Source organism: Telopea speciosissima, chromosome 1 (genome assembly GCF_018873765.1).
Source record: "Telopea speciosissima isolate NSW1024214 ecotype Mountain lineage chromosome 1, Tspe_v1, whole genome shotgun sequence".
Taxonomy (NCBI): domain Eukaryota; kingdom Viridiplantae; phylum Streptophyta; class Magnoliopsida; order Proteales; family Proteaceae; genus Telopea; species Telopea speciosissima.
Window position 1 is genome coordinate 44,797,043 of NC_057916.1, and position 72,089 is coordinate 44,869,131.

Consider the following 72,089-nt stretch of genomic DNA (forward strand, 5'->3'; position numbering starts at 1 on the left):
TTCAACCACACCATTTGATTGTGGTGTTCTAGGGGCTGAGAAGTTATGTGTTATACCTTGCTTTCGACAAAACTCACCAAATTCGTCTATATTGTCAAATTCACCACCATAGTCACTTTTTATGGAAGTGATCATGTAACCCTTTTGATTTTGTATTCTTTTGCAAAGAGCTACAAATTCCTCGAATGCATCATTCTTATGCTTGAGAAAGAGGGTCCAAGTGAACCGGGAGTAGTCATCTACAATAACGAAAGTGTATTTCTTTCCTCCCAAGCTAGTGGTTTGTATAGGTCCAAATAAATATAAATGAAGTAATTGTAAAGGTCTAGAAGTGGCAATAGAATTAAAAGTCTTATGAGAAGCTTTAGTAAGCGTACTTCTTTGACAGGCTTCACATGTGTGTTGCTTATCAAAATTCAGCTTGGGTAGATTTCTCACTAGATTCTTAGAATAAAGGGATTTTATAATCTTAGGATTTATATGTCCCAACTTTCTATGCCACAAGGTTGCATCATCAAACTTAGATAAGAGACAAGCATCATGAGAGTTCATGTTGAAGGTACAAATATAAACATTACTCTTTCTTGATCCTTCAAGTATTAGGTTATTATGAGATTCTTTAATCTCACACTTGGAGGCATTAAAGTTAACGAAATAGCCATTGTTATAAAGCTGGCTTATACTAAGCAAGTTGTACTTTAAATTTTTAACTAGGCTAACATTAGAGATTATCGTACCTCCAAACTTTATTGAACCGTTACCGATGATTCTTCCTTTGCTATTGTCTCCAAAAGATACCCATCCCCCTTTTTGCTTTTTGAGTTCTGAAAAAAAGCTTTGGGTTGGATGTCATATGCTTTGAGCAACCGCTATCAATATACCATTCATCTTTGCTTAGATGCACCTACAAAACAAGAATGCTTAATAAAACTTTGGTCCCCATTGGGTGTTGGGTCCATTATTGTTAGTATTATACATTCCTCTTGGTCTCCACACCATTTGGTGACCACTTGCCTTTTGATTCCCATACCAATTTGTGTATGGTTGAGGGTTTCAAGGTCTTTGGTTTTGAGACATTCTATATGACCCTTAGTTATTTGGTGGTCTTTGCACCTTTGGTGGATTTTTTCTATTTTGACCATTGAGGGATCTCTTTTGACCATTGAAGGGTCTTCTAGGAGGTCGAAAAGGTTGCTCCATATAATAACATTCCCAAATAGTGTGTCCCTTTTTGTTACAATTGTTGCATACAACAGTTTGAGGGATATTTAGGCCTAGGGTCATCACTTTGGGATTTAATTTGTTTAATTGAGGAGTTTTCTTTCTAACATAATATTCCTCAATCAAATGTCCTTTCTTTTTACAATAATTGCAAAACTTCTTCACTTTCTTACTTGTTACTTTACTTGAACTTGTCTCATTGGTATGATTTGAACTCTTGTTCACATCATAACCTACTCCTTTCTTGTTGAAGGGTGTTTTGGAGGCATTTTCGAGTAAAATATCAAGAGTCTTTTTGTCATTTGTGAATGACTCTAATGCTTTACACAGTTTCTCTTTTTATTCTTCCAAGTCTCTACTTGAGAAGTTAGAGATGTGTTTTGGTCTTTGAGGGTGTTTATCTCCTTTAGGAGATCTTTCTTAGTAGTAGCCAATTCTATGCTACTTTGATATAAATCTTCAAAAGCTTCTTCCAATTCTAAATAATCTTTATCTTTAGAAGGAGAAATAGGAGTTACCTCATTTTGAGTTTCTTCTTCTTCTTCAGTAGCCATTAAAGCGAGGTTGGATTGTTCCTCTTCTTCTTGTGATTCTTCATTATCTTCGTCTTCATCACTTGAGTCGAAGGTGTGTTCGGCTTTGTAGGTCTTTTTATACTTCTTCATTTTAGGGCAATCTTCTCTAAAATGTCTAGATTTTCTACACTCATAACACAAGATTTCCTTTGAAGAAGAGTCAGAATTATCCTTAGAGATATTTTTACCTTTTTGGTCTTTTGAGAATTTTCTTCTGTTGAATGAAGGTTTTCCTTTGTTCTTCAAAAATCTTGAGAATTTCTTTGACAAATAGAAAATTTCATCATCTGAAAGTTCTTCATCATCGTCGCTGATATCATAGGTTTTGAATGCGACAACTTTCTTCTTAGGTTCCTTAGGCTCGTCCTCCTTGGTGTCTTGCTTTAGCTCCATCTCATGTGTTTGAAGTGATCCCAACAGCTCATCTAGACTTAGCTTATCAATGTCTTTTGATTCTCTTATGGTTGTAGTCTTGGGTCTCCATTCCTTTGAGAGGGATCTCAGAATCTTTTGAACATTCTCACCATTAGAGTAAACCTTACCTAATCCTTTCAAGTTGTTCACGATGTTAGTAAATCGAGTAAACATGGCATATATATCTTCATCATTTTTTATATTAAACAATTCATATTCATTCACTAATATGTCAATCTTAGATTGCTTAACTTCAGAAGTACCTTTATAGGTCACTATAAGCTTATCAAACATCTCCTTAGCGGAGTCACACATGCATGTCCTATTATACTCTTTTTCTCCCAATGCACATTGAAGATAACTTATAGCAACATAGTTGAGTTGTATCTTAGCTTTCTCAACTGGAGTCCATTCTTCTTTGGGCCTGTCTATAGTATTGGGTCCGATCTCTATAACTTCCCATGCATCAATGTTATTGGCACATACGAAGTTCTTGAAGCGATTCTTCCAATAGGAGAATCCTTCACCTTCAAAGAAGGGAGGTCGGGTAATGTTATAACCTTCAAACTTACGGTTAGCAGAAGTTCCCATAGCTTTAACTCGTAGTTGGATTAAAGATAATCACGGTCTTGAGCTCCCGTTCTGATACCAAATGTGAATTCACCTAAAGGGGGGGTGAATAGGTGTAGGTTCAAAAATTAAAATAACTATGCGAAAATAAAATCAAACAATAAAGATAGAGAAGAGTAAAGAAAAGTAATGTAAAAAGACACAAATGTGCCTACGTCCACTCCTCTCACCTTAGAGAGAATTCACTATAACGAATCTTGAGTGAGCAACAGAACTCGTACAACTACTCTTGAAAAATATGAGCAAGAGGACTCAAATGACTACTCTTGAGAAATGAGCAAGAGGACTCCTTCTCTTGATTTGGACCAAGAGGACTCAACAACAATTTTAAGTAAAGTACTAAGTAGTTTAGGATTACCTTAAAACTTAGTAGAATGAGTGCTACCTCTTAGTCAATGTAGCTTGGATGCAAGCATGCAATGAGGGAGCAAGAATGAGATTGAATTTTCTTCGATCTTCTTTGATCTTGAAAGAATAATCTCACAAGGGAGTGCTTGATCGCTTAGAGCTCTTGATTGATGATAGTTGTAGTGTTTAGAACACTAATCAAGAGGGTATTTATAGGCTTGAGGCTTAGAACCAATTAGGAATCCAATTAGGAAAAGAATCCCACATTCTATAAGTAATCCGGTATGCCGGATTACCTAATTTCCTTAAGAGATAGGATAATAACGGTCAATTTTAATTAGTCAAGCACTGATCTGGTATGCTGGATTGGGAGCCGATATACCGGATCAGGGCAAAATACACCTAAGAGAGGATCCGGTATGCTGGATCCTTATCCAACATGGGTAAAGGGGTTACTGGAGGAGTTACTCTGATACACCCATTAATCCAGTATGCCAGATTGGGAAATTACAGTGTAATTGTAGTCTAATTTCCTTAGGGATTGTTTTGGGTATTTCAAACCCAATTGGTCATATGATCAGGAGTTCGAATATTCTCCTAAGGTCATTCTAGATGGATGCATGCGTGTGTGTGTGCATTACATCGAATGTGACTTAAGAAACAATAGAAATTACATATTTGTAAATAGACAAAGTCTTCAATCAAAAGTCTTCAATTCTTCAATGTTTTAAGCTTCTAAACATATGTCTTTGACTTCCAAGCGTCACTCTTCTTCGAAAGTGGTCTTTGAACACTTGTATATGCTCCCCCTCACTTGATGCTATGCTTTGACTCTAAAACACTTAGAACATAAGCATTAGTCCAAGTTTTATTTGTTATCATCAAAACATCATCATAGGGATGACTTGGAGGAAGTAGAGTGTAGGACCATTTTCCTAACAAGTATATGGGAAATGGGGAATAAAATGTAATACTTATGTTTTGAAATTTGGAATTTGGAATATATATATATATATATGTTTGGAATGTGTAAGCATGAATAATTGGAACTATTTTGCATTTGCTTATATTTTTTGCTCTATTATTATTTTATTCACTTGGATTATTTGTCATCATCAAAAAGGGAGAGATTGTTGAGGAAAACACCTCATACTCTCCAAGCCATATTTTGATGATAACAAATAAAGCCTCTTTTGGACTAACAATTGTGTAAGATATTTAGATGAGAGCATAGCACTAAGTGAGGGGGAGCGAACACAAGAGCGTATATAAATGCATACAAGAATATGGCTCAAGATGTTTTTCAAAGACATGGAAGTCAATGAGTCAAACTTTGAAGACTAAAGAGCCTATTAAAGACATATTGAACACTTTGTAATCATGTATTTGTAAATATAAGTGACAATTGATGTAATGCACACATGCACGCATACATCCATTTAGAATGTCCTTAGGAGGTGTTTTGACCCCTTAGACAGGTGACTACTAAGTTTTGGAACCCCCCCAAACCAACCCCTTAGCGGAATTGAAGTGTTTCCACTGAAATTGCCCAATCCGGCATACCGGTTCCTGATCCAGCATACCGGATTAATGGGAATCTCAGAAAAAGGCTCACAGTAACCCTCCAGAGTACACTAGATTATGATCCAGCATACTAGATCTATGTTTGCCCATGTTTTACCCTGATCCGGCTTACCGGATTGGAATCCAGCATACCGGATTAGATATGGCTTTTGGAATCCGATCTTAATTTAGATTCTTAATTAATTCAAGCCATCTAGCCTATAAATATCCACTTGTTTGAGGCTCTAAACATCACTACTAATTATAATTAAGAGCCTCCAAGAACAAGTCACTCTCAAGTGAGAATTCAAGCACTCATTCAAGGCATTCATTCTCACTCATCTTCTTTCATTCAACTTTGCATTAAAGCTTCATAGTTTGAAAGGTAACAAAGCATTACTAAGGTTTGAGGTAACTCTAAAACCCCTTAATATCATTTTTACTTTATATAAGTAGGTTGAGTTCTCTTGCTCAGAATCAAGAGTAGGTTGAGTCCTCTTGCTCATTAAATCAAGATTAGTTTTTTTTTTTGATAGGTTAAATCAAGATTAGTTGTTTTTAAGTCCTCTTGCTCTTTATTTTAAGATTTGTACGAATCCTCTTGCTCTTACTCAAGATTCGATTTAGTGAAATTCTCTCTAAGGTGAGAGGAGTGGAAGTAGGCAAGTGTTGGCCGAACCACTATAAATCTCTTGTGTCACTCATTAATTATTGCTAGTTTATTGCTTGTCTTTACTTGGTTATTTTTGCATAATATTTAAATTTCTAACCCTTACCTATTCACCCCCCTCTAGGTGAATTCACATGTTTGACCTGATTCCTCTCAAGGGATATATAGGCAACTCGGCATGTTCAAGTGCGGTCTCAAAAAAAAAAACAAAAAACAAAAAACAAAAAACAAAAAACAAAAAAAGAAAAAGAGGGCATTGTGTTGGTCCATTCTGTAACCCTGCCAACTATCCCTGTAAATACGGTAGACCCCGCCATTTGGCATTCAAAATCTATTCTTTTGACTGATAGTGTACTTGGGGTTGTTAGGGGCTGACTATTAGCTGAAGACTTACTAATGGCCAGGGTACTAATAGGATCCTTGACGCAGGTATTATGCGAGGATGAAAGAAAGAAGGGCTAGATGAACAGTTACGTCAATGGACCCTCCGTATGTATGTGGATGGTCCTATGTTGCTATACAACCTCAATTTGTCAATACTTGGGAGAATCAGATGTTTCAGGCTTGATCATGATCTACTCCGAGAAGCATCTAAATGTTGGGATCCTCAATTACATGTCTTCCATTTTGGAAAAGCCAGGATAGCCCCAACCATAGAAGAATTTTGGGCTTGCATTTAAGCATCTCCTCAAGGAAAGTTGTTTCTCCCGGTCATGCAGAAGGAGCAACTTTTCAAAACTCTCGAAGGATTCTTCATCACGGATAAGAAAGAGATAAAGCAGATTCTCAATTATGATAAAGTGGATACGTTAAAGGTGGTGAGAATCTTTAGCAACAATAGAGCTGAAGAAGGAGGTTAGATCCAATGCAAAAAGCGAGCATACCTTTTTTGTGTGATTGGGAAATACCTCTTGACAACTCCAAAAAAGGGCATGTGTCCGATGATTGCAGAAGTTGTTAAGCAACGGGGAAAAGGATGCGACATCATTCCTACAGTATTGGTGGAAACTTTCAAAGGATTTGATATCATGAACCATTCTCAGAAAAATGGAATAGATTTCTTTTATGGGTCTCCAGTAGTTTTTCAAATGTGGTTGATAGAAAAGTTAAGATTGGTGGAACCAATCCCTTGCCCTTACCTCCGGCCTATGCACTACCAAGTAAGAAGGGAAATACAAGAATTTCACAAGATCCAAGATTGGAAAGAATACTTAGATAAAAGGACTGCTCAAAAGAAATCTAGTGGGACTGCCATTGGATGAAGACCAAGATGGAAGTATTAGAAACCCCAGGATGCAACTACGTGAGACTCATGGGTTTGACTCACACCAATTTTCATGTCCCCTCTTTGGTGTCTCCTAAACAGGAACAATTTAAGTTGAAGAACTTTAGAGCTCAAGAGGTTTTGACTTAAGAAGTGGTGATTCTGCTATCAGAAATGTGGTGGAAAAATGTTGTAAACAAGTGATATCAAGTTGATGTTTGGTTTATCCTTTCGTTTTCCATGTAATTGAATCGATTATCAATGAAATTTGTGCTTCTAAAGAAAAGAGAAATCATTTTGGTATTATGATACAAATTTATATACATCAAGAAGGGAAAATGTGTACAAAATAGTACAAGTAATCATAATAATCCATTCCAGGAAACAACAAAAAACATACACAAAAAAAACCCAAAAACATGTCATCTTGAGAGGCTCGCACCCCCAGTACCCTTGGCACCGTCTCTGTCCAACCAGAGAGCCTTGATCTCAGCCTAAGCGCGTGCTAACTCGGTTTGATATCTCTCAGAATCGAGCTGATGCCTCTCGGACTCCCCCTGGTGGAATGCATCATGGGACCTCTGAAAAAAGAAGAGAATAAACAATGAGCATAAATAAAAAAAAGGGGAAGAAACTCACCTAATGATGCATCATGTCCACCTAGAGATGATGACCTCATCCATGCTGGGCATTATGCGCCGCATGTCAGCGTACCGAGCCGCGATCACCTAGAAAGAAAAGAGAAGAAGAGTGAGAATGAGGATTTTCACTTTTCAAACTTAAATAAACAAAAAAAGGGAAAGAAAGAAATTCATGAGATCTGCTTACCCCGTCGTATGGAAGAGGGAGGCCTAGGTCGTAGTCTGGAGAGTTGGGAAGTCCCAACTCAATCTCAGGCCGACCCAGCTCGATATGTCTGACAAACCACGGATGATAGGAGGGGATGTGATCATCCATGTCCGCCAGCCTCAAAGGAGGGACTCCACCAGAAGTCCCTGCCTCAGGATCTACCCCTATCGTCCGAGAGGCATGTGAGGGCTGTCCTTGACCGAAGCTCCCAAGGAAAAGAGGGCGGTCAGGGTACTACAAAAGAAGCAAAATTAGTTTAGGATGATCCAATAAATTTCTTAGTTAAGTAAGGACAATGAATAAGGAAATCATACCCGAGAGCCCTCAAGAGTGAGAGGATGCAGACAGTCTCCTGGAAGAGGAAGGCAAGATAGTCCCCCACAGCAGAAGCCAACTGCACCATTGGCTTGCCAACCCTCAAGCGTTGGATCTCTTGTGGCTCCAAGAGAGAAGGAGTATGTATGCGAGCTGGAGGGAGACAAGGGATGAGTCTCTCCTCAGACCACTGCAAGGACACCCGCTCCACCAAGTAGAAGGAAAATCCCCATGGACCCTCAAAGAGAATCTGTCAGGAAGAGAGAGTGGAGGCCCGAGCAAACAGGTCCGGCTCGGGGAGGTACTCTAGAAGATAGGGGCGAAGGGAGACCTGCAAAACAAGAAAAAATCAGGATGAATGAAATAATTGCAGAATCAAGAATAAGAGTAAGAGAGAGCGGTTTTGAGCTTACATCCTCGAGCTGCTGCTCGTTTAAGAGACCCCAAACGGAAGGAGGATCCTTGTGACGATAGCTCTTCAAAAGGGTTCCCTTGGACCATCGCTCGGCCTTAGGTAAAGTCAAGCCCTGATCCTCTCCCACCTTGAAGGAGGGAATCCAAAAACATAGGATCTCATAACTCCATGTCTGTAAAGAATGAAAGAAATCAATAAGTAAAGTTAAACAGTAATAAGAAAAAAGAATAAATAACACAAGAATAAACAGAGGAAAATAAAACTCACCCAGATGACATAGGAGCACCCGATGAGGTTCGGGGAACCCAGGACTAGGAAGTCCATCATATAGAGGAGGTGGGCATAAGCCGAACCACCCTAGTCATACCCTGCTGCGAGGTCGAAGTCCTCAAAAAATTGGTAGAAGGCAAGATCGGCGGTCACTGTCCTGATAATGTCGCTGAACACGACCTCGGCCAACAGATACAGGAGAAAACATCGGGCCACCTGGTCGTGCTCTACGGAGGGGGGCTGATCTATCACCCCTTTCTCCAGCTAGAAATTCCTTATAGCGGTGGTAGAAAGGCCCTTACTCACGATGCAAATCCCCATCATACTCCTGAAGTAATCAAAGGGGTCCGCAGGGGTCAGCGCCACGGGCATCCCTTTGAAAAGAAGCCCCGTAATCATATAAAAATTGAGAGGTGTGATAGTCACCGCTCCTAGGGGTAAGTGGAAGGTGTGGGTGCTCGGCCACCACCTCTCCACCAACGCCCAAACTGTCAGGCTGTCCAGTTCTCAGACAGGGCAGGCAGTAATATGCCCCAATCTGGTCCACCTCACCCTGAACAGTACCTCCGGGCAAAGCTCTCTATACCACTCATGCACCTTCTTCACGCCGCAATACTTCTTCGGCATCAGGAGGGTCTTACCCTGTAAAAACACAAGAAAAGGAAGAAATGATTAGATTCAAATAAATAAAGAGAATACAAAACAAATAAACAAACGAAAAGCAGAAGACAAGCCTAGAAATGCATGAGTCAGTGTTTTAAGGTCTCAATTTATGCGCCAAATGATACCCAGGATGGTATCCAATGGCCTTACCTTGATTTATGTGCCTAAAAATGCCTAAGTCGATGTTTTAGGGATTCATCTCGATTTGCATGCCAAAAGATACCCGGGGTGGTATCGATGGGCTTACCTTAATTTATGTGCCTAAAAATGCATGAGTCGGTGTTTTAAAGTTTTACCTTGATTTACGTGCCAAAAGATACCTAGGTGGTATCCGATGGCCTTGTCTCGATTTATGTGCTTAGAAATGCCTGAGTCGGTGTTTTAGGGTTTCGTCTCTATTTATGTGCCAAAAGATATCCGGGGTGGTATCCGATGGCCTTACCTTGATTTGCATGCTTAAAAATGCCCGAGTTGGTGTTTTAAGGATTCGCCTCGATTTGCATGCCAAAAGATACCTGGGGTGTATCCGATGGCCCGTCCTTAATTTACGTGCCAAAAAAGCTTGAGTCGATGTTTTAGAGATTCGCATCGATTTACATGCCAAAAGATACCCGGGGTGGTATCTGATGGCCTTACCTAGATTTACATGCCTAAAAAAAATGCTCGAGTTGATGTTTAAGGGGTTTGCCTCGATTTATGTGCCAAAAGATACCCAGAGTGGTATCCGATGGCCTTGTCTCAATTTGCATGCCTAAAAATGCCTGAGTTGGTGTTTTAGGGTTTCATCTCGATTTATGTGCCAAAAGATACCTGAGGTGGTATCCGATGGCCTTACCTTGATTTACAGGCCTAAAAATGCTCAAGTCATATTTTAGGGTTTTACCTCAATTTACTTGCCAAAAGATGCCCAAAATGGTGTCCGATGGCCTTACCTCGATTTACTTGCCTAAAAATGCCTGAGTCGGTGTTTTAGGGGTTTGCCTTGATTTACGTGCCAAAAGATGCCTGGGGTGGTATCCAATGGCCTTATCTCGATTTGTGTGCCTAAAAATGCATGAGTCAATGTTTTAGGGTTTCGTCTCGATTTATGTGCCAAAAATACCTGGATTGTATCTGATGGCCTTATCTCGATTTACATGCCTAGAAATGCCTGAGTCGATGTTTTAGGATTTCGTCTTGATTTATGTACCTAAAAAAATGCCTAAGTCGGTGTTTTAGGACTGTGTCTCTATTTACGTGCCTAAAAAAATGCCTGATTTGATGTTTTAGGGTTTTGTCTCGATTTACATGCCAAAAGATACCCGGGTGGTATCTGATGACCTTACCTCGATTTGCATGCCTAAAAAGGCATGAGTTAGTATTTAGGGTTTTACCTCGATTTACGCACCAAAAGATACCTGGGGTGGTATCTGATGGCCTTGTCTCGATTTGCATGCCTAGAAATGCCTGAGTCTGTATTTTATGGTTTCGCCTCGATTAGTGCATCAAAAGATACCCAGGGTGGTAGCCGATGGCCTTGCCTAGATTTGCATACCTAAAAATGCCTGGGTCTGTATTTTAGAGTCACATGCCTAAGAATCCCTAAGTTGGGGTTTTGCCTTGATTCGTGTGCCTAGAAATGCCTAAGTTGGTATATTAGGGCCTTGCCTCGATTTACGGGAACTTAGGGGTTCATGACAGTAATGAATGATCCTACTATGGTATTTATCAACATAAAAACACATAATAAAAGACAGGGTAAGTGTGCTTACCGCCTGTGACTACCCCCAGATGGTGCAGCAGATATGTCGAGAAGTGTCCCTAAAGGTCGCCCCGGATGGGTACCAACCAGCCCGATCATCTGTGTCGGTCGTACCCAACAGTGGACCCTGCGATGACTGTCGAGGACGTCTACAGAAAGCCATGAAGAAGTCTCGCTCGAAAATAGGAAAAATACAAAAAAATGGTAGAGTCTGGGAACCAAATGAGGTAAGAAATATAAGGGGGGGACCCCCTTTACTCATAAGCAAAAGAAGCCGTGACCACGGCGCCATGGTTCGAACCACGGTGTTGTGGAGACCTCACACGGCGCCGTGGACCAAAACAAAAAATGATAATAATGATAGTACATGTATATAATAAAAATAAAATAAAATAAAACAAAAATACACACACATAGGCGCCCTGATTTTCGGTACCGCAAGTTTCTGGGCGGATGCCCACAAGTGTGATTTCCCTTTCGAGGATTATTGGAAGATTTCACCGTGATCAATTGCATGATTTTTTCCTTTGTGGTTTAACAGAGGATTTTAGCCACCTGTTTGATTCCTTTTCTTTTGAAGTTTATCGAAAGATTTCATCACATGGTTTTTTGCAACTTTGCCGCCCTTGAGCAAGGCGTCAGCTGTACATGCTCTTGGTGACAAAATTAGTTAGTCTTTTGTCTTTACCCTTCGGCTGCTGGCACAAGCCTCGACTAAAGAGGGGCAAACTGTAGACATTAAAATTTTGCCACCATCTCTGGTGATGATGACAATGGGACACGGATAATGGACGTCACACCATTCCCCCCCTTTAAAGACCAAGAAAACAAGGCCCATAGGCCCAGACACACCCAAAACACCAAAAAAGGCCCATTTGAGGTTTAAAAAGAAAGAGGGAGGGCCCATACTATCCACGGTGTTGTGGACAGTCTCCCACGGCCCCATGGAGGCCTCCCACGGTGATATGGTAAAAAATCACGCCACGGCGGAGGGCTACGGCGTCAGTAAGCTGACGTCATCGACGGCGCCGTGGAGGACTTATCTGGGGCCATGGAGGTGGGGCACCCCCTATAAATAGGAGAGTGCCCCTCCCCTCATTTTATGGATTTTTAGGGTAGGGAGACCCTCCTAGCTAGTTTCCAACCCCTTTTGTCCCCATTCCTTCTCTTGCGAGTGCCCGTTTAAGTGAGACTCCGAAGTGTGGGTAGATTCATCGATTGCCCACTCAAGAAAGGAGCGATCCCGTCCCCGTCAAGTCATTATTCCGTCTGTGTACGGATAACAAAAATTCCCTTCACAATCGTTATTCTGTCCGTTTACAGATAACAAAAGACCCATCCAAAAGAGCCGTTGCCCTGTTCAACAAAGCCGGTGTTGGTCCATTCGTTCATCTCCCCCTGAGCTAGGGGATCGTCAAGATCTGTGAAATACCTGTATAGAGGTATAATTATTGTATTTTTATTATTACAATGTAGTCCCTCTCGTATTTTCTCGTTTCGATGTACATAGTGTAAATATGAGTATAATGTACATTATATAGCCCCATTGTCATAGAGAGAGAATATTCGTCATTCCAACATCTATAACGGAAAGATTGGTTTTTGCTGGGCAAGGTGGGTGCCTAACACCTTCCCATGCTTGTAATATGACCCCTTACCCGAATCTCTGATCAGACCATATGGAATCTTATAGCCCGTTTCCATTCATAACGGATAGGGCAACACCTATCGGGTCCTAGGCCCTAATCCTAGGTGGCAACTCCTCATTTTTCTAATATTTTTATAAAGCATGACCCTAACCCCATGATGATGTGTCAAAATGATACCCCCACAGTAATCGACGAATAATCTATCACCAAAAAGGCTGAGGAAACCCCATCACCGAGGACCACGGTACTTACAAGGTTGGCGCCTTTGTCCTCAGATGTACTCGGTTAGGCCAACATTTCTCCCCTGCACTGTTCATTAGGTGTTTTCTGCTCAATTCACTCAGCTTCCACCTTGGATGGTATTTCTTTCGCCACCGAGAATCCGGTATCCAGGTTATGGGTAAAATCACTTCCTCCATCCATGCTTGGTAACAACGATTCTTTTGTGCTAAATGCTCGAGGTACAAATTTCCCTGCAAGTGGTGCTCGCCCAACAGCTCTGTTCAGAACAAGATTCCACTCCTCGATGATGAGGATCTAAAAACCCTCCAGTTGATAATAGATTCTAAGATTTTCGTGGACTAAGATGATATCGATGCCTTAGACATGTCTTGGTTGGAGAAGGGTGACACTATGTGAGTAACTTATGTGTGTTTATATGCTCTTTCATTATACTGACCTTGTGTTATTGTTTTGATGCAGTGGATTTTGATATGGATTCCATGATGGATTTTATTGCCGAGGAGAACCTCCAAATCACCGGGGACAAGGTGACCCTCCCCCAACCACTGGAGAAGAAGAGGAAGCAAGCTCCAGCCACGTAAGGGATGGACCCCCCAGGAAGGAGTCCAAAAAGAGAGATGGCTCATCGACCAAGGTCCCTAAGAACCAGAGCCAGCGGGAACCTAGGAAGGAGAAGGGGCTCTTGGTGAGGATCCACCAAGCTACCGATCATGGTGCTCGGGGTGAGGTCCACCTTGGACCCCTTAAAAGCGGTCCACTTACGGTGCTACCGAGCACTAAATTGCTAGAGGATAAGTCAATAGGGTCCAAAGGCAAGGGAAAACTGTCTCTGCACACGTTCATTCCCAAATGGTCAGTGCGAGTCGACCAAAGAGTTTTGGATGACGCCTCTACTATCGAGTAGATGGCGTTGAATTGCATTCCTCCCACTAATTGGGAGGCTCTCTCCGGTTTGGCTGATGATTCTCTGGAGAGAAACGCTTGTGCCCGGGCTTATAAGGTAATTTCCCTTCCTGTTTCCTTTTTTTTACTCCTCTCTCTCTCTTTTTTAAGTATCTTCATTATTTCTCTGACACATTTAAATTCTCAGGTACTACCATATGTCTCCGAGGTCGTCCAGCGGAAGAGGGAGTATGCTTCCCTGTATGGTAAATAGGACCTGGAGTACAAGGAGCTGCAACGGGTTTGCGAAGATTGTGATCAACAGATCTACACACTAAAGAAGGGGGTCACAGAGTTGGAGGCGGTAAAGGAAGCTGTCGATTCTATTCAGGTGGTTGTTGAGAAGGCTCGGGAGGTAGCCGATAAGCATGCCAATGACTCTGCTCAGTTATAAAAGAAGGCTGAGGAAGAGTCAAAGAAGGGAAATCTGGTGGTGAGCCAGAAAGTAGAGATCGCCAGCCTGAAGACTAGGTTGGAGAAGGCTGAGGCTCTGGCAAAGGATGCTGGGAAGCAAGTCGTGGCTGCCTATATTACCTCAGAGGAGAATAGACGGGAGCACCTGAAGACTTCCTCCAAGGTTTTTCTACAATGCTCATATGCCTTCTGGAGGCAGGTGAAGGAGAGACAGCCTAATTTCAACTTTAAGGGTATGAGGGAAGTGGAGAGTATGCTCTCCAAGCTGGAGGACGGCTCTTTCATCCCCATACCTTCCCAGGGAGAAGTGAGGATTCCAATACCAAAATCTCTCGAAGTGCTTCTATGTCCTCGGGTGTTGACGAGTAGGTTCCTATAATTGAAGCTAAACAGACTACCGCACAGGAAGCTGAGCGTGCCAAGTTTGTGGTAGAAAAAGACAAGCAGGTTCCTGTTGAATCTTCACCCTCTGCTCTGCCTCAAAATCTAGAGAAGTCCTCCGCCCTCGAAGCCGTAGATCTGAGCACCGACAGCCAAGCTCTAGTTTAGCCTCGCTCCATGTCTTTTTGAATTTTATTTTTTGCTTGTAGTCGGGCTTAGCGGCCACGTTTTTCCTCGTAGACAAGAAGTTACCTTAATGAAAGAGTTTTTTGGCTTTTAATTGAATTCAATTCTTGTACTTTCTTTATATTTGCAAATTCCAAGCATAACCTTTGACTCTGCATATAGAGTTATCTTACGATGCCCGGTGTTCAATTTGACGTGGCGAACCAAGAAGAAAAACTTCATACTTGGATAAAGGCATATGAATCCTCAAACATTGTGTTGAGGAAACTTAAAATGCATCTAGTAGAGGAGCTGGACTACTACAAGTTGCTTGAAAGGTGGGAGGCTGAATTGGTTCAAAGACTTAACTTTGCTAGAGACATAGTTGACAATGTTGCTGACTATCTTTGGGCTGAGAAATATTCTGCTGTGAGCCTGGCCATTGATCACCTTTTAAAGTTGGTGATCTTCCATCATTTCTGTGAGGATAAGGCTTTGGAAGATGCTCAACGCTTATACAACAAAGTGAAGAAAGTTGCCCCCTACTTTAAGTGGGGGTGGTTGACCTGGGATTCAGCCCCAAAGCCCCAGTACAGGATATGCGGTTGGAGCCTTCTTCCATTTCCTTGCCCTTCTTTCCTACTCCTCAGGATCTTCCGGGTCCATTGCCTCTCAATCCTCAGCGTCCCAACATAAAACTTTTGTATCATTGACATCTTCTTTTGCTTGTACATTTTGTAAATGTAACTTTCTGAGCCTCATGTTAATGAAATTTGTCGTGCATTTGCTATTTGTTGCTGATTCTTCTTCTTTTTCTGTTATTTGCTCACCATCTATCCTTTTGATTATGGTGCAAATCACCATTATGGTCAGTAGACCCACTTGATTGTAGTGAAAATTACCACTATGGTGCAACTCACCATTATGGTTGGTTACACATTAATTTTCATGTGGTGCAACTCACCACTATGGTGCAAATCACCATTATGGTCGATAGACCATTAATTGATTGTGGTGCAAATCACCACTATGGTGTAACTCACCATTATGGTCGGCTAGACCATTAATTGATTGCGATGCAAATCACCACTACGGTGCAACTGACCATTATGATTGGTTGACAGTTAATTGATTGTGATGCAAATCACCACTATGGTGCAACTCACCATTATGATTAGTTGACAGTTAATTGATTGTGATGCAAATCACCACTATGGTACACATCACTATTGTGGTTGGTTGACCATTAATTGATTGTGATGCAAATCACCATTATGGTTCAACTCACCACCATTATGGTCGGTTGACAATTAATTGATTGTGGTACAAATCACCACTATGGTGAAACTCACCATTATGGTTCGCTGATCATTAATTGATAATTTTGCATCTTAAAATTGTTCCATAAAAATGCCTTTATCAATGTAATGGTCAAAATATTTGGAACAACCACTAATGGTTTTAAAATTTGGAGCAATCACACATGGTTTTAAAAATTTGGAACAACCACAAATGATTTAATAACATTTACATGGGGACTGACCTCTATTGATAGAATTTCCTCAAGTTTTCTGAATTCCATGATCGTGGTATGGTTACCCCCTCCAAAATCTCTAAATGATAAGCTCCGAAAGCCACTTGTTTAGAGATTCTATACGGTCCTTCCCAATTGGGTGCTAGTTTTCCTATGGCTCTTGGATCAGAAGCCAAGGTCTCCATGTTGAAATATTCTTGGTTTTACTTTAGCATTATAGTGGCATTCTACATCAACAGATCAGAAGCCAAGGTCTCCATGTTGAAATATTCTTGGTTTTACTTTGGCATTATAGTGGCGTTCTACTCGCTGTTGATGTGCGGCATTCTTCACCCGCGCTGTGTTTTTGACCTCTTCCAATAGGTCCAAATTTATTCTTAATTCTTCACCATTGGTTTCTGGGTTATAAAGTTGTACTCTCAGTGACGTTTATCCGATCTCCACAAGGATCACCGCTTCTGTTCCATACATCAACATAAATGGGGTTCATATGTCACAAGCCTTGTGGTTGTTCTGTAGGCCCACAAGATGTTTGGTGGTTCTTCCGCCTACAACTCCTTGGCTTTTTCCAGCTTCTTTTTTATTCCATCCAATAAGATTTTATTCATAGCTTCAACTAGGCCATTGGACTGTGGATGTGCCACTAAAGTCTTGCGCAGCTGAATCTCATACCGATTGCTGAATTCTTTAAATTTTAATTCAAATTGCTTCCCATTATCCGTGATAAGGGTTCTCGGGATTCCATATCTGTAGACGACTGAGCACAGAAAAAACTTCCACACGTTGGCTGTAGATATAGTTGCTAATGCTTCTGCTTTGACCCTCTTAGTGAAATAGTCTGCTGCTACCACCACGAACTATTTTCCTCCTACTACCTTTGGGAAGGGTCCCAGAATATCTATCCTTGCACAAAAGGTAACAGGCTTGAGATGGTAGTGAGCTCGGTTGCTGATTGGTGGGTGATCGGTATGAAGGTCTGGCACTCGACGCATTTGCTCCCCAAAACTCATTGTATCTTTATGCAAGTATGGCCAAAAATACCCTTGTCTGATCACCTTGTGAGCTAACGCTATGCCCCCCCAAGTGTTGTACGCAGATGACTGTATGAATCTCTTTGAGAATGTATTTAGCCTCTGATGACCTGAGACACTTTAAATATGGCATTGCATGTGCCCTTTTGTAGAATTCTCCTTCGATCATGATGAACCGTGTTGTTCTCATCCTTATCTTCTTAGCTTCTTCTTTGTTGGTCCGGAGTACGCCCCCTAGAGATATGTGATGAGTGGGTCCATCCAGCATGGTTTTTCTTAAACTAGCATCACATTTTAAGTTGCTTTAATGGTCGGTGCTCTGAGGACATCTATGTATAGTGTCCGGCTAAGCTCTTGAAAACCTGACGTGGCTAACCTGGATAGTGCATCTGCAGATGCATTCTGTGCACAGGGTACTTGTAATATTTGAAAGTAAGAAAATTCAGCCATTTGTTTGCGTACCTTTTCTAAATATTGTGCCATGCATTGTTCCTTTGCTTAATTTCTCTGTTCACTTGATTGACCACCAACTAAGAGTCACTGTGCACGGTGAGGCTTTTTACCATTAGGCTCTTTGCTAGGCCCAAACCAGCTATCAATGCCTCGTACTTAGCTCCATTATTTGTGGTTTGGAACTTATATCTCAGTGCATACTGTACCATAAATCCCCTGGGCTTGCCAAAATCAGTCTAGCCCTACATCAAGTGCTATTGGAGGATCCATCCACATATAATGTCCAGGGGTCTGGTTGTTCTTCATGATTGGAATTTGCTCTTATCTTGTTATCTGACAGGGTACATTCGACAACGAAATCTGCCAATGCTTGTGCTTTTATAGCGGTGCGTAGTTTGTATTGCATATCGAATTCTCCAAGCTCGATCGACCACACCACAAGACGCCCCGAGTGATTAGGTTTTGACAAAATATTCTTCAACAGTTGATTGGTCACCACCAATATCGAGTAAGATTGAAAGTAGGATCTTAACTTCAATGCAGCCATTATCAGCGCATAACCGTACTTTTTTATGTTGCTATATCTTGTTTCTGCATCTAGGAGCACCTTGTTGACATAATATATTGGTTTTTGTACTCGTCAATCACCTTTTACCAATACTGCACTTACAACTACTGTTGTGATAGCTAGGTAAAGCTGAAGCACATCCCCAGGGTTGGGATTCGTCAGTAGCAGTGGTTAGCCAAGTATTTCTTCAAATCCGTGAAAGTTTTTTAACATTCTTCCATCCATTTGAATATTAGCTTTACCCCTTTGGCCTGCATTTCAGCTGCTCGATTTTTCAATGCTTTGAAAAATGGAAGGCACCGATCACCAGAAGCAGAAATGAATCTTCCTAGCACATCAACTTTTCCAGCTAACTCTTGCACTTCCTTAATTCGTCCAGGTGGCACCATATCTACGATGGCCTTGATCTTGGCCGGATTTGCTTCTATCCCTCTTTGTGACACCATGAAGCCAAGGAATTTATCAAAATTACCACGAAGGCACATTTGCCAGGATTGAGCTTCATTTTGCTCTTTCTTAAAACTTGGAATGATTCTTCAAAGTCGGTTATGCTGTCAGATGCCTTCAGACTTTTCACGAGCATGTAGTCCACATAGACTTCTATGTTGCGCTCTATCTGTTTTTGAAAAATCTTGTTCACAAACCGTTGATAGGTGGCGCCTACATTTTTCAGCCCAAAAGGCATTACATTATATATGTGTCTCTGTCTATTATAAAGGAGGTTTTTAGTATGTATGGTTCATACATTTTGATTTGATTATACCTGGAGTAGGCATCCATGAAACTTAACAATTCATGGCCTATCATGGCATCTACCAATAAATCAATATGAGGTAAAGGGTAGTAGTCTTTAGGACATGCTTTATTCGAATCAGTAAAATCAATACATATATGCCACTTGCCATTAGGCTTGGGCACCATAACTACATTAGAGAGCCACTCAGAATAAATGGCCTTCTCAATGAATCCTACCTCTAGCATCTTGACAGCTTCCTCTACCACTTTTCCCTAATGCACGAGTGCAAAGATCCTCTTCTTATGGAAGGCTGGCTGGGATGCTGGGTGGACGTTCAGCTTGTGCTTGGCTAATTCCTGGTCAATTTTGGGCATATCAGTAGCTGACCATGCGAAGACATCTGCATTGGCCCTCAAGAACTCCACCATGCGCTTCTTTTGTTGTCCCGTCAGACCTGCGCCAACCTGCACGATGCGACGATCATCCCCTTCAACAATCTCCACTGAAACTAGGTCCTCCGCTGGCTCTAATCTTTCATGCTCGGTATCATCAAGAGCATCTTTGAGTGTAACTTAGAGCATTTAATAGCCCTCATAGCATTTTCTTGAGGGTATCTGGCTTCCATGGCACTCTCTTACTCCTCCTTCAGTGGGGAATTTCATTACAAGGTGGGAAGTGGTGACTACGGCATGCAGGGCATTGAGGCCTGGTCGACCGAGTATTTCATGGAAGGTGGAATTAACCTTCACCACCAGAAAGTTCATCATCACTATGGACAACAAAGGCTCAGTCCCCACAATCACCAATAGCTCAATAGAGCCTTCTACATGCACAGGAGCTCCATTAAATCTATAGAGTGGGGAGTCCACCCTTTTCAGCATGTCAGGTTTCAGTTGCATTTTCTCAAACACATCATAATAGAGTACATCCACCGAGCTTCCATTATCAACGAGTATCTTGGCTACCAAGCAATTGGCGATGGTCATCTTGATCACCAAGACATCATCATTGGGTGATTGGATATCAGAGAGATCTTCATCCGAGAAGGTTATTTTCTGCTCGGTTCTTTCTATCTTGTCTATCATTTTAGCCTGGAACACACACCGAGCATGATGTTTTCTATAATTTGAGGACTCTCCCCCCAAACCTAGGCCCCTAAAGATTGTAGCTATCTCTCTAAGGGGTGCATTCTCAGTATAGCGCTTGCACCCAGTTGGATCTGCCCTGTCTTCATTATCGACCAACCGAGTAGGGGACTTTGCTCCTCTCCTCAGGTTCTCAGGTTCGGTTCCCTTGTCTTCTGTCGCCGCCTTCCTTTTTCACAAATTTACTTAGGCGGCCCCACTGGATGAGGGCTTCTATTTCATCCTTCAATTGTCTACACTCCTCCGTGTCATGGCCATGATCTTTGTGGAATCCACAGTATTTCTTCTTATTACGCTCATGTGCAGGCTCTATCATCTTTGTTAGCCAGCATAGGGTTACCTGGTCCTTAATCTCATTGAGGATGTATGCTCGGTTGTGTGTGAGGGCAGTGTATATGGGCTCTGGGTTCAGATCGCTTCTAGGAACCCATGCCTGATCATCTCTCTTCTTCTTTCCGTCTTTCTGGTCTTTACCATTTTTCTGGCCATTTCCCCCAGATTGGGAATCTTTCTTTGCCAGACCTTTCTTCTTGGGCTTTGTCTCTTTCTCTTGCTCGGCTGTAAGAACTTATGCAATATTGATATGTTTTTCGTAACGCAAGAAGAGTTCATACATATCAACTAGCTCGTCCATGATCAGGGACTTCTTCAGTTCAACATCTCTGCGCTAGGCTTAGAACTACACAATCGGGTCCAGATTTTGTACCTCCAGCGCATCATTATTGAACCTTATGAGGAAGTCTTTGGTCATTTCATCAGAGCATTGCTTAGTAGCCAAAAGATTGGCCACTGTCTTCTTGTGGACTCTAGTACTTATGAAGTTTACAAGAAAGGCTCATCTGAGCTCTATGAAGCTAGAAAGTGATCGAGGTTTCAGGCGCGCGAACCACTGTCTTGCCTAACCCTTCAAGGTAGAGGGGAATGCCCGGCACATAATAGCTTCTGATGCCCTTTGAAAGAACATCAAAGATTTGAAACTTTCAAGATGGTCCTCCTAATCCATCGTGCCTCCATATTGCTCAATGGTTGGCATCTTCAAACCCTTAGGTAGGCGCTCCGTTCTGATCTCGTCTATAAAGGCGAGATTGGTGGTGAATTGGAAGTCGTGGCTTGGAGCGTGATTCTTTCCCTTCAGAACTTCTTGGATCTGCTCTTGCAGCTCCATCACTTTGTCATTCAAGGCCTCTTGGTCATCTGAGATTCTTATCTCCTGTTATCTCCTAGAGCTTCTTTATCCTTTCCCCGAACATTGTTTGCATCGCTACAATTTTCACTATGTTCTAGGGAATGGGTTATCTCCTTCACCTGAGACGGGTGCAGAGGTGGTGATGGGATTCCTTGTAGGATATTATGCTGCATCTCCATCATTTGTTTCATCTGGTCCTGGCATCGGGTTTGCATTGCTTCAAATTGCTCCACCGTCACATACCGCGGTGAATCCCCAGGGAGTCTTGGTTGAGAATCTTCCTTCTAGGAATCGTCCTCTTCTATGATTACATCGTCCCGTCCGACATGAAGGCCAGAGGGTCCCTCCGGTGCTCTTTCTTGAGCAGCGGCACAAGCAACGGTCGCAGCCTTCAAAATCTTCAATTGGTTGCAAGTGTTGGTCATTGTGGGATCTTCGCAGGTCTCTCATTCTTCTTTCCCACAAACGACGCCAAAAATGTTGCGCAAAGAAAGATGCTTGGCTAGTTATGAGGTTTACCTCTCTACAACACTGAAACTAAAAATGGGAAACGAAGAACTCTCTTAAAACTGTCTTGATTTCTCAATTGATTGATCCCCCTAATCTGGGCTCCATGGCCTCTATTTATACAAGTTTCATCCCAATCCCCCCCTTTACAAAGATCTTCCCCATAGACTTCCTTCCATGTCAAGAGATTGAGTTGTTCTCGGTTAGGAATCTTTCCATACGTGGCTTATGGTTAGTATTCATAACGCCATTAGGATTTTCCTTAACTGTCTATGTTGACGTGGCTATACCAGTTTAACTGCCCTGCACGTGACACACGAATCTTAGACGATACGTGTTTCTTGGGCTTCACACTTCCAGGAATCACCCTAGGACTGGGTGGATAAAATATGATGTATCTAGAAGTATATATTATTTTTAGGTGCACAAAACATAATTGGATAGTATATTATTGATATGAAGTATTTGTACAATTGTATTGTACCCTGAAATGATGCAATTGCAGTAGGTGTGTATAAAGTTTTCCTCCAAATCATGTTAAGTATCCTACAATCTTTGCCAAGTGCATCAGCAAAGTTGTGTGATTTGAACTTGCTTCTTTCTGGTGTCTATATAATTTTCTAGCTACAAGATAGTGGGTACCCACATATGCAGATTCTTATTCGCTCCAGATTAGTATCAATCTGAAAAATGCCCTAGAAACGGTAAATTAAGGGCTTGGTATCATTTTTCATTTTCATTTTTTTGACACTTTTTCATTTTTTCATGTGTTTGGTAGTACTTTTGAAACTTGTTTTTATTTAAAATAAATGAAAACACCCCCAAAATGATAATAGACTCAAGAGTCTATTATGGATTATGGCCAAATTCTGTTTTTCCTCTTTAATGAGCATGCACTCATATGACCCAAATATGAGGGGTAAAATAGATATTTTCTTTTATTTTTAGAAAGACAACCACCCCTCCTGCCCTTCTTTATTTTCTTCTTCTCCTTCGTTCAACCCACGATAAAGATCCCTGCGTTGAGACAGCCAGCCAGCCAGGGTTTTCAAGCCCTAAATCTTCTATTTCCCTTCACCCCCATTGATTGCAGGAACATAAAACCCCATTTTCGTTTTCCTTCTAGTTTGATTTCTTCTTTCCCTGCTTCTGTTTCTTCTATTCTTCAACTTTTCTTCTTCCTTTCATCAACCGATACTCACTTCTCCAAGACGTCACAGGTTGGGTAACCCCTGGGTAAGTAGCATCACATCAAATCTGAAGCAGAAAGGACCAGGGATGAGAGAGATTGATCAAATCTCTCAATCCTGTTGGCTTGGTAATAGCAGGAAAAAGGATAGCAAACAGGAAATAGCAGAAAGAAAAGGGAAGCAACAATAGAGAAAACAAAAAAAGATGAGGAAATAAGAAAGAGATTCAGAAAGGCTTATTGAAAAGGATGGGAATCGAATGAGAGGGATAGGAAGAGAAGAGTGAAAACAGGTCACCACATTCACAACCGATAGGGAGACGAGACAGAAGGGAGCATTCACGGCCAGGCTGCCAGCAGGTCACCACAAAATCCTAACTATTCAATTATGTCCAAATTGTTGGATTGCGAGCATTTAAATAAATAAAGAACTCCTAATTACAATCCAAACCGAAATAGAACTCAAGTAGGAAACTATATCCTATTTCCCTTCACCCCCATCGATTGCAAGAACAGAAAACCACATTTTTGTTTTCATTCTATTTGATTTCTTCTTTTCCTCCTTTTGTTTCTTCTATTCGTCACCTTTTCTTCTTCCTTTCATCAACCATTGCCCACTTTTCCATTTTCTTCTATATTTCTAAGTCCTAATCCTCCATAACTACCACCACTACACATTATCTAAAACCACATTTTTGTTTTCATTCTGATTTGATTTTTATTTCTTCTATTCGTCACCTTTTCTTCTTCCTTTCATCAACCATTGCCCATTTTTCCATTTTCTTCTTTCTCTGTAATCGTATAACCCTATTCTCCCTCCTATCTATTTTTATTTTTATTTTTATTATTATTATTATATATAAAAATTAGAGTAAGTGATCGTGGTACGTACGTGTCAAGTAAGCTTACAGGTCGTTCATTTCTGATGACCGTTGATTTCACCTAGAGTAATCTGAATCGTTGAACGTCTTCCCTCAATTCAACCGACAAACCGGCGACAGCAGATCATTATTTGAAATCCTATCAACGGCTATGTAGCTGAATCCCGCGGAACTCTCTTCCCTTCCGGAATCTTAGGGAGAGTAGGAGAGTGGGAGAGTGGGACGTCTCTCTCTGATCGGCGATTGCATTGCAGAAGTCTCATGTCAACCCCTCTCCCTTCTCTGGCTACCCTGCGGTGAAATGGTCGATTTATCGCGCGAATCCTAAAACCCTTATGAGGAGCGATCTTCTCTCGTCTTCAGCCATCTCTCTTGTTTTCTTCTCCAAGGAATCGAAGACGAACACAATCTCTGCAACTCCAAGGAAGTGAAGACAAGCTCTGCAACGGTCAGGTTCTTCACGACACTCTCTCTCTCTTTCTTTCTCTGCAACTCCAAGGGAGCGCAGATAGTCTCTCGTTCTCGTTTTCTTTGTCTCTGTCTCTCTCTCTCTCTCTCTCTCTCTCTCTCTCTCTCTCTCTCTTTCTGTCTGTGTATCTCTTTGTCTCTCCCTTTATGGTTCTCGTTCCATTGTAGTTAGGGTGTTTTTTAAAAAAAATTGAAATTATTGATTGCTAACCAATTTTTTTCTCCATTTCAGGTTCTAGGAAGTTCATTTGAAAATCTCCACTGGAAGGAACATCTTGGATTAATGCAGGTATGGCATATTTCTTCTCTCTCTCCCTTATCTATCGTTGCATTATAGTGAGGGTTTTTAAAAAAAAATCATGGTTTGTACTGATTGCATTCCATATTTTGGCTTCCTTCTGTGATTAGCCTGAATCTCACGGTTGTTCGACCTTTGTTAATGTTCATTAGTCCTTTATCATGATATATTTATTACTTCTATTTTTTTTTTTCTGTATTTGTGATTGGTAGCCTGGGAGAGTGATTAATTTGGTTATCAGAGAGATCTACTGATGCCAAAGATTCTGGTTTGGTAAGTGGCCCTTGAGGTTACAACCAGCAAGGTGCACATCTGTGAGGGGTTTATTTCTAATCCAGTCAGGAACATTTGCTAAATGGAGTTTGTTGTAGGGTAAGTCTATTGACAGTAGAGATAGGATGCCATTTGGAAGGATTCGTGGTGAGGGAGAGGCCACCATTGCCTGAATGCTTTGACTACAAATAACCCTCAAACAACTATCATTGTCTTGGAATTAAAATATCAAGTAGCAGAACTATTAGAGATTCGAGTTTTCTATAAATTTGTTTTGGAAGATTCCTGATCAAAAGATGTTTATTACTCCTTTCAAGCATATATTTTCTTTGCTTTTTCACCCCAAAAAAAAAATCCTTCAATGAAAATGCTATTATCTAGTTTTGGAAGCAGGTTTTTAAACATTGATGCAACTGACTCTAAACTCAGCCTGAAGCTTACCCTAGTCTTCAACTGGGCCTGGCAATGGTAAGAGAGAGACAGAGTGGGTTTGAATGGGGTAGGAGATGGTGAGAGTAACCCAAAAAGAATGTGAGAAAGTAAAATAAAAAGGAGTATAGGCTATAAATAATCAAGTTCATGGTCCCATAGATGATGAGAACCATCGCGACCAGAAGAAAACCAATTGTACCTTATCTTCTAATGCTTTTGTAGAAAAAGTGGGAATTCTTCCAGCAGGACATCTTGTTTACTTGGGGTTGGGGACCATGCTGTGAAATCCTTACTAGCAGAATTTGAATTCAAAATTACTGTTTCTTTAGTAGTTAGCAGAGGGTATCATTGTGTCTGATGGAATCAAATTGGTTAATTTAGTACTCGTCCATAGAAGGAAAGAAAAAAGGGAAGGTATTACTTGTTGAAGAACAGCAATTGCAGAGTAAAGTATACACCGATGATTGATGAGAGGGAAAACAACAATACACTGATGAGAGGAAAATAGTAAATGCTCAAGGGGAACCAATTGCAGCATACATTTTAAGAGGGAAGGTAAATTGCCTCTATTCAGTGTCATCAGACAGATGTAGTGGAAGGTTCACTATATATGAATAGAATTCTGACTAATTAGGTTATGATTATGCATTTTCCATTATGACTACTGTAGATATGTTTTGCAAGGGAGTGATGTAAATTGTTTGGTGATTATGGATCAAGCTCGATTTGCATGCTTTTGTATTATTTTGTATTTGTCCCATATATTGAAATATAAAAAAAAAAGTTTTCTCGGTATATTCAGTGACTTAACCATGTCATTCATTGGTTTCATAGATTGATGGTTTGTGTGTTTGCTTGGTGTCGATAAACAGAACACCTTAAAATGTAAAACTTTGAAAGACTCTCAAACTGAATTATCTCCGTGCAAATTTCAAATAATAGTTTTTCTACCGTAACCTTACTGTTGATGTATTCATGCCGTTGATCTATTTTTCAGCCAGTGATACACAGATTCTGTGAAGCTGAGGGAGGTCTGGAAGGATGAATATTTGGAATCACACAACTTGTTTGAGCTAGGCCCGAAAAAAGGGTAACTCACCCACCATCTACCACATGTTCAATAAGAGGTCTGCATAGTTGATGCCCCAGAATTTCTAATTTATTTTGGTCTAAAACAAAAGAAATGGAATATGCCATAGGGTTTCAAGGTTGAAAGGTTTATTTTGGTCTAAAACAAAAGAAACTAATTAGTAAGACTGAGGTGTTAAGAGGTATGCACAGGTACCAATAACTAAAGCTTATTCAAATAAACTATGATAAACAACAAATAAGAAGATTAAAAGCCCCCCCCCTTCATTTTTCTCTTCTTCTCTTGTTGTTTTGCTCGGCAGTGTCTTCCACATACAATGGATGAGTTTGCAAGTTACACTAAAACACCAAACTAAAGCAACGATGGACATTTTAACCACAACCAGAGCATGAACTCTAATCTTAAGGGGATATAATCCAAAAAAAAAACAAAGAATAGAATTAAAGAAGAAGCAACATTACACACAAAAAAAGGTAGAAGATAAGAAGATGCACTGCAACAGCATCATGGGACCAAAGAAAAAAAATAGAGTAGAAGAAGAACCAGGCAAGCAGCAGTGCTGCAACAACCAACAATATCATCGATTCATCCTTACAAAGGAAGAAAAATGCAAAAAGAAGTAGACTGTAGAAGGAGCAGCCAGCATCATCATCATTAGTCATTACAAAGAAAAAAATAAACAGACAAGTAGAGAAGAAGCAGCAACAACATTCACATCATTACTTATTGTTTGAAAAAATAAAACTAGTAAACCTAACTCAACCCTTATGATTTTTTTTATGGTTACCACTCTTTCAATTTTGACATTCAATCTTGATATAAAAACTATGACAGAAATAAGAGAACTGTGAATGGATATAGCAACAATCACAAATAAAGAAGACTAATCCATGCTAAAATTATGAAAAATAAACTCTTAAAAGAACTTTATAATGACATACTCATTTCAATATCTCAATCATGGGAAATGAAAGTGAAGCTGATGACCTAACAATAGTCTTAATCTTTAGTGGATGACAGATCCAACTTCTTAAAAGAAGCTTACCAGGTGGTGTAATACAACTATCAAGATAGCTACCTCCTCGACTCGCAACGATGACGGCCAACAATTAGTTATGTACTCTATCTTTTCATGTGGAGGGAAAATCTGCAAGGATGTTATTAAAAAATTATTCACCTGAAACAGTAGCTATTGGGGATCCAATGGGGTTTAGAGAGAGAGAGAGAGAGAGAGAGAGCATCATTTCACATTTATATTAAAAAAGAAACAATGAAACCTGTTCAAGTGTCCAGACAAGATATGGCTGAAATTTTGTCTAAAACGTAATAGGGGCACAATAGCCATAGTTGTCAAGGCATCGTCTCGCATTGGTTTCTTTGATCACCTTGTTAGTGTTGCTTTGCATCCAGGCCCTCTCCAATGCTTTGGATTGCCTAGACTGTTATAATTATGATAAGAACACTTGGAAGGTAATCTGATATTTTGTTTCCTAAATGCAAGCAGGTATTGAGATTGTTAAACAACCAAAGGACACATGAAAAATTAGGTAAAGGAGAAGAGTTCGATTTTGGTCAAAACTCAAGCTTAACAATTGGTGAACCTCATGGCATTCAAAGGATAAGAACAAGTAGTTTAAGATCAAATCATAGCCATCAATTAATAGACAAATAGAGGGTAATGAATATTAAATTGTTGGACACCTGCTTGACTAACAAGCAAATGAAAAACTGATTGGTCCTGTCTAACTTCTACAATTGGCCTTCCACTTAGCACCGGCCTGTGTGGTTACCAAAAGTTAAGGTACAAGAGTGTTTATGGTAGACAACCATCAGGGCTAGTTGAGTAGTAGTACATGATGGCATATGGCAGCATCTGCAACTTCGCATCTTTTTTTTTTTTTTTTTCGGGGTAGTGGTTGGGGTTTGGAACAATGCGTATAAGCATTCCTTGAAGCATGATTCCAACATAAGAATCACCATATCAAACTTCAATATTTAACTAGTAGCTAAAATCCCTTAGCTGTATTTTTTTACTGAGCTTTTCCCAATACTTTTCTCCACATGGTCATATGCTGTGCCACAAACTAATGGTCCAATACTAGAATATTAAGATCATTACTGCAGCAAAATCAATTGATCAAAAGAGACGATTTTTGTTATTACCTTAACAACTATCTGCAGAGCTTCCTTACAAATTTTGTCTAAAACGTAATAGGGGCACAACCTGTAGAAACAAGAGGGCAATATGTGAAAAATTAATAGGAATCATAGACCAAAAGCAGACAAGAAAATAGAAAAGTGCCAAGTTATTGGAACTTCAAAGCATTTATATTTAGCAAATGACATAACGAATCTAAGAACCAAACATTTAGATTCCAGCAATTGGGGAAAGTTACGAGAGAAAATATTAATGCAAAGAAAAATTAAAGGGACCTATCAGTTCTGTTTGGGCCTTTTTTACAAGTTTCTAATTTCTTCTCTTACTTGCTTACTTCTGTTCACTTAAGACCCCTAATCTGATTCATTGTTTCTACTTTGGAACTTGACGTGCTATTTTCTAATAGTTACTAAATCAGGACTTTCTATTTTAGTGACTACCTATTTTTGAACTTCATCATAACATGAGATCTAGCCATTGGATTTGAATCAAAATTCCTAAGTTGTTACCCTTCCTCTCACTCTCTATAATTCTGGGTAGTCCCTCCAACGACATATATTTTTTTCCATGAATTTGAATGTGGATAAGAATAAGGTAGTTGGATAAGATGCAAACTCCTCTTTCTCAGCTCTCTCTAAACCCATAATCCAAAACGTGGTATAAGAGAAGGGAGAGAAATCCTCGTTGGAGAGGATCTTCTGTCTCTTCTCTCTCTTCTCTCCCCATTCCTATTACGGTTTTAAAAAAAAAAAAAAAAACAAAACAAAACGTGGTGGAGAGAAATCCTTGTTGGAGAGGATCTTCTCTCTTCTCTCTATACTCCCATTCCTACGGTTTACCCAAAAAAAAAAAATTCCCGTAATTGTCTCTCTTCTCTCTCTTCTCTCTATGCTCCCATTTCTATTACGGTTTGCCCAAAAAAAAAAAAATTTCTATTACGGAATTGACATTTCCTAATGGCATAAATCTGCAAAGGGTATCCCCTATGTATCTTTTTTTATTTTTTTGTGAAACCTATGTACTTATTTCTTTAGTTTGATATACATTTATCTTTTCAACCAAAAAATATATATATATATACATTTATCTTTTGATCCGATTCTTGTACTTATTTTATACTAAATATATAGTATGATATATATTATACCATAAAATAGTAGTATTATAAAATCTATATTAATACTAGTAAAATATATATTATAATAGTAACATTATAGTGTACTGATATACTATCATATGTTAGTATTATTGTAATTTAATATATTGGTACCCAAATTTGGTTCAGTTCAATTCCATTTATCGGTTCGTATGTTGGATCCAGAAAGTAATCAAGTGCAGCCTAGGTTCTATTCCTTAGTTCTGTATTACGACCAAATTCTATTCGGTTCCGTTCATTCAGATTATTCGGTCTAGATCCAGTCTCGGTTTTCAATTCCAGTTCCAAATTGACACTCTTATGCATAACCACCCTAGGTTAGCAATCACAATAAGTTAGTTCAATCCAATTTCAGTAACATTTGGGTGTACTAATTTCTCATCACTCGACGGTGGCAATTGGTTCATTATTCTAATTTCTTCCATAAGATTACTCAGAAAAAACATCATCTATTACTTTTTCCTAATAGTTAGGCTTGTCAATTGGTCGTTTGATCCAATTTCAGTCGTGTTTAACCAATATCGGTCTAATATCTATCCAAACACAAATAAATCTAATAGACAAGTTTGGTTCAATTCAGTCTTTAACGGGTTTTCTTAACGGTCTCTAATCGGTCCAATAATTGGTCATTGTTATACAAGTTCTCCGACCTCAATCTGTAGATTGACACTACATGCCCCTCCTTGGGAAGCTATAGCAGGCCATCTGGATATTCTGTGAAAGAATTGGTTCCCTGATTGGTTAATTACATATGGGCTAGGCCAATAATTCTTAGATCTCAATTGCACTTGAACCTAACTGTGTAAATCGGTCTGAAACCAGGTATTCAGACTGAATCAGTTTTGAAAATCGATATTCAAACCGAACCTGTTTGGATTCTATTATGATAGTTGATTTTCAGAACTAATTCGGTTCTCACTTCGATTCCATATCACGTAAGCTATAAACCCAACTGAACTGAACCGAATATTTGGTTTTGGACCGATTTACACCCTTAGATTCAAGTGCAATTGAGATCTAAGAATTATTGGCCGAGCCCATATGTAATAAACCAATTATTGGACTGATTATTCGGTTTCGGTGCTTGTACTCAATTCATATCCTATAATATATTAGTATTACAAAATATTTGTTATTTTAATATACAATATATAATATACTATATTATACTATAATAAATTTTTTTGGGTAATAATATTTTTACATTGTTAATAGTTTAGTTTTGGTTTTTTAAATATACACATTTCAATTCGTCCGATTTTCTTTGCTACTTGTTTTATAAAAGTCCAGATAGATACAGATTTGGTTTGATCCGATTGTTTTTCGTTCGATTGATTGGTGGTTGTAAGGGTTGTCCAAAATCATTGAAGCAACTGGCCGAGCCTTGTCAGGTCTAGTTTTGGGTTTCACCAGTTCCGGTGTGACAATGAGTGAGTCCAAAACACGATCCAATAAGGGTTCACTGCTTTCGGTTTGATTTTGGCTTTGGGTTTACTTGTCATATGAGCCAACGTATTGAAAAGGTTTATCAATCAAATGCCTCAACCTGAGTGGATCATACGATGCGTGCTCTGTTATTGTGGTAAACTTTGTAATAAATTAAACACCGATATATTTGTTAATGCAAACAAAGTGACATAGTTTGTTGGATCTTTTTTCCCTACCACTTGTCACAAGCGTTATGCTGATTAGGGGACCTAATCCAAATGCTGATCCAATGATTTTATATTGCATCCTCTATGATTTCATTAAAATAAAACAAGTACTAAAAAATCAAAGGATTTTTTTTCTGAGAAAACTATGGCCTCGTGCTATGCTTCTTTTTTTCCTGCCACTTGTCACAGGGGACCTAATCCAAATCCTGACCCAACCTAAATGATCTCATCAAAATGAAAAATGTAATAAGCACCAATGGCCTATTTAGTGGAAACCATTTGACCTATATAATTTTTTGGCCACTTGTCACATAAATCTACGTGTACATAAGGATAACCAATCAAAATGCCCGATTGGACTGAATCTTACGACAATTCCTTTATTATCCAAGAAAACTAAAAAATATATATATAATAACCATCAATATTGTTTTTAGGCGAAATTGTTTTTTAGTCACTAGTCACATCCACCAACATGTTGAATAGGGGAACTAATCCAAATGAACCCAAATGGATCCTATGACACTCCCTCCTTTATTTAAAAAAAAAAACGAAAAGCACCAATGACTTATCAACATTTTCCCATATTTTCAATACAATTGTCATTTGCAGTCATACTACTAGAATATATAACATTAGTCATAAAAAAAAATTCAATGAATCTTGATGGATTCGAATCATCATCTCTTGGGGAATCCCCAAGTGCTCTACCAGTTTGAGCTAAAGACTCACAAATAAGAAAGCAAATGAGTGCAATTTAAGACTACAGGTTACAAGCAAGAGATTATAGCTACAGCCAGATGTTTCTTCTTCAACATTTAAGACATCCCATGGGGTGAAATTTATTTTTTTGGGATTGTTGTGCAACTTGACTCTCCCACTAGAAACAACTAAAATCATTTTCAGAACTATTGCTGGTAGCAAAAAAAAAAAAAAAAAACTGATTCTTGAATCCAGTGGTCATCACCCACACCATTTTCCAATTAAACTTAAAATAATTAGGGCAGTCTTGCAAAACTAATCAAAATTTCATTACAAAGCTATGAAAGAACTTTCCAGAACACTTAAGGAAGTGTTTGGTTCGATTGTTTTGAAGAATTAGATTTTGATTTTGGATCAGGTTCTTGTGGTTTCGTAATTTTGAAATTTAACTGTTTGGTTACCCTATGTCTTGTAGTTAGATTCATCATAAATCTACCATGTGTATAGTTGATCATGTGAAAAAGGATATTGGCTACATTATTAATTGTCAAGTAATAAAACAGACAAATCTCCATCTCCTGGTGATGTCAGTTACTGATGACAAAGTGCTAAATTCAAATCTCTATGTTGCTCACTTTCTAGCTAATAAAGCTTCAAATTTAAAACAAAAAAATATGATCCTGTAAATCACTACAAATGTCCCAAATACCCTATTTAATTAATTGGTTTCAATGTCTAAGTCAGTTGCATTCACATGACAATTAAATTCAATTACATAAATAAAATCCATTGCATGAAATTGTGTTTAACAGTTCCAAGGCAATGCATTGAAGGATAGAAATATTGATGCCCTTATTACATGAAGAACACAATTTAATCAGACCATTTCCATTCCATATTATTATCACATAATCACAATCCTTTTGGATGCAGAGGACAATTGCACCACTTCTCCACCTAATTCTGAAATTGTCGTGAGAATGTGTCATTTTCTTATGGAAGACAATGTCAAGTTTCAAGTTTCAAGTTTCAGAGCCAAATTCCATCATAACCTCCCCCTTCTCTTCTAATCTATTGCCATGAAGAAATCCTTTTATTTTATGTCTTGGTTTGCACTCCTCTCTGGGTAATACTCTGGATATTGGCAACTTCATTTTGTCCCTAGTCATTATTATTGAAACTTAACATGTGGACAGGAGATCTTAAAATCTATGGCCACAAAATTTTGATGTTTCATTGAAAATCTGCAATGAAACATCATAATTTCCATTATATACAAAAGAGCTTACAAAAATAGGAGGTATTATAGCAATATCGGAATTCAAATCCATTACACAGCTGGTAAACATGAGATTACAGAGAAGGCTCAGAGAGGGGTTGTGCGAGCCCAAGTCAAGTACAGTGAGCATGTCTGCAGCAAGCCATACAACTTCATGGCCTTCGCTTCCCCAGCAAACGACGCCCACGTTGATTGGCACCTTTAATCCGGAAATTTATCTCATCCACATCTTCACCGACATGCTCCAGAGCTTTATTATGTCTGCAATAATCACAACAGTGTAAAGCAAATTAAAAACACTTCAACACACATAAGACTGGCTTAGTAAAAACAGTAGAATGCAACTATTCTAAAATGCTGAAGGCCAACCATGTTATCAAATACTGGGACAAGTTAGCTAGGAAAAGAATTTTTCTAAAATTGTTTATTTCTAACTGGATCAAGAGAACCAGATCATGTCTAGCAGAAGCTGTTATCTATAAATAGTGGTTCAACCACTACTGTACATTATGGGGTCCAAGAGGTCATCCTATGACTGAGAAACTCAATACACATGCTCACAAAATGGCAAAACAAGATCCACAACAAAATGAAGAAAAATAGAAGTGAGGTTTACTATAATCTCGATATAAATTTGATTGTCAGCTTTTCAAGAAAAGGCAATCATCTGTAATTCCCCCCACCCCCAAATAAGGAAATCTTTCTCTAATATATTAATTTTCAATCATTTTTCTTCTACAAACAATGAGGGAATGTAGAAGAAAGATGAGAAAAAGGTTATATATCCCAAGAGAAAAAATAAAGTGTAAGCAGATCATCTTTCAATGGAAAAACTACAGACCCTTGAATTTCAGTCCCCATATCTAAGGCCATAACCTTCAGTCCCTTTTGTGACTTTGCACCCCATATTGGGTTTTTTTTTATCAAGCCTTTCAATAATATATTTCCTTTAACTGGATTGGTTCTTCAAATGTGGAAGTATCATCATCAAAACTCACTGTTTATGCATTTTATATGTTTCAACATAAGGTTTGTATGGAGCAAGTGAGCAACCCACTGGGAAAAGCAAATGCCTGGGATACTATAATTGTAATGTAAATTAAATAGTGTTTGTAGTTTCCTTAAGAGACATGGAAACTGGTATAATGCTAAATAATCTTAGGCTGATCACAGCTTCCAAGAGAAATAAAATAAATAAATTGATGAAAGAGAAGGGGAGAACACGAGCAACAAGTATGTTAGGTTTGATTGTGAAGGACAATTAGAAAGTTTATCTCGTTCCTATGTAACAAAAGGGGAAAGTTTCTCTAAGTCTTTGGGGTGCAAAAGTAGTTTAAATGGAGAAAGTATTGAAAGTCTTTCTGGAGAAATGCAGACCTACTTATACTTATCTTCCCCCATTGGAGGGCATCCCCTCTAGTTTCTGTATATCTTTTTTTTTTTTTTTTGTTTTTTTGGGGGTGGGGGGCGGAGAAGGTAAGTGAAGATTCATAGCTAAGATTAATTAACCAAACCTTAATTTAAGGATCCAATCAAAGTAAATTGCTTAATCACCATATGAATCTTTCATGCCTTGATGGGATTGATTTGTCTCTACTCCATGGTCTTGGGCATGTGATGGATTAGATTTGGCTTTGATATCAATTTGGCAGAAAATATAGGTGATCAATGAACCCTAGGCTAACAAGAGGTCTTAAGGGAAGTAAAAGAAAGGTCTAAATAGTTGAGATAGAAGGAGAATGTAGGTGTAACGAATTTTAGTTGTCTAGTTTAACAAGAGCACTTTACAACAGTTACCCATTAAGCCATCAAATATAATAATTATAACAAATGATAGACCTACACACTCGCTCTCACACTCACCCCCACCCCATGCTGCCCCCACACACACTCACACACTCACACTCACACACCCCTTGCTGCCCCTACACACACTCACACACTCACACTCACCCCCACCCCATGCTGCCATACACACTCACACACTCACACTCACCCCCACCCCATGCTGCCATACACACTCACACTCACCTCCACCCCATGCTGCCCCCACGCACACTCACACACTCACTCACCCACCCTTTGCTGCCCCTACACACACTCACACACTCACACTCACCCCAACCCCATGCTGCCCCCACACACACTCACACACTCACACTCACCCCAACCCCATGCTGCCCCCACACACACTCACACACTCACACTCACACTCACCCACCCCTTGCTGCCCCTACACACACTCACACACTCACACTCACCCCCACACACACTCACACACTCACACTCACCGCCACCCCATGCTGCCCCTATACACACTCACACACTCACACTCACCCACCCCTTGCTGTCCCCACACACATTGACACACTCACACTCACCCCCACTTTCATTTATGAACTGTTTTAATAGGCAATTTCTGTTGAAGGCACCGGAAAAACCATTCAAACAGACTACATCTTAAAGGTAAATATATTCAACAGTTTGAAATCATGCTTTTCTTTATTAATGCATAGCAGGATCACTGGTTTATGTGACTGTCTTGCATGTTAATACCATTCAGATTCTTGGTCTTGATATTTGTGCTGATTCAATGGTTGGAGATGCCATGAGAAGAGGTATTTCAGGTGGTCAAAAGAAGAGACTGACTACAGGTGGGGTGAATATTGAGGTGGATCAGATGATTAGAGCATATCATGTATTAAAAATGTGTATAGATTTATTTCTTGGTGGGGTTAAGTTGGATACTACTATTTTTTCCTTAAAAAAATACAATGTTTTTTTTTTAGGGGAAATGATTGTGGATCCAATAAAAGCTCTTTTTATGGATGAAATATCAAATGGCCTGGACAGTTCTACAAACTTTCAGATTGTTTCTTGCCTTCTGCACTTGGTGCATCTAACAGATGCCACGACATTGATCTCACTTCTTCAGCCTGCACCAGAGACCTATAATCTCTTTGATGCCGTTATTTTGATGGCAGAAGGAAAGATTGTGTAATGTGTACCATGGTCCATGTAGTTATATTCTTGAATTCTTTGAATATTGTGGATTTCGGTGTCCAGAAAGAAAGGGAGTAGCTGATTTCCTTCAAAAGGTATGTGTTATAGGCTTATAGCTACCTCCTACCTTATAACTCTCTTATTCTGTAACGTGATGCCACTTAAATTTCTAAATTTATTTTCAAATTCAGGTTGTCTCTAAAAAGGATCAGGCGCAGTACTGGTTCCTTAAGGAGAAAGATTACAGCTATGTATCCATTAGTGAAGGCTGAAACCAGAATTTACAGAAATTTTTTGTCTAATTCATGAAACAAAAGGAAGATACAGAGAGAGAGAGAGAAAAGAATAAGAAAATCACCTTAACCAAATGCCTTGCCTGACCTGGTCTTCACTGCCCACCTTAATCCACTTGGAAGAAAAACACAACAAAAATTATAATCAATAACTAGAAAACCTAAATTGGACAGAGAAGCATAAATTTAAAAAAAAAAAAAAATATAGATTGGTGGTCTGAGCTAAGAGAAGAGGGAGAGAGAGAGAGTGAGACACAACAGAGAGAACAAGAGAACGAGAGAGAGAGAGAGAGAGAGAGAGAGAGAGCAGAGAGAACGAGAGAGAGCTTCTCAAAGTTAACCCACCTCACCCAACTTGTCCTTGAAGATAACAACTTTGAAGGATCCATTCCTCCAAGTCTAGGTCAACTGCCCTTACTGAAGACACTCTCCCTGGGCTGATTCCAGATTTTTTTGGACAGTTTCATAATCTAACCTGACCTATCAAATAACAAGCTCTCAGACCAGATACCCAGTTCCGTTTGTAACTTGCCCAATCTCATGGACCTTTCTCTGAGCCATAACCAGCTCACAGGTAGAATCCCAGATCACATGGACCTTTCTCTTACCACCATTTCTCTGAGTGATAATCAGCTCACTGGTCAAATCCTATTTTCAGTTTCAAGGCTACAGAAACTTTGGCAACTTAACCTGTCAAGAAATGGGTTTTCAGATCCCTCACCACCAACCCTTCCAAATGGCATCCTATCTTCTACTGTCAATAGACTTACCCTACAACAAACTCCATTTAGCAAATGTTCCTGACTGGATTAGAAATAAACCCCCCACAGATGTGCACCTTGCTGGTTGTAACCTCAAAGGCCACTTACCAAACTTTCCAATGCCAGAATCTTTGGCATCAGTTGACCTCTCAGATAACCAAATTAATCACTCTCCCAGGCTACCAATCACAAATACAGAAAAAAAAAAAAAGTAATAAATATATCATGATAAAGGACTAATGAACATTTCATAAACCTACAAAAAAATGTCGAACAACCGTGAGATTCAGGCTAATCAAAGAAGAAAGCCAAAATATGGAATGCAATCAATACAAACCATGAATTTTTTTTAAAAACCCTCACTATAATGCAACGATAGATAAGGGAGAGAGAGAAGAAATATGCCTTACCTGCGTTAATCCAAGATGCTCCTTCCAGTGGAGATTTTCAAATGAACTTCCTAGAACCTGAAATGGACAAAAAAATTTGGTTAGCAATCAATAATTCCAATTTTTTTAAAAAACACCCTAACTACAATGGAACGAGAACGATAAAGGGAGAGACAGAGAGATACAGAGAGAGAGACAGAGGCAAAGAAAACGAGCACGATCGAGACAGAGAATGAGAGACTGTCTTCGCTTGAAGTTGCAGAGACTGTCTGCGCTTCCTTGGAGTTGCAGAGAAACAAAGAGAGAAAGAGAGAGAGAGAGTGTGTCATGAAGAACCTGACCGTTGCAGAGATTGACTTCGTCTTCGGTTCCTTGGAAAAGAAAACAAGAGAGATGGCTGAAGACGAGAGAAGATCGCTCCTCATTAGCGTTTTAGGATTCGCGCGATAAATCGACCATTTGACCGCAGGGTAGACCAGAGAAGATAGAGGGATTGACATGAGATTTCTGCAAAATCGCCGATCAGAGAGAGAAAGAGCAGGAAAGGGACTGCGGGAGAGAAATGGAGATCACAGAAAGAGAGATAGAGAGACGTCCCACTCTCCCTAAGATTCCGGAAAGAAGAGACTTTCGCGGGATTCAGCTACATAGCCGGTGATAGGATTTCAAATAATGACTTGCTGTTGTCATCGGTTTTTCGATTGAACTGGGAGAAGACGTTCAACGACTGAGATTGCGCTAGGTGAAATCCATGGTCACTAGAAAAGAACGTCCTGTAAACTTATTTGACACGTACGTACCGCGAACTTTTTGCCTAAAAGTTAATCTGAAATCCCAGATTTCACCCATTCCATTTGAATCGGCACTGTTTGATGTTGTATTTTAGGAGATTTTTGGTTTAGAGTTTATTTGGGAAAGAAGATGGGTGATGGGAGAATTTCTTCATGTTCGTGAAATAAAATAACCACAAGCACACGAGTCAATGTAGCTAACGGATCGATCTCAGGCAGATAAGCCACTCTATCTTACTTACTTGAAGTAATGCGAGAGTGGACCAATTTGTGATGATTAATTAGACTAAACTAACGGTCCTAACACATGCATCTATCGATTCCAGCGGCCTAATCATTCATCATCTAACCTACCAAAATCTAACACGGAATACGAAATTGATTGAAGAATTGAAATTGCCACATCCACACACATAAAAACATAGATCTAAGAGTAAAGAAATTAGTAAACCAGAAATTGCTTGAACTGAATTTGATAAAGCTATCTCTACCCAAGTTGAATTCGTATCTACACCTACCAAACCTGAAAATCAAAATAAAAATCTAATATAAGAACATAGTAAGACATGAGAATGAAAATAATAAAAAATAAATTCCAACATAAGAACTTGAAATAAAGAGAATGAGAATGAAAAGAAAAATGAAAATAGGCGATTACTCCCTTCTACCGAACTTGTACTTGATGTTGATGATTATTGTGTTGCTTGAATGGAAGAAAGCCACTCTCTCTCTCTCTCTAAAAGCCCTAATCCCTCTCACAAGAATTGGAAATCCTAGAGCTAGAAATCTTGAAAAGAAGAATTATTCTAGAAGGCTTGTAAAAAAACAAACTAAATTGAAATTGCGTTAATTAAAGAATACAACTTGGTTACTCCAAGAAGAAGAAAATTCCTCAAAGAAGAGAAAAAAATAAAAACTGAAAACTTCCCCTCTCAAGCTCACGCCCTCCCCTTATACAATTTTTAACACTAAAAAAATATCCCCCACACCCCTCCAACGATTTTTCCTTCCCTTCTAGAGTAGGATCTCTTACAACTTCCTACTTTAACTCCTACCATTTAGAAACTAATCTTAAATAAAAAGATTACATAAAGATAATATCCTCCTTGACCAAAAATCGTTGAGGAGCTTCCCTTGGCCATCAAATCGTTGGATATGTGGGGATTGTGGAGATCAATGAGAGAAAAAAATAGGGAATGCCACCTCATTGATCCTCGCCCTTCCTCTACCAACTTTCTTTCCTTCTTCTTCGATTTCTCTTGCTATAGTGAGAGTCCTTGCTGTCCAAGTGATGTGGAGGGATGGAAATAAAATAGAAAACTCAATCTCCTTTGAATAAAGATCCATCCAAGTATAGGAGATAAATCAAGAAAAGAAATTAGAGAGAGAGAAAGAAGGAAGAGAAAATCTTAAAAACAAGAAGGAAATATCTCCAACCATCTCACGTTTTCTTTCATTCTATTATTATTATTATTATTATTATTATTATTTTTAACACAACAGAGATGGGAGAGAGAGAAAACGTGGGAGGGAGGTTTTGGTTTGGAGAGAGGAAATAAAGAGGGAGAGAAAAATTAGGAAAGGGAGAGAGAAAAGAAAGAGAGAAAATAAAGTAGGAGAGTCAAATCTCCAATATTCTAGAGTCCTCTCCAAAGGAAACCCAAGATCGATGGAACCTCTCCCCTAAATGTGAAATCGTGTGATGCATGGTAGGGGGTCCCACTTGTGTCTAAAGATCTCTTTGTAAAAGGCCACATCACCAACACATCTTCTACTCCTAAAAGATAGCATCCAATCACAATTCGGGAAGTAGAACACCTCTCTAAAATCGATTCCCTTTAAAATAGGCTGTTTAGATGTGCTTGGCAACTTGGATAATGCTACTCCAAATCTGGAAAACTCGATCCTCCTTGGTATCGGGCTTGGGCTTGCATTTCAGCTCCTTTCTAGCCCATTATTCTTTTCTGTCCCAAAAAGAATAATCGCATGTATGGGTGCCAAAAAGAATGTGTATTTTTAATGCATCACGTCCTTCTTGCTCAGAATTCAGCCCTCCTCACAACCATGAAAAGAAACTAGACCACTTTACGTGTAAATTTGAAGATATGGCGGCCGATAGTACAGAACAACCTTTAAGCTTACAAATGGACTTAAAATCTGAAATGACAGAAAATACCTAAGGTAGCTCTATTCTAAGTATGTAAAATGCATGCTTTATGCCCTAAGATTTCACACATAAATGTGCTCATCACTTCACCTACCACTAAAATATATATGGGCTTTGAGCCAATTTCTTTGAAAAAAGCTTGATTTGGGCCCATTTGTTCAAAAATGTTATAAAAATTATTTACACATAGGTAGTTATCAAACTTATTTTTCATTCTACAATCTATTATGTTATGTAGTTACCAAACAGTTTTTCATTTTTGATCAAAATGGTTTTTAGTAATGATTTTTTTTCAAATAGGCCAAAATTAAAATGAAAAATGATACAAACAAGAGCCTAAGGGAATATTCTAACGATTCTGGTTTTTTATTTTTTATCCAGGATCGACCATATCGATTTATCGAAAATCGGGATTGGTGACTATGATTTCAATCTGAATAAGGTGATTCCCAATCAAATTTGCCGATTCCATCAATTCGTCCAAAATCAGGATCGGTAACTGCGATTTCGATTTGAATCAGGTGATTCCCAATTCAATTCACAATTTCTTTAAACATTGCCCACATGTCCCCAACTCCCATAGGGGTAGTACAATTATATTCTAAGCATGCAAAGAAGTATTCCTAGCAAGGGGGAACAAAATTTCACCTTCTTTGATCAACGACTGGAGTAGTCCTGTCTTCCCCTATCTTCCCCTTATTAGAATCCACAACATCACCGCACCACTACTAGAGATCAAAAGGGTCAACTAGAATGCATTCTACAAGGTCTGACGTAGGAGACGAGCACAATTCCTTCGAATAATCCGAAGATCCTGATGTCTGTGAAGATTTCTTAGCTGCAACAACATTTTGAACCTGAACATTCCAATAAATCAGAGATAAAGAGCATCAATCACACATAAAATTCAAGATTTCACAACTTGAAAAAACATCAAACATTAAAGGTAGAAAAAAATAATGCCATAAATCATTTCTCAAATATGTAATATTCTCAACCTTCCTGACTAGCAAAAGATATAAAATATTTCATAGCAGGAAAAGCTAATAGAGGTAGAAAACAAAAGTGCTTCATTTGTCATGCAACCTTTGTTAGATTTTTCCAATATCGATATGTGGGCTTGATTAATTATCGGGTCGGTCATTGATGAGAATTAAAATACAAGCGCTAACATGGCTTGTTACTAGTTATTCTTGAGTTGGATCATACCGGCCCATTGTGGATGTCACACCCCAAACCACCCCCTAGGAGGAATAGGTAGGTGACCCGAATTGCAATACAGCAATCTGCCAAATCCCACGGATCTAGAAGCAATTAATCCATTCACAGACATATGTACAATAATGTGTCTGATCATTCCCTCTCTCTCCCACAAATGAAACAGTAAAACTTATATCTACCATATACAAAAGAAATATACACAGGGCAAGGTAACTCAAGCCCCAAAAAGAAGAAAAACTAAAAGCAGAAACGGAGAAAAACTCCTATAAAAAACAAAAAGGAGTCCCCAAGACAAAAAGCATCACCGAGAATACTTGCACCAATGGTATGACCTTCGTCAGGGTCCACACCAATATAGTCATAACCACCATGGCTCTCCTCCGAGTAATAAGCTTCTCCGCCACAGTGACATCCACCTGTAGGATCATCTAATAGAAAAACATATATAACAAAGTGTGAGCTCCGCCGAGCCCGTGAATGAAACATATCATCATGCATACATATGCAATCACAACCATATGAGTCCTACATGAGGTGCAATTCAATTATTTATTAGCCACCTAACATCACAACTAAGGCAGGTTAGTGCTACTACAATCCCCAATACATGTATCCCTAGTGCGGGCTTTTAACCCCTTCCCGCGATACACCCATTGAGTTGTCAGAGAGGACCAGTCAGCTCCCGTAGCTTTCACCAAGGTCAGCCCGACCAGCCCTCTGTAATTAACCTGTGGGGCATCCATCTTTTTTCCTTTCTTTTCTTTTCTTTGGCTTATAGCCCAACTTATAGCCCATAATCACATTTCTTTTCTTTTCTTTTCTCATTCATATGGTCACTCTCATAGGCATCCAACACCTTAACCCCTGTTGGTAAGGGTGCGCAGCACGGGTGATGAAACCCTAGCCCAATATGTCTATATGGCATCGTATGAGTCGGGTGGTGTCAACCATATCCCATTCTACGGGCTACCATAGGCCTCATTTCCAAACCGGCTAGGACATCAAGTCTAGCAATCACATTCAGCATACAATATTCAACCATAGATTCCAGCAGTGAACACAATGTTGTTTAAGTTTTCAAGATTCATGAATTAAATATATAACACAGTATCATTATGATGAGATTCATTTCAGCATATTAATTATGTTACATCTACATACACGATGACATTCCACTCACCTTGGTCTGGTCCTATAGGTTCAGTTGCTGGTTCAGTTTCGACCGGTGTCTAGCTGTGCACCTCGAGTGCGTGATCAAATCCTAAAGTAATAAATCAGAAGTGTGTTATTTTAATTATTCAAAACTATTTTGGATAACCTAGTGTTGGTCTAGGCTCACTGGTCTGACTCAATGTTTAGTCTGGTGTCACTTGGAATTCTCCGGGTCTTGCAATGGGCCTTTGGGTTCATGTCCCAGTGCATCATCCGGAGATGTGGATCAGGGTCAGATCTGGTATTTACCAGTGTAATTAGTTGTACATGGTCCTGATAGTCTTACAAATCAGTCCTCAGGTCAGCAGTTCAGCTGGACCATCTCTACCAGGCTTGCCAGGCCCTGTGGGGCCCACTTGGGTACCCAAGGTATGAATAATAATGAAAAAAAGGTGAAGAGGGGTATTTTGGTCATTTACCACCTCCTCACATTGTATATGCCCCACTAGTGAAGGCCCACAAAGACAGGACAACAGTACAACCCATTTCCAATGTTTGGGCGATTCTCTGTTTGAGGCGTGAACAGGCTCAAATTCTTGGATTTTTCTATATGGGCAGTGCCTAGGTCGATCCTTCTTGCATGTAGGGTTGTTGGGGACCCCATGAGGAGTGGATTCCAATGGTCCACATGGATCATGGCCCGAGTCCACCATTTGGCAGCCAGGAGCTGCACAGTCAGCTCAGAGAACAGCAGCCCAGCTGTGTTCTAGCTTAACGCCACATTTTGGGCTGCATGAAAGGACAGATTTACGTATGAAATCATGGCAGTAGGTTGTTCCTACATTAATCCAAGCAAAGGCTAGCTTGTATGCACAGATCCAAGCCCAGACTGCCTGTTCTGGGTGCAACTAGGCAGTGCAGTCTGGAACAGAGACTAGTTTTAGTCTCAGGTGTACAACAGCTGGTTTAACATATGTATAATGCTCAGATCTTACATGCAATAGGTTTGCATGTCAGATCTGAAGCAGTACAAGGCAGCCCCTAGGTGTTCTGGGCTGTCCCTGGCCAGATTCACCTCTATAGAGCAGAGATCCTAAGGAGAGTATAGGGAACGGCAACAACAGCATATAGGGGTATAGATATATACCTAAGATGGACCGGGTTACAGGGACAGAGCTGGATGCAAGGCAGTCTAGTGTTCTCCTTCCCCTCCTCTTCTTCTCTTTCTCTTCTTCCTTTCTTTCTTCTCTCCTTTCTCCCCCTCCACAATTTAAATAGTGTAAGGGTCTAATTTCTGGGTTGGGACTGCCTATTTATAAGCCAGCCCCCACCTCAAGAGAATGCATTTTTCAAACTGATTATGGGCCATTCTGGCCACTCAGGTGGGGTCCACAGGGGTCCGAGGGTAGGTAATGGTTCCTAAAATTCCCATCTACCCCTAGAGGGTGCCCATGGACTGTATGGGTGGTCCCCACATGTCTGGAGTCCAAAATAATCAATTCAACCACTCTGGGCGATTCACTGGGCGTTTAGTCAATCGCCCAGTATATGGCTCAGAGAATACAACAAAGCTATAATTTCTCTGTGCTTGCACAGGGACTTGACCTAGGGCTTGGGCCTTGCACCAACATCTCACCCAGGGTGTAATACACATCTTTTCAGTGTGGGCCCCACAATTATGGATAGGAGAGAGAATACCTGGGGTTTATGCAATACATCATACTGTAGGAAATGCAACTGCATGGGGTTGTAATCCACCTTCTGGCAGGCATGACATTTCTCCCCACCTTACAAAAATTTCATCCTCAAAATTGGCTTACCTTGTAATTCAAATAATTGGGGATACTTTTCCCGTATTTCCTCTTCGTGTTCCCACAATGCTTCTTCTATGGGATAATTTTCCCATCGAACCTTGACGAATGCAACCGTGCGGTTACGGAGGTTATGTTCTTTTCTGTCCAATATCTCCATAGGCTGTTCTTCATAGGTCATATACGCATCCAATTGTTCAAGTTCAGCAGAGAGCACATGTGTCGGGTTGTTGATGTACTTCCTTAGCATCGACACATGGAAAACATCATGGACGCCTTGCAAGGATGGCGGTAATGCCAGTCGGTACGCTATGGGTCCACTCTGTTGAGGACTTCGTAAGGACCAATAAATCTTGGGCTCAGTTTGCCCTTCTTGTTGAAGCGTAGCAATCCTTTCGTTGGAGATACTCGGAGGAGTACTTTCTCTCCGACCCCAAGTTCTATATTCTTCCTCCGATGGTCAGCATAACTCTTCTATCTTGATTGGGCCGCTTTAATCTTCTCTTTAATGATATTCACCTTCTCACAGGTTGCCTGTATCATTTCGGGCCCAAGATATTTCCGTTCTCCAACTTCGTCCCAATACAACAGGGTCCAACATTTTCAACCATAAAGAGCTTCATATGGTGCCATGCCAATGGTGGATTGGTAGCTGTTGTTATACGTAAATTCCACCAAGGGTATGTGGGCATCCCAACTGTTGTTCATTTCTAGTATATAGGCTCTGAGCATATCCTCCAGAGTCTGAATTATTCTTTTGGACTGTCCATCCATCTGCGGATGGAAAGCCATGCTAAGATTTAGCTGAGATCCAAGTGCCTGTTATAGACTTTTGCAAAATCTTGAGGTAAATCGGGGATCCCTATCAGACATAATACTAACGGGCACGCCATGTAGGCGGACTATATTCTCAATGTATAGTTGGGCAAGCTTTTCCATCGAATAGTTTATTTTGATGGGAATGAATTGAGCCGCTTTCGTCAGTCCATCTACAATCACCCAGATTTCATTCATCCCTTTCCTGGTGTTGGGTAAATTGGTTACGAAATCCATGGTGATCCTTTCCCATTTTCACTCGAGTATAGGGAGTGGCTGCAACAACCCATACAGTCGGTGTCTCTTTGCCTTTATTTGTTGATAGTTGAGTCATTCGGACACGTATATAGCTATGGTTTGCTTCATCCCAATCCACCAATTCTTCAGATCCTTGTACATCTTTATGCTTCCGGGGTGGATTGAATAGGGTGAATTATGTGCCTCCCGAAAGATTCGGTCCTACACATCATGGTCGTCAGGCATGCACAATCTATCTCACGATCAGGCTGTAGCTAGATCAGATCTTCTAGAAAAACACCAGGAAATTCTCTGACGATGTCAAGTTCCTCCAAAGGCTTTATCTTTGCCTCGGTGTCCATCACGGTGCCCAAATAGCCTTGACATCCATCATCCAACAAATTCCGTGCCTGGAGGGCGGATAAGGTTATTCTTTTGGGCTTCCTCATCGGTTCACTTTGGTAGGTGAAAACTGAGCCATCATCTGACTTGAATATAATCTTCTTCTCTGCACACATGATGTTTGCTCCATAGGCGGATAGCCAATCCATGCCTAGTATCACGTCAAAGTCCTTCATATCAAACTTGATCAGAAGTGCGGTTTAGTTCTTCCCACAAATTTTTACCTGACAGGGGTCATAGACTTCCTTCAGGCTCACGACACTACCCGTCGGCATGCTGACTACTAAATCATGCCTGATGCCCCTTGGTTGATTAGTCATCCTACTCGCAAAGGTAGTAGAAACAAAAGAGTGGGATGCGCCCGAGTCGAATAGTACTCGCATGAGAATGGTTGAGACAATCAGGGTACCAAGGGTTTATATAAAATTTAGGGTTCTTGCATATACCAGGTTATTCCATACAATTTAGTAGTGTTCAGTAAACTTACCTATCATTACTTCAGGATTCGCCTCTTCTTCTTCATTGGTCAGCGTAAACACTTTTCCTCGAGTCCGATTGTCCCGTGGCTGAAAAGGTCTAGCATAGGACTGGTTTGGCGAGTAAGTATTGTATCCGCGGTGCATGCATTCTCGGGCCATATGTCTTACTTTGTGGCACATGGAGCATCTATTGGGCAAAACGGCCAGTATTGAGGCTTGGCTCACTTGGCTTGTTGCGGGTCGGGCTGGCAAAGCTATTGTTGTTGCTTGACTAGCAGTTGGATGCGCAGGCCGATTATAAGTGGGGCGGAAAGGATTCTGACCCATATCTGGCCTACGATACAGAGTCGAATTGGGGTTCGAACTAGCTCCTCGGAAAACCTTGTTCGGCCAACCAAAATTTTGGTAGTTGTTTGGCCTCTTGCCCAATCCGGGTGACGTTGTAACTTTCTCTTTCTCTTTCTCTTTCTCCTTTAATCTATCTTCCATAGGCTTCGCCTTGTCGACCATTTATGTGTAATCCCGAATATCCATAATTGACAAGACGGACCCGATCTCTGGTTTGAGTCCCTTATTAAATTTCTTTGACTTACTGACTTCCCCTTTCTGGTGTTCTGGAGCAAAGTGGAACTGATCTTCGAACTGCTACTGGTAATCCAGCACTGACTTGGTTCCTTGTACAAGTGCAGAGAACTCAGCTTCCTTCCTGTCCCTAAAGTTCTCTGGGAAGAAGTTCTTGAAGAAAACATCTTTGAATTGTTCCCAGGTAGGATTCGGAAGAGTGGCTTCAAGATTAGGCTTGGTGGCCTTCCACCAGGCTTCAGCCTCGTTCTGTAGCTGATAACTCGCACATATCAGCTTCTGCACATCCATACATTCAAGCACGTTGAATGCCTTCTCCAAGGCACTAATCCACCATTCCGGCTGCATTACCTCAGAATTCAACTTAGAAAACGTGGGCGGCTAGAGTTTCTTAAATCTCTCCATCACCTTGGCTGTAGAGTTTTTCGCTAGGTGTTGAGGCACAGGTGGTGGAAAAAGTATTGGTCGATTGGGTGGTGGTGGTGGTACTGCTCGCTCTCACATCATGGCCGCAATTTGTGTAGACATTTGGCCCAGCTGCTCTTATTGTTGATGCATGGTCCGCATCATGGTGGTCATGAAGGCATTCACCTCACCAGCTGCTATGCCTGGCTGAGGTGCAACGGCAGTGGCCCGGGTAGCCATTGGCACCTACGGCGAAGTAGCTGACACTTCAAAATCTGGAGCTTCAGTTCCATCCGATAGCTCAACTTCTGGGACATTTCGAGGGCGTCTTCTGCGATGACCACCTCAGTTGGTTCTAGTGTTGACCATGATTGCTTTTCTGGAAGAAGCTACACGTTCAATATTTCAACACTCTTATCGAGGTCAACATATAATTCCTAACTATCACATGTACATTACCTATTCCATAGTTTCAATGAAATTATGTTATCATTCCAGTGAGGTATGTTACTTATTGATTGTTTTTGTTAAGTGTTTTATACTCATGGAGTGTTTTATGCTATGATTTGTCATGAATAATGTTATGTTGAAAAATTTATCTTAAACAGCAATTTCCCAAATTTTATACCTGCATCTAGCATGCAAGCCTCTCCAACTTCCACCAGGTGATAAGAGCCTGCACATAAAGGTATCCTATGTCACTCCTAACCCCGTCTACTAAGGAAAGGTAGACGGCACGACCCTCAGGTCCACTAGTATCTGCAAGTGCCAAGTAAATAACCAGCTGGTTCTCAGCACGGGACTGTATCTCTTGTATCCGAGCTAGTCTCTTCCTCAGTCATCTAATATAAAGCATGTTGCTGGGGTCTCCAAGCCCGAACAATGCAATGAGGTCCTGTCATGGAGAAGTTCTAAGTATCAGGTCTAAGTATCAAGTCACTATGGCTACTCAACTTAAAATTTAGTGCGGCACTATAGGAAAACTAAGTAGCATAAACAAGAAATAAATAGGTCAGCTCGAGGTTGCACACGGTGTTTCAGTACCTACGGGGTTCAAATCTTACTCTGCAGCCTATTAGGTCTAATCCTTGTTGGACTAGGCTATAGGTATGGTAGGGCCTACATCCCCCAAAATTCTACAACCAGACAATTCAACATGCCTATGTATCTAAGTTCAAGTTTGCACAGCATCACTCATACAATGGTTCGTACACACATGTATATAATCACATAAGATTTAAATATTTAAATGTATAAATTATTTTTAAATTAAGCCATTTAAAAAGAGAAAATTTTATTTTCTTAAATCTCTCACTCCTTACTTTATTAGTTTATACCTATGTGATATTCCCACTATTGCTTTATTTATTCATTAATATTTATTTATTTATACTATTATATTATAGATTTTTTTTTATTCACATAATCATTTAAATGGGTGGAATCAATAAGCCCATGTGTAAATATCTCAAAACCTGCTGAAATTTCATTCTTTGGAGACAAGGAGGACGGTATTCAAGGCATTGATTGGGACAGAAGGGGTTCATTAGTAGATGCATCTCCTACAACATATATCCTAAGGGCGGTAACCGGGGTAGTATTTCTATGCTCCGAGTGTATATCACATACTATCTGTTGGGGGTTGGTAAGGGGGTCCAGTGATCAACCTTCCATATTTGCTGATGCAGGCGATGCTTTATCACGTGCAGAACCCATCTGATGGGAACCTACCTTATGGGAAGTTCCTAACACTAGTGTTTCAGTACTTTAGAGTTCCTCTAGCTGGAGAGTACACGGATGGGGACAGGTTGAGACCGATTAGTAAGACCTCAATCCAGAAGATGAAGATGCAGGGGGAGCCTGAGAGTGATCTTGAGGGTGGAGAGGAGATGGAGATGGAGCAGGAGCAGGAGGTTGGGTTAGATGAGCAGGGTGATCCAGAGGGTATAGAGGCCCAGTTTACAGATCTACCCCTATGATCCGACCGGGGCTACCAGTTCATAAGTGCCAAAGTCCTATGGATGGTCTGACATGATGACACAATTTCAGGGTCTCCGCACTCAGCTGACTCAGATGTCGACGTGGATGGATCCGGGCTTCACTTCCCTAGAGGGGAGAGTTGGTTCTATGGAGCAACGCTTAGACTTCTAGGATTCCTACTATCGTGTCGACTCCTGACAGTCTCAACCTCCGCCGAGTGACATACCTCCCCAGGAGTAGCCTTCCAGCACTAGTTTGTTTTTTTGGGATTTAGTCCTCTAATCTTCCATCCTGACTTGATGTAATTTTTTTTTTATCATGGTTTATGTAGTTTTTTTTTTAATTTCAGCAGATGTAATTGGAAGTAATACTTCCATTTTGAACTTATGTAGTGGCTTCGGCCACAGTTAACTTTATTAATGTTCAAACTTGTGTGTTTGTCTTTTATTTACACTTATCCCCTGTTGCTTTTAATTATTGCATGTTTTATTTTCTTGTAATTTATTATTCTTGTTCTGCTGTCTGTGAATGTAGAAAGAGCTTCTCGCTCTGATACCAAGCTCTGTCACACCCCAAACCACCCCTGGGATGATTAGGTTGGTGACCCGAATTGCAAGACAGCAATCCACCAAATCCCACGGATCTAGAAGCAGTTAATCCATTCACAGACACATATCCACCATAATGCAACATGTAAACTCAGAGTGTTGCGGAAAACTATAATTACATTAAAGCATAAGGGAAGCCTAACAGTACAGGAAATAATAATATGTACAATAATGTGTCTGATCATTCCCTCTCTCACTCCCACAAATGAAACAGTAAAACTTATATCTACCACATACAAAAGAAATATACACAGGGCGAGGTAACTCAAGCCCCAAATAGAAGAAAAACTAAAAGCAGAAACAGGGAAAAACTCTTGTAAAAAAAAAAAATGAGTCCCCAAGACAAAATGCATCAACAGCACCCTTCACGGGTCATCTTTAGTAACCACTGAGAATACTCGCACCAACAGTATGACCTTCGTCGGGGTCCACACCAATATAGTCATAACCACCATGGCTTTCCTCCGGGTAATAAGCCTCTCCGCCACAGTGACATCCACCTGTAGGATCATCTAATAGAAAAGCATAAATAACAGAGTGTGAGCTCCACCGTGCCCGTGAATGAAACATATCATCATGCATGCATATGCAATTATAACCATATGAGTCCTACATAAGGTGCAGTTCAATTATTTATTAGCCACCTAACATCACAACTAAGGTAGGTTAGTGCTACTACAATCCCCCCCAATACATGTATCCCTAGTGCGGGCTTTTAACCCCTTCCCGTGATACACCCATTGAGTTTTCGGAGAGGACCAGTCAGCTCCCGCAACTTTCACCATCCTTTTTCCTTTCTTTTCTTTTCTCTAGCTTATTGCCCGACTTATAGCCCATAATCACATTTCTTTTCTTTTTTTTTTTCTCATTCATATGGTCACTCTCACAGGCATCCAACACCTTAACTATCACACCCCTATCTCGGTGTAAGATATTCTGTCACATAGGGGTATGACTGGGACAATCACACATCATCCCACCACCTACCAGAATCACAGATACAGTGTCCCGAGCCACAGTCCACCTTGTCACAGATCATGGTAACAGAGGAGAGCGTACCAAATGAAATAAAAGTTCCAAATTACAGAGTTAGCGAAAGCAAAATTACACTAAATCATGTGAAATTATAGAGCATCGATTCTCTAATGATAACACATATTACACTTCAATGTTTGTAACCATACACTCTCCTTATAAATAAACATACAGTTTTTACATGATTGTGGAATGAAGACAGAAATTAAATAATAAATTATTATCATAAGGGCACCATCCTTGGGTGTACATCTACATCCAAGCCACATCCACCGGTCCCACTTGATTCGCATCTAACGGTGCTCATCAAAGTAGTACCTCCTGCATAACAGTTAAAAAGGGGGGTTGCGCAACGGGATTAGCTACACTAGCTAGTGAGAGAGCAAAGGGGAATGCACATACATCATACAATCAATATCAATATCAGAATGATGCATGCTAATGTTAGATTCATTTTTCACCTAACACACAATTCTATCGGTCAAATATATGCTATTGTGATAACTCGGGAGACACTAAGGGTCACTTATCCTATCGCCCCAGTAAAATCTTAATTATCACAAAGGGACCTGCACCAATAGAAGCCATTATGACCACCCAGTGGCAAACCCCGATAGCCATCACTACCCTTGTCTTGGCCTCTCCCACCTCCACAGACCACAGGTGCTTAGACTATCCAACACATAAACCCCTATTGGTAAGGGTCATAGCATAAGGGATCAAGCATCCTAGCTGCATGTATACTATATGCAAATCTTGCCGTCCTAAGAGGTATTCTAGGTACATCAACGTCCCATTCCATCTAGTACCTGGGTATCAGCACGGCACGGCACATACAGATCAGGATGGCATATAACAAATTTTATAATTAATTAAATAGGAGTCCGGTACCTGCACACTCGACACCATAGCCCGATACAATGGTGAGATTTATATCACATTCATAGCAGTTCACATTTAAGATAAAAGATGCAATGCGCACAATGCTTATATTTGTATAATAGCATGCTTAAGATTGCATAATATAATATTTAAATCTAGCAAAGTCACCCAGAACCCACTCACCTGACACAGGTGTCACCCGCCATAATTAACATAAATCTCCCCGAGCATCGGACACCATCCGGTATGGTTTACATGAATCTCACCGGTGCACCGGCCTAGACATACAAAAGGAATCATTGAAGTAAGTATCGGAGGGTCCCATGCTAGGCCCCCAAGGTTAAAATCAAGTTTCAACCCAGACAGCATAAGCGGTCTCACAGGCGGAAGCAAACAGGGTGAGTTCGCCCTTGACTCCTTTCAGGCCAAAAGATGAAAACAGGGCGAGCGAACCCACAAATGGAACTTCTTAGTTGAATCCGGTCATTGATCCATTCGACACCTGAGACACAACTAAAAGGGAGTGGATCCACGGGCAGATGGGCTTCTTGAGTCCGCCCCTGCATCCGTTCGATTTCCTGAGACAGACTCAAGAGCAACAGGCCCCGGGCGGAGGCAAACAGAGTGAATTCGTGCCTTCATCCACTTAGGCCATCGCACAGGGTTTACACTGGGTGGTCTGACAGGCGGTATCACGATAGATGGATCCGATCGTTCGTCTATCGGTAGTCTCTTCTAAGAATTCAGAGGGCTTCAGCTCCAACTTGAAGCTTGGAGCTCCTTAGCACCTCAAGGTCGTGGGAGAGGTGTCTAAGCCTTCCTAGGGCCACTAGGGCCTAGGCTTAACCTCATGGATCCAAGATCCACAATGATTGGTCTCAATTGAGGTCCAAGGGTTGGGTTTCAAAGTCCAAGACCAAAGCTTAGCAGCAATGGTTGCAATTGCAGAATAATGGAAGCTCAAACTAGACCTAGGTCAGCTCCATTAGGCTCCAACTATGGACCGAGCTCCACCTTGAGTCCCAAGGGAACCCTAGGTTAGCCCAAGCTCATGGAAATCCACAAAATCAAAGAGGAATTGAGAGAGAACTAGGTTTGAAGAGCTTACCTTGATGAGATCCTTCTCCCAACCACTCTCTCCATCTCTTCTCCTCCTCTTTCTCTTCTCCCTTTGGTCCGGTCAACTTGGGGAGGAGGTGTGGGGTAGCCAGCCACCTTGCCATGGCTTCCATCCTCTTTCCCTCCCCTCCTATTCCTCTTCTACTTCTCCTTCTTCTTCCTTCCTCCTCCTCCTTCTCTTTTCTCTTGTCTCTTCTCCTCCACGGTTTGTTAGGGAGGGGAAGAGATAAGTGAATGAGAGGGATTTCCTTATCTTTAAGGGGATAGAAAAGGCCTTAAGGTGTGTTTGGCTTAGGTCCATAGAATGTGTTTTAACCCCTAGGACTTAAATGGGTTTTAGTTTAGGTCTTAGGTCATGTTTGGTCCAAGCCTTAGCCATTTGGCTAATTGGGGCCTGTTTGGGGTGCACCCTAAGTCCATAGGTCTCAATTATCCACTAGGGTATGTTTGGTCTAGGTTAGGGTATATAAAACCCATTAATTACTCAAGTTAGGCCTTATGGGCCCCACTTCATGATTCAAATAGCCAATCCATGGCAAGGGTAGGGGTTCATATGGTCCAAGGCTTTAATTAGGGTGTCTGGGACACGGGTATGTGGGTCACATAGGAAAATAAGCCAAAAAGATTGATGACAGCACGAGGGGATCCTCAAGCGGATTCAATTCGAGTGAGTCCGTTCGTGACTCCGGTGCTGCTGTCATGGCCCAAACTTCGAGGAAAGTGGCTGGGGTTTGGCCCACACTTCCAAAACTTCAAGGGGGTTCTTTTTATGGTAGTTTCAGTTCAAGGCCATTAGTGTTGACCATGGCCATAAGGCATTACCCTTAGGTAAGGTCTAAATTGCCCTGGGTTACAAGGGGATATTTGGGGTGCGGGTGTAACATTAACCCCTGTTGGTAAGGATGCGCAGTACGGGTGATGAAATTCTAGCCCTATGTCTATATGGCATCGTATGAGTCGGGTGGTGTCAACCATATCCCATTCTACGGGCTACCACAGGCCTCATTTCCAAGCCAGCTACGACATCAAGTCTAGCAATCACATTCAACATACAATATACAACCATAGATTCCAGCAATCAACACAATGTTGTTTAAGTTTTCAAGATTCATGAATTAAAAATATAACACAGTATCATTATAATGAGATTCATTTCAGCATATTAATTATGTTACATCTACATACACGATGACATTCCACTCACCTTCGTTTGGTCCTACAGGTTCAGTTGCTGGTTCAGTTTTGGCCGGTGTCTGGCTATGCTCCTTAAGCGCGAGATCAAATCCTAAAGTAATAAATCGATAGTATGTTATTTTAATTATTCAAAACTGTTTTGGATAACCTAGTGTTGGTCTAGGCTCATTGGTCTGACTCGGTGTTTAGTCTGGTGTCACTTGGAATTCTCCGGGTCTTGCACTGGGCCTTCGGGTACATGTCCCGGGGCATCATCCAGAGATATGGATCAGGGTCAGATTTGGTATTTACTAGTGTAATTAATTGTACATGGTCCTGATAGTCTTACAAATCAGTCCTTAAGTCAGCAGTTCAGCTGGACCATCTCTGGCAGGGTTGCCAAGCCCTGTGGGGTTCACTTGGATACCCAAGGTATGAATAATAATGAACAGATGTGAAGAGGGGTATTTTGGTCATTTACCACCTCATCACACTGTATATGGCTCACTAGTGAAGGCCCACAGAGACAGGACAACAGTACAACCCATTTCCAATCTCTGGGCAATTCTCTGGGCAATAGGGCAATCGCCCAATGCATCGCCCAGCGCCTGTTTGAGGGGTGAACAGGCTCAAATTCTTGGATTTTTCTGTATGGGCAGTGCTTAGGTCGATCCTTCTTGCATGTAGGGTTGTTGGGGACCCCATGAGGAGTGGATTCCAATGGTCCACATGGATCATGGCCCGGGTCCACCATTTGGCAGCCAGGAGCTGCCTAGTCAGCTCAGAGAACAGCAGCCCAGCTTTGTTCCAGCTTAAGGCCACGTTTTGGGCTGCATGCAAGAACAGATTTACATATGAAATCATGGCAGTAGGTTGTTCCTACATAAATCCAAGCAAGGGCTAGCTTGTGTGCATAGATCCAAGCCCAGACTGCCTGTTCTGGGTGCAACTAGGTAGTGCAGTTTGGCAGAGAGACTGGTTTTAGTCTCAGGTGTACAATAGTAGGTCTAACATATGTATAATGCCCAAATCTTACATGCAATAGGTTTGCATGTCAGATCTGAGCTAGCACAAGGCAGCCCCCAGGTGTTCTGGGTTGTCCTTGGCTAGATTCACCTCTATAGAGCAGAGATCCTTAGGAGAGTACAGGGAACTGCAGCAGCAGCATATAGGGGTATAGATATATACCTGAGATGGAATGGGTTGCAGGGACAGAGCTGGATGCGAGGCAGTCCAGTGTTCTCCTTCCCCTCCTCTTCTTCTCCTTCTCTTCTTCTTCCTTTCTTTCTTCTATCCTTCTCTTTTCCTCTCCTTTCTCTCCCTCCATGGTTTGAATAGTGTAAGGGTCTAATTTCAAGGCAGGGACTGCCTATTTATAGGCCAGCCAAACTTAGGGTCTATTTGGCAGCCAGCCCCCACCTCAAGAATGTGTTTTTCAAATTGATTATGGGCCATTCTGGCCACTCAGGTGGGGTCCACAGGGGTTCGAGGGTAGGAAGTGGTTCCTAAAATTCCCATCTACCCCTAGAGGGTGCCATGGTCTGTATGGGTGGTCCCCACATGTTTGGAGTCCAAAATAATCAATTCAACCACTTTGGGCGATTCACTAGGCGTTTGGTCAATTGCCCAGTGCATTGCCCAGAGAATACAACAAAGCTGTAATTTCTCTGTGCTTGCACAGGGACTTAACCCAAGGTTTGGGCCTTGCACCAACTTCTCACCCAAGGTGTAATACACATCTTTTCAAGTGTGGGCCCCATAATTTTGGTTAGGAGAAAGATTACTTGGGGTTTATGCAGTACATCATGCTGTAGACAGTACAACTGCATGGGGTTGTAATCCACCTTCTGGCAGGCTTGACTGTGGAAGTGGGTTAAGGTTTGAGTATATTATAAATACTTTTGATGAGAGTCCCTGTAGGCACTTTTCTCTTTTCTCTTTTCTCCACAAGAAACAGAGCTCTAAGGGAGATTTGGAGACTGTAGAAGATTCCCATCTCGGTTGTGCAAGTTTGATCGTGGATTCGCAATTGTTCTTCATCAACATACGTAATTGCAAGGTACACATTGGTCCTCTTCTCTTTATTTCATTACATCTTGTTCTAAGTTACTGTATGGAATTTTGGAATGATCAGAGTAAAGCAGTAAGATTTTGTCAAATTCCATAGTCATTTATTATAGAATGCTCAAATTCTAGAATGACCAGAGTAAAGCAGTAAGATTTTGTCAAATGCCAGAGTCATTTATTCTAGAACGCAATAATGAACGATGGGTACCAACCTCACAACATCGATCAGATCATTAGTAAAATAACTCACTCACCCATCACTAAAACTCCAGAAAGCAATTAATGATTGAAGGTAGGTGTATTCCAAAGCAACGTCAATCAGATCGTTAGTAAAAATAACACATGCACAGATCACTAAAATTCCGAAAAACAATTAAATGCCCGATGACAAATATTAAAATGACTAAATACGCCAATTTAGTGATAGTGGATGACCAGTTTGGGCTCTTTTGGATAATTACCAAAATGCCCTTGAAAGGCTGAAATGAGATTTTATGTGATTTTATGATGCACAATGAGCATAACATATGCATGGAAATGACATGAAATACCCATAAGTATATGCCATAACTCCGTCATTTTACCGGTCTACGTAATGCCAGAGTTGGAATGGAGCAAGAAGGTGAAAATACTTGGATACAACCTTCCAGCACTAGGGTTTCAAAAGAAACTTCCGCATAGAAATTTCGGCAACGGTTCCGCTCTATGGGATGGGATTCGTTGATAAAATTTGGGTAGAACAATGACTTATCAAATGAACTTTATTAACGAAAACCGGATAGAACCTCGGCGCACCGGAAGAACTTCATAAAATATTGAACAGAACCTCCGCTCAGGTGGAGGGGAAAAGACTTCTTATCTCTCACTTAAAGGGTTGTACCTCCCACAAGGTAGGGTTTGGAAACATCCTTATAATCTGTGAATTTGGAACTTCAAGGGACTTATCGAGGGACTTTTCGCAGAGTAATGGGGTATCGGGGGACAAAGCCATGTAGACAAAAGAGGATGAAGAATGAGAAGTAGAGGTACAAACCTTACTTACTCAAAGCATCCAAAAAAAAAATAAAGAAAGATCAAGAGGATAATCGGATTTTCAAAAACAAACCTATTTGAAAACCTCTTTGAGACTCTTCTTTCTTTTCAAAATCCAAACTAGTGTAATTACGGACAAAGCACCTATCAAGAACCTGATCAAAATCTGATCTAAGAAAACCAAAGTTTTTTTCAATCTTTTTCAAATCCTTTTTTATCTCGTCTAAATCTGATTTTCAAATCTGTCTCCTTTTTCAAAATCTCCGTTTTGAAATCTTGAATCCGTTCTTTGTAAGGGGGGAGGGGGGGGGGGGGTGTCCTATTTGTAGGAAAAAAAAAAAAGAAGCGGTTGGATTTAGATATTTAGGATATTTTATAATTTTATTTCTTTTTTTTCTTATCCAAAGGCTTCCATGGATTTTTAAGGGATAAGCGGGGATTTGGGATAAAGCCAACAGCCTGAGAAGGCTCTTCAAGCCCAAGGAACGACTTAAGGTTCCACGGATCCGTGGATCCGGATCCCGGTTTCTGCCTGGAAAAGCCAATTTTGACCGTTTTAGATGCCATTTGGCGCCCAGGTATCAGATTTTGATGTGTAATATACCATTTGAATCGTATTTTCGATCACTATCCATTGGTCCAAGATTTGGTCCAAGTTTTGTTCAAAAATATTTTAATTTTGAGAACAAAGATAGACCCTATTTCAGTGTCAGGGAAATTCCCAATAGTGTTTCCAATCAATGCTTCTGCACCCTTGGCTATCATTGAATATTTTGACCTTAAAACACTTGTCCGACGAACCTTATCAGGATGAAGGTGAGGTATGTTAGGTGGTCGAGCCCTTTATGAGAGAGAAATTTCATCAATCCATAATCCGGTTGTCATCACTGCCGAGGGGGTGACAAAATTTAGCGTCTACAATCGTTGGTTGGTAGTTCATCAACAAACACAGTCTCTTCATTTCCTTCCATGGCGACATATGCAGTGGATTCTTCAAGTACTTTCTCCACCTTGTCAGTAAAATTTTTAAGAGATTCTTCATCTGCTTAAATTGTTGTACTATGTTGTTACACATAGTTCTGGTCTTACAATTCCGAACGAAAAATATCCAAGGTTGTAGAAGAAGTTTCCTTTTCAACTTGAAATGCCGGCTGTGGTAATCTTGTCGATGAGAGAGCCTTGTTATTGACATGTTCTGGAAGATACTTGTACTTCATCTCTTCCCAAGTGTGAGGCTCACATTGTCTGACTCGTAGCTTCTCTTCATGGGATCTCCATCAAGCTTGACCATGATCAGTGTTACATTCAATATTTCATTTTTTAAAATTTTTCATTCATAGGGAGTCGTAGTGGGTACGTTGCTAATGTTCCTTTTGTTGTTCTGTTCCTAAATATTAGGATGAGTACGTAGTTGAGTTTGAGTTGTAATTCCTAGTTATTACTATCAACGTGGGTGGTTGGAGTTGTAATCCTTATTTAAAGCATGGAAACAAAAAGAAAGTCATCTGGAGAATTATCTATCAACGTGTTTGTGTTAGAGGTCCTAGTTTCCTCAATCAACTAACTCTCCCTATGCACTTTTATCTCAATCCCATAATAGTAAACTCATATGAATAAAACAACTAAAAAGAGACACAATTATCTTACTATATAGTAAAACCATAGCCAGAGTCGAAAATGCTGCTCCATGATAGAAAACATCCCACCATTCATCCCTCTCAAAAGGGGAAGAAATCCTGCCGCTGAGGAGCTGAAATCCCAAGAAAAGGTATTATAGTGCAGGCGTAAAAGGAGTGTCATTGTGGATCATTTTCTCCAACACTAAATGAAGCGATGGGTCCTATATAAAATCAAAACAAATTCTCCTATATAGAGATAGAAAGGTAATGAATTTAAACCACTACTGAAGCAAGCCCACAATAATTTGACAAACCTGATTCCTGAAGCGACTATCAACGCATCCTGCAATTTGAACAATATTGATTTAATAATGACATTGTTGGAGTTAATTTTACAGGCAAAAGAACTAAAAAAGAAAAACCCAAAGACCTCATAGATGATGGATATTGTTCAGAGTGGAACAAGAACTTAGTCATATATTAAATTGACAAAGAATGATTAGTTTCAAAAGAAACTAAAAAGTTCATAATGATGAAAGCTTCCTCTAGCTAACCTGTTAGACGAGATGAATCTATTGGGAAAGGCTGAACTGCAATGGAGTGAAGAATACATATAACTTGGTTGACATATTTTGCTTCTCTAATGGCAGATACAACCTCTCCAAACTTTTCAAGAATTTCGGATTTGAGTTCTCTTCTTTTTCTCCTAGACTCCTCCATAACTGCTACTAAGAATTTTAGATTCGAGTTCTTTTCTGGTCTCTCTGTTCCTTTGACACCAGAAAAAGTAATAAACACCAAAAAAAGGGAGTTCCCATGCTGCCAGCGTAGGACAGTATAGTTAAGTCCCACAATTAGGGGTGTCAATGGGCCCAGAATGGGCTGGGTTTTTTAAAAAACCCGGCCCAACTCTAAGTTATTTTAACTCCGCCCAACCCAACCCGACTCTAATTGACCCTGGCTGCCGCTACACAACAAAGAATGTGAGTAATATTGAGTGAGTGAGTGAGTAGTATATGTATATTAATAATTCATTCATACACATAATACATATAGCCGGGTTGGGTTGGATCGGGTTTGGTCCGATTGGGTTGGGCCGAGCATGGTTTGTAAAGCCCAGGCTTGGCCCAGTCGATCTTGGACCTCAAAATCTCAGCCCAAGCCCGCCTTATGGGTTAAAAAGCTCAGCCCAGGCCCTATTCGAGCTCAGGCCGAGCTAGAGTGGGCTCGGGTTGGTCGGACCAAATTGACATCCCTACCCAAAATAATCAAGGAAGAAAAAGCAAAAAAAAAAAAAAGAAAAAAACTAAGCAGACTGTGGGATCTTTCTCCCTAAAATGGAATCAATAAACCAAAACACAAACCCTCAAATTAGGGTTGCAAACCAACTTAAGTTGGGCTGGGATATCTCATCCCAAGCCTGTCGTATCGGGTTTAGGGTGGCCATGCTTGGCCTCTTTTTTTTTGTTTTCATCATTTCATATTACTTTTTACACAAACAAAAATAAAGTATTCAAAGTCTCTCTTCAGCACCTTTTATAAACTAATATATTTTAGGGAGAGTTGAGCACACCACCCACTCCCGATAAATTAGTAGGTGGCAAACACATGGGAGGGGGGACAACCAAAGGCAGGGTGTCATTTCACTAGGGGGGAAAGAGAGGCAGACACATGGCTTGGCAACCCAAAATACTGTTCAGCCTTTTACTATAATTTATTTGTAATTTCACTCCCTCTCTCATGTTGTTCCATTTATTCTATTTCACTAGAGGGAAGAGAAGCAGACACATGGCTTGGCAACCCAAAATAGTGTTCAGCCTTTTACTATAATTTATTTGTACTTTCACTCCCTTTCTCATGTTACTCCATTTATTCTATTCTCTTCCTTACTCCCCTCCCTTCTTTCTCTTTCTTGGACTTTTGGTATACACTCCACTTTTTAAAAAATACCAAGTTTCCCTCCACCCATGATGAATGACGAAAGGGAGCTCGGACGATGGAAGAGCCAGGGGAGGCTGAGTCATTTGATGGAAATGGAACGCTTTTTCCGAGCAGCTCATGAATTCTTGGAAAAAGTGAACGTTTTTGTGAGCCGAGGTAGGCCTATCCAGCCTAGGCTCTTGGCAAAAGATTGACTCATTCACCGTGGAACGGGAGAGAACAGGAAAAGGTTTCAGGAGGGTATTTTGAAACATTCTAAAACTCTAGAAGGGATTTGTGAACCCTAAGATAGTGGGTGAACCGTCCTCTATGGATGGAGAGAAACTTAGTCTTTTTTAAAAATACCCATAGATTTCTTCTTATCCTCTTCTCAACGTTTATAATATAATTTATCTCTATTCTCTGCTCTCTTTACTCTCTAGTTTGTACTCTCCTTATTTTATGTCTCTCAAATCCATCTCTCTTTTGTCCTTCCCCTAACCTAATCTATTCTCTCTCTCTCTTTAATAACACTTTGAATACATTAGAAGTACCTGAAGATGGTTGGCTACTTCCATATATTTTGTATACAAGGTTATAGTAATATATCATTGTTTGTACTCTTTTCTACACAACCTTCAACTCAAGTTTTCAAACTTGAGAACGATTGCCTAGCACAGTTTGCAGTAGTGTGGAGTGTAAAAGCCCATCCGACCAAGAGGTATTGGGTTCAAGCCTCCTGGTTCTCATCTTCTTTCCCTTCCCCCATAGAATAGGTACCTATAAAAAAATTTCCAAACTTGCCATATTTTTTTCAATCAAACTAACACCCCAAGCATCATAATTTATTATATTACAAGATCAAGATTGTTGTTCAGACATAGAAATGTAAAACAAGTGATGTTCACACAGCAATGCGTGTGGTTATGTTCTTGTTTTATCATCTGGTCAATGGGTAATTGTCATAATTTGAAAGCCAAATCAAAAACTTGTTACTCTAATATTATTGATTATTAGCCCAATTCCACGATACTCTTTATAATCTAGTATTAAGGTTGAATAGTTTAATCCCTAGCCTACTATGGACTTGGCTAAATTACACCAACTGCCCAAAACCCAAAACCCTAAACCCTAAATTTAAAAACCCTAAACTCCTAAGCCCCTTACTTATAAAGGCGCATAGAATGAGGCAATTTAATTTTTTATGACTATGTTTACACTTAACTATCTTTTGGATTTATGCACATAGATTGTCCATTTTTCGCTTACATTGTATTTCTTGATCAGCACATTTATGGGTGGGCTTAGTGGAGCTTACATTGCAACCCTTTCTTTTTATTCCTTTTTCAATGAGTATTAGGTCTTCATCTGTTAATAAATTATTATTATTAATAATAATTTTGTTTGTTTAGTGGATCATTCCACCTTTTGATCGATGACTATGATGGGTTCAATCCACATTACTTAATAGTTTCATAAAAGTTTGGCTTCTTGGTTATCAAGATCTATATTTTTTTTAGCGCGTTCAATTCCTTTTTTTCTATGATATGACATTAGTAGTTGTAGGTGTAGTGCTAAATGGAATGAGACTTTTAGAGGGTTCCAATGGTTCTGTCAGGTTCTTTTTTTGGACAGCCATGTTCAACGGTCTTTTTGTTGGTATACGTGGGTTTGATCTTTGTATGTGGTCATGTGACTGTTTGTTTGATACGAACACGTATCAGTTTGCTATGGAAATGGCTGTAATGGAAGGGATAAATGTCACTTCGAGGGGACAGCCTCCTACAATGGGAGATTGAAGAAGAAGATAGACAGGGAAAGAGATTTGATATATTTCTTAATGCCCTTTACAATGATCCCCTTACACTATATGAAGTCCAATCTAATAAAAATTATCCATCTATCCTTAAGACACTAACCCAACACAAATTACCCATCTACCCCTAACACTAACCCAACACAATAACCCATCTACCTATGATCATAACATTGCCAACCCCTTCAGAGAACCTTGCCCTCAAGATTCATGCTAAAATATAGCTATTGCAAACCATCTCGCCCACAACGAAGCCATTTGTTGTTGATTCGAACCAAGCTGGACCGGAACCAATTTGGATTTGGGAAGGGCCCTTCAAGGACAACCCAGAAGATGACCGAAGGAGTACCAAAGCCATCAATAACGGACAGGTGGCAAGACAACCCGTTCTCCACACCTGCTCTCCTTTTGCTCTCTCTCAATTAAAAACCAATTCACCTCTTGTGGCCAATTTAACTCCAAATGGGCTACCTGTAATGTTATTGACCTATAGGGCCCACTCATAAATGTCCATTTGTTTTGTCTCCAAATGGAACCATCCACAGGATGTCAGGAACCATCCAAACAATGAGGCTGCCCAAGTGTGACAAAATATCTTCTGCAGGCTATATCCAACGGCTGCAAAGCCCAATCCAATGGTTGCAAGCAGTCCTCTTCCACTACAACTACTTCGGGAAAGAAAAGAAGAATCGACTAAGAGGCATCACCACCACCGTGAGCATGCCGGAGATGGCCATACGAAAGGGTCACGTGGTCCTCCTCTCCACCAACTATTTTCTTCCCTATTATTTCTCTCTCAGTCATGTCCCTCGGTGCTATCATCACCATTACCAACCCTCTCAACACTCCTCAAGAGATTCGCAAACAGGTCACCGATTCCAAACCCATCCTCACCATCACCATGGACTTGTTTCCCTTCTCCAATCCCCATAACCTTGGCACAGGACTTGAGAAGCACTGGGAAAGTGTACTTGGCAGCTAATAACCCATTTTGCACTATCTACTTAGAAGCTAAACTTGCAGCCCATGGCGTGTCGCTCTCTTTCTGTTCTTCTTCTTCTCTGCAAGTTCTGAACACAACAAACAAAACACCCTGTGATGTGGGCAAAGGTGGTGGTTGGCGGCCGAGGATACTAGTCCCCAGCTCTCCCTATGGCCCTCATGTGGTGGACACCCAGGACGGTTGGAGGCGAATCGATACTCGCTCCAAATGCGGAAACTCCGAACGGCAAGGCAACAGGAGTCGACGAAGACCCCAAAAATGGGTGAAACGGATCGCTTGTCCTTGAACATGGCAGAGCACCACTTGCTTCCGCGCTGTCGCCTGGAATCTCATTCCAACAATTCCGAGGTGGTGGCCACGGCGGAATGAGCAAAAATCCCAAGAAACCAAAAATAGATTTCACGTTTTGGGTGGCGCCAAGAATTGGAGTGGCTGGTGGTGGCCATGGCGGAATGGGCAGAAACGCATGCACGCTCTCTTTCCCTCCTAATGATTTGCTTTGGTGCCCGGTATTAGTGGTAGCGTTTGAGAGACCGGCGAGGCCATGAACGTAACCAGAACCTGAAGCGGTGAGGAGAAAATCAGCAAAGGGGACAGGGGAGGGAATGAGATGAACAGATTGGAGCCGCTTTTCCATCGCCATGAAACGAAGTGCCAAGGTTGTCTTCGGAGCTTCAAATGATGTGCGATCTACATCGACAGAAAACACCAAAGCTGAGAAGGCTAGGGGACCAGTTCGTTCTTCTTCTCCGACAAAGGACTTCTGAATGAGTTCTGCAACTGTAGACTGGTCTCTGGCAAGGAAGGTCTGAACCAGATCTGTAACTTGAGGATCTGTTGCAACGATCTCTGGTTCCACGATCGCCAATTGAACAAGCCCAACAGTTGAAGATTCTTCTACGGCGAGAGGTGTCTGAACCCGATTTGAAGCCGATCCATCAGAAGTGTTGTTATCCTTATTGGCGGTGGAATTTCTGGGTTGTTCTTCCGCAGGGATCCGGTTATCACACTGTCGAATAGGGGTTTGAAACATCTTCAACCACTAAAAGCATAGGAGGAAAACAGATCTTCAATGCCCAAACGAAGGTGGACCAGTCGGTGAACTGGGCGGCAGAATTTATCCGCTGAAACCATTGGAGGGCAGGGCCATCCATGTGGAAGCCGGAAATGAGAAGTCGTTTATCATCAGCAGCTCCCCAGTAATCGAAGAATCGCTCGGCCTTGATGACCCAACCGACTGAGTCAATACCTTCGAATCGGGGAAAATTAAAGGGAATGAACGGAGGATGAGGTGATGCAGAAGTGGAGGATGGGGTGAGGCGGAGTCCATCGGCCATGGGGGTTGCCGAGGCTCTCAGTGAAAGCACCATTGATACGAACACGTATCAGTCTGCTATGGAAATGGTTATAATGGAAGGGATAAATGCCACTTCGAGGGGGCAGCCTCCTAGAATGGGGGATTGAAGAAGAAGATAGACAGGGAAAGAGATTTGATATATTTCTTAATGCCTTTTACAATGATCCCCTTACACTATATGAAATCCTATCTAATAAAAATTACCCATATATCCTTAAGACACTAACCCAACACAAATTACCCATCTACCTCTAACACTAACCCAACACAATAACCCATCTACCTACGATCATAACACTGTTCTAGCCTTCCCAGTCGACATACTACTGGTTTGAACCTGATTATGGAGCTTTTATTTTTCAAAGAATCCTTGTTATGTATTGTAACAATATAACATCTAGTCTGTTGTATTCAGATTTATTGTTCTGATATAGTTTCCTTGCTAGAAAATGCTGTTGGGATTAGTTTATGTACAAAACACTTCAAAGTTTTTAATTGTATGCTGATCTTTGACATTGGGCCTCTTTCTTATTTGCAGATGTGCTTCTTTGATTTTCTTCTTACTTAGTTCTCCCCCCCCCCCCTCTCCCCCAACAAAAATGGAGTTAGAAACTCGTCAGAGGGGCATTCTAATATTTTCATTCCAATGTTTGCTGTAAAACTGCCTTTGGTGTTATGCACAAAGATTTTCATTCCTATGTTTGCAGTCTATGAAGTATATCTCTATGGATATCGAGCAATGAGTTGATAGCTCCTATGGGAATGTCTTCACAACAGAGAAGTGGACACAGTGACTGATGGATGAGGGCATCAGCGAGGGGGCAATTCAGGACACCAAGCAGATCTCAGCACTTTAAAACCAATTTTTGCTTACCAAGCATGAACAGTTTCTCCTCAATGATAAGTTGTGACAGTCAAAGCTATATAACGAACTATAAAAATCAACTAGCCAATCGAATTCAAACTTCTTCTTCGAATTCCACAAGAAGTACTTCATAGCGTCCCCCTTATAAGGTTGTAGGATATAAGTGTATCATTTTGTTACTTTTTTTATATAGCTATATTTGGATTCTTCTATGCATATCATTCTTTACCTCTAACAGATTTCTTTGGATGGCAGGTTGTTATAGTTGGTGTTGTTGGAAGATCAAATCTTGTTAAGATATCAGAGCAGCTCAGCATTCTACCGAAAAACAAAAAAAAAAAAAAACAGAGCAGCTATTAGATTTGATGTTAAGTAAGGAGAGGAACCTAGAATATTAGATTTTTTTCTTGTGTATGTTAAGTAAGGAGAGGAACCTAGAATATTAGATTTTTTTCTGGGTTCTCATATTTTCCTTCAACTAATATTGGAGTTCAGCTTCATTTCCCATATCAACACACAGCAATTTTTTCACTATTTTTTACTTCAAAAGTTTTGATTTTGTTTTCTTTTTCCCATTCGCATTCCTCTCTGGAAGTATAAAATATGAAGTAGAAGCAACAAGCGCTTTATCTTTGTTGTGTTGTTACTGTCTACTCAATTTGCAAACCAATTTTGCATTGTTTTACTGCCAACAACATTTTTTCTTTCCTCTAAATCAACGTTCCCCGGAAATTTTCAATTACCTTCTTTTTCATGTATATTTTCATTAATAACCACCTTTAGAATTTTTGGTATGTTTTCACCCTTTTCAACTGTCGCACCCCAAACCACCCCCTGGGAGGATTTGGTAGGTGACCTGAATTGCATAACGACAATCCGCCAAATCACACGAATTTAGAAGCGATTAATACACTCACAGACACACATCCATAGTATTACCACAAGTAAAATCAGAGTGCTGCAGATAATCTATACTTGCAAAGGAAGAAAGAAGAAAGCGTAGCGATACGGGAAATGATTGTTATATATACACAAGTAAAGTTGTTCATTTCTCCCATACAAACCCACAAACAGAACAGTAAGATCCAACTTATACATAAGCGAAAATAAAAGTAAATATGTACAGGGAGAGATAACTCAACCCCAAAAGAAAGACTACAAACTAGAAGCAAGAACGGGGATAAACTCCTGACAAAGTCAAAAAGGAGTCCCCAAGACAAAAAGTAACATTCGCGTCCACGTCAACACCCTTCACGGGTCAGTCCTCAGTAGTCACCGAGAACACTCGCATCAACGGCATGACCTCCGTCGGGGTCCATACCAATATCATCATAACCACCATAGCTCTCCTCCGCATAATGAGCCTCCACGCCACAATGGCATCCACCTGTACAATCATCTGATAGAAAAGCATATATAATAGAGTGTGAGCCCCACCGAGCCCGTGAGTAAAACATATCATCATGCATGCATATGCAATTATAATCATATGGATCCTACATGAACATGCAGTCCAGTTATTTATTAGCCACCAAACATCACAACTAGGGCAGGTTAGTGCTACTACAATCCCCAATACATGTATCCCTGGTGCGGGCTTTTAACCCCTTCCCGCAATACACCCATTGAGTTTTCAGAGAGGACCAGTCAGCTCCAGCATTCATACCCTGGGTCAGCCCGACCAACCCTCTGTGATTAACCTATGAGGTAACTGTCCTTTTTTTCTCTTTTCTTTTCTTTTCTTTTTCTTTTGTTTGGCTTATAGCCATAATTCACCTTTTCGGTGTTATAATATTTCTTTTCTTTTCTCATATACCGTCGCTCTCACAGGCATCCAACACCTTAACCCCTGTTGGTAAGGGTGCGTAGCATGGGTGATGAAACTCTAACCCCATGTCTATATAGCATCGTATGAGTCGGGCGGTGTCAATCGTGTCCCATTCTACAGGCTACCACATGCCTCATTTCCAAGCTGGCTACGGCATCTAGTTTAGCATTCACATTCATCATGAAGTATTCAAGTAGAATTGATCAACAGTCACACAATGTGTAATAATTATAAGATTTGAATTTGATCATGTATGGTATCATTATTATAGGAATTAAATTTCAGCATATCATTATATTACACGTACATACACGATAACATTTCACTCACCTGGGTCTGGTCCTATGAGATCAGTTACTATTTCAATTCCGGCTGCGGTCTGGCAATGTACCTCGAGTGCTGGATCAAATGCTATAGTATAAATCAGAATTGTGTCATTTAATATTCCAAACTATTTTTGGATGTCCTAGTGTTGATCTAGGCTCATTGATCTGACTCGGTGCTCAGTCTGAGATCACTTGGAATTCTCTGGGCCTTGCATTGGGCTTTAGGCCTAAGTCCCAGTGCATCATCCGAAGAATGTGGTCTAGGGTCAGAATGGTAATTTACCACTATAGTACGTGATTCTAAGTCACAATAGTCTTACAACACAGCCCCCAGGTCAGCAATGCTACAGGACCAACACAGACAATGTTTCCAAGCCCTGCGGGGCCCACTTGGGTACCCAAGGTGTTCATAATTATGGACAGATGTGAGGAGGAGTGTTTTGGTCATTTACCACCTCCTTACACTACTTACAGTCCATATGTGGAGGTCCCAATCTCAGATCTGCAATATCAGCCATTTTAATTCTCTGGGTGATGTCTCTAGGTGATGTGTGCATCGCCAGTGTTATCACCCAGAGCCTGTTTAGAACTTGAATAGGCTCCAATTCCAAGGTTTTGCACCATAGGCAGTGCCTTGATCGACCCTACATGCATGTTAGGTCATTGTGGACCTCATGGGGTGTGGTTTGCAGTGGTCCACACAGATCTTGACCTGGGCCCACCACTTGACTGCCAAGAGCTACCCAGATAGCCTAGTGAATAGTAACCCAGCTGAGTTCCAGCTGCTGGTCACGATTTGGGTTGCATGCAAGGCTGTTGCTACGTGGAGTATGGTGGTCTAGGGCTGCTACAACACATGACTAGGCTGGAAGCTGCCTGTGTTGACAGATCCAAACCCAGATTGCCTGTTTTTGGTGCAACAATGCAGTGCAGTCTAGCACAGTCATGGATTTCGATCTCAGGTGTGCAACATCAACCAAAATCATATCACAAAGCTCAGATCTTCCATGCAACATGTTTGCATGTTGGATCTAAAGCAATACATGGCAGCCCCCAGCTGTTCTGGACTGCCAATGGCCAAAAATGCTACCTAAGCACTGAGAACCATAAAGATAAAGAGAGAACAGCAGCAAAGCAGCAGGTATAGGTAGTGTTTTTATACCTGAACTGAGCCAGATGGCTGCTGGAGTAGATTTGGATGCAAGGGCAGCTTCCCCTCCTTCTCTCCTTCTTCTTTCCCTTCCTTTCTTCTTCCCCTCCTTCTCTTTTCTCCCTTTTCTCTCTTCTTTTCTCTCCCACGGTTTCAGCAGTGTTTAAAGCTCTAAAACTGAGTTGGGTCCTCTATTTATTGGAAAGTCCCCCACTGAGGCCTGTTTGGCTGCTTAGGTCCCTTTTCAAAATGCATTTTTAGACTGATTCTCAGACATTCTGGGCATTCTGGTGGGGTCCATAGGGGGGTATGAGGCGGTTCTCTAGACTCCCTTCAACCTATGGAGGGTGCCCATGGCCAGTAGGGGTGGTCCCTACACAACTACTGATTAAAATATCCATTTTCCCACTCTGGGTGATGTGTGCATCGCCCAGTGCATCACTCAGAGAATACAGCAAAGTTGTATCACTTTGGGCTTGCACAGGGGTTTGGCCTAGGGTGTTGGCCTTACACCTACACCTCACCCAAGTTAATTTCCACCCTTTTTCAGGTGTGGGTGTCACATTGATGGAGAGGAGAGAGATTACCTGGAGTCCATGCAGTACATTATGCTGTGGGCAGTGCAATTGCAAGGGTCTGTAATCCATCTTCTGATAGGTATGTAGGAGGACATCCTCGGGGGTTCTCCATTCAATTCAGTCACTGGAGTGATACTCCACAGTGTGCTTGGATGCCATGTCAGGGGTTCCTATCCTTCAATCAAATTCCCAGCCAGTTAGGGGCAGGTTTGACATTTTTCCCCACCTTACAAAAATTTCGTCCTCGAAATTTTCTTACCTTGTAGCTTAAAGCGTTGGGGATACTTTTCCTGCATTTCCTCTTCGTGTTCCCACGATGCTTCCTCTATGGGACTGTTTCCCCATCGAACCTTGATGAATGCAACCGTGCAGTTACGGAGGTTATGTTCTTTTCTGTCCAATATCTCCATAGGCTGTTCTTCATAGGTCATATCCACGTCTAACTGTTCAGGTTCAATAGAGAGTACATGTGCCGGGTTGTTGATGTACTTTCTTAGCATTAACACATGGAAAACATCATGGATGCCTTACAAGGAAGGCGGTAATGCCATCCGGTATGCTATGGGTCCCACTCTATTGAGAATCTCATAGGGACCAATGAATCTTGGGCTTACCTTGCCCTTCTTATTGAAATGTAGCAATCCCTTTGTTGGAGACACTTGGAGGAATATCTTCTCTCTGATTCTAAATTCAATATTCTTCCTCCGATTATCGACATAACTCTTTTGTCTTGATTGGGCCATTTTAATCTTCTTTCTAATGATATCTACCTTCTCACAGGTTGCTTGTATCATCTCGGGCCCAAGATACTTCCGTTCTCCAACTTCTTCCCAATACAATGGGGTCCAACGCTTCCGACCATAAAGTGCTTCATAAGGTGCCATGCCAACGGTGGAGTGGTAGCTTATTGTATGCAAATTCCACTAAAGGTATGTGGGCGTCCTAACTGTCATTCATTTCTAATATACAGGCTCTAAGCATGTCTTCCAGAGTCTGGATTGTTCTTTCAAACTGTCCGTCCGTCTACGGATGGAAAGTCATACTAAGATTTAGCTGAGACCCCAGTGCCTTCTGTAGACATCTCCAATACCTTGAGGTAAATCGAGCATCCCTATCAGAAACAATGCTGACAGGCATGCCATGTAAGCGGACTATATTCTCAATATATAGTTGGGCGAGCTTCTCCATTGAATAACTTATTTTAATTGGTATGAAGTGGGCTGCCTTTGTTAGTCCGTCTACAATCACCCAGATTGCATTCATCCCTTTCCTGGTGTTGGGTAGATTTGTCACAAAATCCATGGTAATTCTTTCCCATTTCCATTCAGGTATAGGGAGTGGCTGCAACAATCCATACAGTTGGTGTCTCTCCACCTTTATTTGTTGGCAAGTGAGGCATTCAAACCAGTGATCAAGAACTCGACCGAAACCTGTCGAAACCGTCGAGTTGTCTTCGATAGGTTCCGAGATGAGTTGGACTGAAACTTTTAAAAATCCCTTAACTCGGCCTGGTTTCGAGCGTTACGGTCTGGTTTCGATCGAAAGCAGGTTGAAACCATGACCAAATAGCATGCTTTTTCCTTGGTTTTAGCTGAACTGAACATGATGCCAATAATTCACAGACCAACCATCTTTACTTTTAGATGCAGAACCATACTACACAGCCTTATCTTCTACTCCTACCTTCTTTTTCCCATTCAAACCAATGACAACCTTATCTTCTATTCCTATCTTCTTCTCCTATTCTTT

General features: G+C 40.7%; 1 protein-coding gene and 1 long non-coding RNA gene across 2 annotated transcripts; both read right to left on the reverse strand.

Annotated features, from left to right (window-relative positions):
- Positions 1-33,430: 33,430 nt before the first annotated feature.
- On the reverse strand, positions 33,431-34,355 carry LOC122647394. The gene is made up of 2 exons (XR_006330863.1): positions 34,315-34,355; positions 33,431-33,734 (listed from the first exon to the last, which is right to left on the reverse strand). It is a non-coding gene; the product is annotated as an uncharacterized LOC122647394 (long non-coding RNA).
- A 24,431-nt stretch (positions 34,356-58,786) lies between these two features.
- LOC122650242 lies at positions 58,787-60,270 on the reverse strand. Its single transcript, XM_043843597.1, has 4 exons — positions 60,052-60,270; positions 59,812-59,840; positions 59,526-59,628; positions 58,787-58,920 (listed from the first exon to the last, which is right to left on the reverse strand). Exons 1-4 carry the CDS (start codon positions 60,215-60,217, stop codon positions 58,787-58,789), a joined length of 432 nt encoding a protein of 143 aa, XP_043699532.1. The 5' UTR covers positions 60,218-60,270.
- Between the last annotated feature and the right edge of the window lie 11,819 nt (positions 60,271-72,089).

What these genes read in the sequence shown, in the direction of transcription:
- LOC122650242 (XM_043843597.1), bottom strand. Translation starts at nt 60,217, where the DNA reads ATGGAGGAGTCTAGGAGAAAAAGAAGAGAACTCAAATCCGAAATTCTT. An exon ending in ATAGTCGCTTCAGGAATCAG is followed by an intron (nt 59,629 to 59,811) that starts GTTTGTCAAATT and finishes TTGGGATTTCAG; the next exon opens with CTCCTCAGCGGCAGGATTTC. An exon ending in GGCTATGGTTTTACTATATA is followed by an intron (nt 58,921 to 59,525) that starts GTAAGATAATTG and finishes CAATTTAAGCAG; the next exon opens with ATGAAGAATCTCTTAAAAAT.